We start from the raw sequence: 71,613 nt of genomic DNA, 5'->3' as shown, positions 1-71,613 counted from the left end.
TTGCACTTGGCAGCTGCTAGAGGCCTTAATCACAGTGCTTTAGAAATGCATGCATTGTCCGTGTGATTACGTTTCATTGAAAGTGTTTTCTCAGTTTAACGTTGCAATTAAGAAATAATCTCTTACAGTGTGGTTGGCTGGTGCACAGGGAGATGCAGCAAACCGGTGATCAGGGCTCCTGTTACACTGGAGATCATTAGGAGAATAACCGACACAACGACAAGCACGCTTTTGTTTCTGGAAACAAGCAATGAGGTTTTGTTTATGACCTGGGAAAAACTGGCAACCTTGACATGGGTAAATTTCATAAAACCTGTCATGAACATTTCAGATTTTACTCAGAAATTCTTAAAAAGGAATGAGAACTCATTGTTTGTTTAAAGAAAACAAAGCCTGTTTTTAGAACGATTGAGACATTTAATATTGCATTGATGCAATGTAAAAAATCTCATTCTTATTACTAATGCAAGCAAGGATGCATTCAATTGAACAAAGGTGACAGTGGTCAGATAATGTTACAAATGATTTCTAATTTAAATTTTACATTTCAAGAATACTTAAAAATTATTATGGTTTCCAAAAAATAAATTAATTAACTAATTAACAAAAGAAAAAAAAAAAATTAAGCACAACTGTTTTCAGCATTGATAATAATAAATATTTCTTATTCAGCATATTAAAATGATTCTGAAGGATCATGTGACATTGAAAATTAAGTTTTGCCATCACAGGAATAAATTAAATTTCAAATTGTTCTTCCAAATTGTAATAATTTTTCACAATATTCACTATTCTGTAAAAACAGGAGATTTTTTTTTTTACTAAATCTTAAAGACCCTAAACCTTTGAATGACAGTGTAATTTAAGGGAATAATTAATTAATAATAATTTGTAAAAACTTTTTCATTCTACTGTTCTACAGTTAATTTATGCTATTTATTATTACATTATTTTGTTACTTTATCATAGTATATTTACTGTGTTATAATCTACTGAGAATCACCATAAAAAAATTAAATAAAAAAATTAAATTAATTAGTGCATTAATATAATTTTAATCTTTTTTAATAATTTTAATAATTTTGGGGTTAAATGTGATTAGCACATATTTTTGTAAAATTCATCCACATCTAATATACAGTATGTATAAGGTGGTGTGGTTATGTTATTTTAATAAATTCTGTATTGATTATACAGTCAAAATAACTGAACTTACATTCTGTACAGGAATATTAGAAAAGGTGTTGTTGCATAGAACTGGAAGTCAATGGAGAGATACCACGTCCATGGTGCACACTTAAAAAAAATAAAAAAATAAAAACCTTTTCATTATAATAATGTCATGCACTTTTAAACGTGTGCTGTGAAACACAAACGAAATAAAGATTAATCAAAAGGTTAATCTAGACATACAATGTCTGTGATAGTGAAGAGGTTGTTGATGAGGAGTAGGTTGGACCACCAGTATTTCTTACAGCTGTAGATCTCATCCTCTGCTATGAACCAGAACACCCCTCTCTGAACGATGGAGAAGAGTCCAATGGTCAAGCACACGATGAAGAGGTGGAGAGGTTGAATCCTGGACACATGGCAAGAATTATTACAGGACATGAAAACTGTGGTGTAGAACTAACATGCGTCTTGACTGGAAGTTATAAAGATAAAACTAACCGCTTGAACCGCTTGAAGAGGAAATGAGCCACCAGACTGAAGCTAAGCGTGTTATCTGCCCTCTGGATGGAGCTCAGCATTGATTTGGCACTCAAAAGACCACTGACACAAGCAAACAAACAAGACACTGTCAATATGAAATAATCAATTCTTCTTACAAGTTGGAGATTATGCCATGACATATCCTGTTATAAACCACATTAACTACCAACAATGGAATCTTTATTTATTTATTTTTATGTAATATTTTTTTAATTTCCTCAAATTAAATCCATATTATTAATATATTTATTAGTGCTGTCAAATGATTAATCGCGATTAATCGCATCCACAATAAAACTTTTTGTTTACATAATATGTGTGTACTGTGTATATTTATTATGTACATATAAATACACACACATGCATGTATATATTTAAGAAAAATGTTACGTTTATATATTAAATATATCTATATATGATATAAATTTTATGAATATAAATATATACATGTAAACACAGGTTAATATTTTCAAAATACATGCCGTATGTGTGTGTATTTATATACACACAATAAATATCTACCCTAAGAATCTACCCAACTTTATAGAACTCGAGCATTTAAAGTGACAGACAACATATATAATAAACAGAGTGATATCTACCTTGGTGTGGACACTAATATAGTTACCATTATTTTTATCTTTATAGTTACCATTCTTGGTATGATCAGCCCTTAAGACTTATAATATTGTCTAATATGAGATGTGGTCTCAGATGCATCTTACCCCAGCAGCAGAAAAGAGTCAACTGCTAGATACACTGGCCCACTGAAGGCAAAGACATACAAAGGGTTCCTCTCAACCATTTCCTTCCACCTCTTATCATTATCTACACAAAAAAAAAAAAAAAAAAAAGGTGACAGTTCAAGACATGGACAAAATGTCTCAAAATTAAAGTAGTGCATATACACTGATACGCTCTCACCCAGGTTACTCCAGGCGCTGAGCTGCACGGTGTGGCCTGAGATGATCCAGAGTAAACTGAGGATACGGATGCCATTCAGAGAGGAATAACTGCTTCCAGAGCTCTCTGGGCCGCTTAACCCCTGACTGCTATTCTGTACTGAAAGCGCCTGAAGGCACGATAACACAGCTGAAAAAGAAAATACACAAGGAAGAGAGGAAGCAAAAAGAGGGTAATAATTTGAGAAAAGAGCATGGAGGAAAAAAGAATAAATTAAAATGGGTCAAATCAGTTACGTTTGCTATAAATAGCAAGATGAGTCACTGTGTGTGTCTTTGTGTGTGTACTTGCTCTTTGAGATGCTCTGCGGGTCATTTTCTGCATTTTGGTCCCTCGTCTGTGTGGTATCCGGGGCAGCATTGCTCTCTTTACTCTGATTGGCTGAGCCATTAGTCAAGAGAGTGCCGTATTGGTTGGTGTTTGAGGTTTGAGCGAAACCCAGCCCTGGCCTCACCTCTCTCATCCGCTTCCTTTTTATTACCGCCACACAGATGGAAGCTATGAGTGGAAGCGCCAGTAACGCACAACACACAAACCTGAGACACACAAAACACTAATTCAGCCATGGAATCTTCACATTATTATGATAACAAATGTGAAAGAAAGAAAAAAAACTCCTTATTTGCAAGCACCCAGAACACTCTAGCAACTGTATTTAAAGTCTCAGTACACCTTAGCAACACCCTGGAAACCACAAACACAACACTCTGCACTGTGGCATGTATAAGTGCCATAAGTAAAGTAAATTTACTTCTAAAATGAGCAGATTAGGAACAACAGTATCTGTTTAATTAAACACCCACTGTAGGCTTGAACCCACATGTTGTGTGTGTGTGTGTGTTACTCACAGGCAGACTATCGCAGACAGGTCTGCATGAGGGAAATCACTGAGGCATTGAGTCATGAATATGCCAAATGTGGAACCTGACATTAAGATTGAAGGCACAGGAGGAAGTAAAGAGATTTGTTTCTGATCAAATGCATCTGCAGACACAAACACAAATGAAGACAGGTGTGCATACTGTACATCCCACACAAATATTATAAAGAACCACTGTAGATTTATACTTTTTTCTTTTTAAAATAAACTATACAAGGTTCAATCGTTTCTCTAATGCAATGACAAATGCATTTTAAAATGCAAGTACAAGTGTTTAAATACTTGGGTCTTTGTGTGTTCAGATAAATGTTAAACACAATGATTTCACTGACCATAAACAACTAGCGTCTGGACTTCTGATTCTGTACAAGAGTCTGGAACGCAAACACCCACAAAATACTCCACACTGTCCTGCAAAGCAGAACAATATCACCAACAAAAATGCTTTCATTTCGATTCGAGACAGTATCTGGTTATTTAATCATAATAGATGCATTATTTGGAAATTATGGATTAACAACCACTGGCTTGAGAAAAAAATTATAAATAATAATAATAACAATTATAATTTGTTTTCAGGTTCTTAGAGGATTTAGGTGTATATATTGTGCGTTTTGTGTTTGTGTGAGTGTACCTGTTTGAGGAACACCTGGCAGTACTGTCCCCTGAACTCCGGGCCCTCCACAGACAGACACTCTCTCAGAGACCCAGGTCTGTTCACGTTCCCTCCTTCAACATCACTGCCAATCTTACCAAATGCATCATACACTACAACAACAAGTAGAGCAGGAGAGAAGAAATTAAATCACAATGAAAAACATCACAATATGCAGTTTGTAAATAATAAATGAATAAACAAAATAAAAAATAAAACACTGATAAAGAGATAATAATAATAATAATAATAATACAATAGTAGTACACATAATATTAAAAATAAATAAATAGCTCTAAGATATTTAAAATATAATAAAAAAAGGAAAATAAAATAAACTGATAAACAAAGAGAGAAAATATAAAAACAAAGAACATAATAATAAAGAGAAAAAAATGCTAATCAATAAATATACATCATATTAAAAATATATAGTAAAAAAAATGTTTTTTAGATTTTAAATGATGTGTCTAATACTATGGCCCGGTTTCACAGACAGGGTTTAGGTTAAGCCAGGATTTGGCCATAGTTAAATTAAGACATTTAAGTAGCTTTTCTAAATATGCCATGGATAAAACCATAACTAATGTGCATCTTGAGGAAAAAAAACAATGAATCTTACATATTTTAAGATTATTAAGTGCATGTTTCTTTCAGTTGAAATAGCCCAGACATGCATTTTAGTCTAGGACTAGGTTCAAGTCTTGTCTATGAAACCAGGTGTGTAACTCAATATTAAATAATACAAAAAATAAACTGATAAAAAGGGAGAAATATATAAAAATATATAAAACAAACATCATAATATAGATAAAGAAAAAAGATAAACAATAAATAATAAAACATACAAAATATTAAATTATATAAATAATTGTTTTTTAGATTTAAACTATGTGTCTAATATTATAACTCAATATTAAATAACAGAATAAAGGAAAATAAAATTTTATGAAATATATATAATGAAATAATAATATACACAATATTAAAAATAACTATGTTTCAATTATGTAAACAATGTTTCAAATATTGTTAAATAAAAATGACTTGACTTTGGCACAAAAATATTTTTACACCTCAATCCACAACTAGAAAACATGACCCCCATTCATGTACACGCATGGGTATGCTTTGGTAAAATCTGGCATTATTACTTACTCGAGACTGCATATTTGCTTGGAGTATCTTTCTGTAATTCCATAAGGAACGCTGTTGTGTCCTCCTTGCATTTTAGTGACACGTTCCAGGCACATACAGCGTGCCAAACCAACAGGTACATCAGAGTGACAGCACTCCATGTTAACCGTAGCATCTTGTAAAGTGTTTCATTTTGGGTGTCTCACTGGTTTAAATATTATGAGAGCAGGACACATGATGGGGGAAGAGTTGGACATGTGACCTGTCATGCTCTCCCACCATCCAAAATGACCGTGGAAATCAAAACGCCACGCTCGGATAACAGTCTGGTCATCACTCACTCGAACCTAACACAGTCAGCCTTTTACCTCAGGGAGGCCAATAAACCGCTCAACAATACTATATTTGTTTTGTGAATGTGGTCGTGATTAGGTCTCTGCTCTGAGCAGAATTATACAGTGTGTTATCAAGATATCAAAGTTTAAAAAACAAGACACTATCCGGATTAATTTTTAATGTCAACAACTGTCCATTTCAATAAAAACCATGATGATATTTCAATGAAACCTAAGTGAGAACTCCATTAAGTCTAAGAAAGAGAAATATTTGCCAGGATATTAGGCAAAAAATTCACATGTAGCACTTTTTACAAGGAAAGAGAGAGGAAATTCTATAAAATGCTAAAAGATATTATCTCTTACATCCACCACCATAAAAGCCTTGGATTTACAGTGATGAATTACAAATTTAAAGTCACTCTCAGCCTTGTCAACATGAACGCACCAATCACATCGCTGCATTTCACAGTGGTCCCTTATTCTGAGAATCTTGACTTTAAAATTCCCTTGTAACCATGGCGACCAAGACCAGTGGTTGAACGGAAATTGCTTTCAGGCTAATTAAAATGAGGCGAAGACAGAGCTGAAGCACACAAACTCCAGTTTAGACATGTTAGATATTTGTGTATGTATCATTTATTAATGATAATGTTTTTTGCACAAACATAGAACAAAGTCTACCGAACATCAGCAAGACATTCTATAAAACAGAACAACCACCGTGAATGGCTTCTCTCATGCACATACTGTATGCATCCTCAATAGTACTCATTTATCCAAAAAAAATTTAATAAATAAAAAGAACAAAAATACTGAATTTCCAGGACAAATGAAAATCCAGAACTAGTACTGAGCTCCTCATGAAGTGAAACACTTAAATCAATGGGTAAGAGAGGGAGAAAATGCAAACAAATTTTACAGCTCGTTTCACATTTTGACCAAAACATTCATTTATAGTGAAGGCAGCTCTTTTTTCCACTTTTCACACCTAGCATGTGAGTCAGTGGAACACCAATCTTGAGATTTTCCATAACATGCTGCTCTTAATAAACAAACTAAAAAAAAACATACGCATTGGGTTGATGACAAATCAGCGTTTGGCTTTCGAGCACCGGAGTCACTTGACCACACTTTAGTATACCAGCACTTATGAGTTACTGAGTTCAAAAACACGCAACTATGAGTGGAGCGTCCTGCTTTGGAGTTCATATGTGAGGAAGGAACTTTGGTTTTAAATAAAACAGGCTAAATTGACATATTTCATTTGTACTTTCACATACAGTATCTGCAGGGCAAAGTGGTTTTGGATTCAAATGACAAATGAAAGCTTCCCAAAGTACCTCAAAATTAAATGTGTATGAATCCGAAATGTGTTTCTTGATAACAGGCCAAGGTTGAAACACTGTAGTGTGGTAATAATCCAAAACACAAATGCAATCAAACAAACAAGTTATGATTGGAACAAGCTGCCTGAGAAGAAATGAAGTGAGGAGAATCGTCCGGCTGTGATGACACTTTAAGTTAAAAAGCACATATTGATTCAACACGACCTCTTGGCAGTGGCTGAGATATATAAAGACCTACTTTCAGGTCTTGTTCTTCCGTAGTGCTAAATCATAGTAGTTTTAAATGGACGACTAATTCACAAAACAGAAATGCACCATAAAAAGCTTTCAGGCTCAATTCAACAACCAAATCTTCAGTCAAACGCCATTTTCAGCTGCTTTAGGAGACGTTATTCTTGCTTGTGTTGTAGGTTGCGGACTGATTGTCCTTTTTGTGTGCAAAATGTCTCACTGAGAAGTGTAACGGTGACATTCTGTGCACTATTTTTTTTAGCAGCATTTCAGAAACTGGGACCGAAAGCATCCCAAGACTGAGACAGCCATTTGGACAGCATCTGCTCCCACGAGAAAACAACGAGAACTGTCTAAAATAGAAAATAAAAAGAATCTATAAAAAAAGGTCTATCCAACACGCATACAAACATCTATCATAAAGTATACAAAATGTGTTCTCATAGATAATTAAATACACATAAATCAGTTTTTAATATATTACACATCTTTAAACACACATTCTGTGTGTATAGATTTATAAATTTTGTATATATGTATATTTATATATATATATATGTATACGTATGCACAACTAATGAGCATACAAAGAGGACAGAGTGAAGGAATACGATGTCAAACGCTTCTTTACGTACAACATACAAATAAATAATTCCTTGCAAACCAACATCCATCCTCTAGGGGGCACTACCTTGCTCTTACTTCTCAGCTGCACTCAGCCGTTTGGACTTAATGAAGGCCATTCCGTGTGTCCGCATGTGTGTGTTTAAGGCTCCATCCGTTTCAAATGTTTTTGAACATACTTTACATTGAGTATCCGGGATACCGTCGTTGGCGTCTGGGTTGGGCATGTTTTCTTGTTGCTCGTTGTGCCGCCCGAGCCCTTGGGGCTCCTTCAGCTTGTGCACGATGAACAGGTGTCGGGCGAGGGAGTTGTGCGAAGTGTAGCACAGGCCACATTCACGGCACTGGTAGGACGAGACGTTGGTCTTGTGCTGGGGAATGTGCTCGTGGAAATGCACGATGTTTTCGGTGGTGAAGCTACACACTGCACATTTATGTGTCTTGAAGACGTTGATCTTTAGCTTCTTTAAAGGCTGTGAGGATGAGCTCTTGGACCGCTGAGTAGAAGTCACCTCTCCTCCGGCCTCCTCCACTTCCTCTTCCCTCTCAGCATCCTCATCTTCGGAGTGGAGCTTTCGTTTAGGACTGGGGACCTGAAGATAAAAAATTATTTATGCAATGCCAAAATGCTAAAAAAAAAAGGTGATAATAAATTTCATGTTATGGCAGATAACTGATAATGGCTGATATTATATAGCATTAAAATTTAATATAAAATAAATAGTATTTAATATATTGTATTATGTTAGACTTTTTTAAAAACTTTTTTTTTTCTATACATTGCAGATTACAATTACCATTGTTATAAAGTTATTGTTTTTGAATATATAGTTCAAATCAAAGTTTTCCTAAGACCAGAATGCGTTTTAGGTTTTAGGACAACTTTGATGAAAGGTTTTGATCAACTTCAAATGTTGATTAAAAAATACTGTATAATGTTACAAAATTTTTTAAATAAATGCTATTTATTTAACCATTTGTTTATCAAAGAATCCTAAAAAAAAATCTGCATATTAGAATGATTTCTGCAGGACAATGTGACATTGTAGTAACGATGCTGAAATTTTAGCTTTGACATCACAAATAAACTGAATTTTGAAATATATTAAATTAGAAAACAATTCTTTTAAATTATAATAATATTCCACAATATCAGTTTACTTTCTGTAATTTTTACCAAATAAATACAACCTTGGGGAGCATAAGATTTCAAAAACATTTTAAAAAATCTTACCAACTTCAAACTTTTGAATGGTTGTGTACTTCTGTCTAATTCCCTTGCAACAGTACCAGACAATACAGACCCAAACGTGCTAGTCCATCTGTTGGTTACCTGCTCTTGGTCTGGGGTGGCTTCTGCACTGCTGGAATCTGCCGGAAGCTTGGCTTCTGTGTCATTGATGCCATGTGTCATCTGAATGTGTTTCTCTAGCAGCAGTCTTTTGGTGAAAGTACGACTGGGTTCTGGGCAGTGACTGAGGAAAGCCAAGAGAAATCTGTTTGATACTCATAACTGTTTATGATTAGCTTTAGTGTAAAATTAAGTGTCTTAAAGGGTTCATGATCTGCCTTTTTTATTGTTTTGTACTGTTCTCGTTGGTCCCCTTACAATGTTATCAAGATTTTTACTACAAAAATATGATTTAGAAGCAATAGACTATTTTCTGTCCTGTTTTTAATGTTTGATTTCTGTGTAGACCTGTGTTGCCTCTCGTTATTAACACTACATGCGTGGAGGCAGTGTTAGCCACACTATTACATCATAAAGTGGCACATTCCACAACCAATCGATTTTAACATATATTCAACAATGCAAGACCCCTTTAACCAAAAAAAAAATTTAAAATAAAAAAAAAAAAAAAAATAAAACAAAAAAAAAAGACCTCTTATATGTCAAAAGAATTTAGATTTCACAGTTCATGGCCCCTTTAAGCTTGAAAATGCAGACTTTATGAACTTGGAATTGAATTCACAAGCACAGATGAAGCAAATGGAAATTTTGATGGGTCTAGAAACACATGATACTCACGGACATGAGTAGACTTTCCGTAGGCCCTTGTGTTTGATTCGGTTGTGTCTACATAAACTGTGAGAGGAACTGAAGGACTTGTCACACTGTCGACATGGATGCTTTTTCAGTTGCTGGTGTAGCAGAAAGAAAAGGATTCATTATAGTCATGCCCATCCATCTGCAATAATGTACATGAATTCAGTGTGGTTCATAATGTATCCTACAGCCCCGGGTCTCACTCATGAGACTCTAGAACCTATTAGAACTAGAACAGCTATGTGTTACCTTCCCATGCTCTCTTTTCATGTGAGAGATAAAGACTTCTCTCTGTGTAAACAAGCGGTCACATTCCCTGCAGGTCCAGCCAGGGCAGGAGATGGACAACGGGGCTTTTTTGGGAAGTTCTGTCCCATTGCTATTCTTTTTTGGTGGGGATGTTGGCTTCCTCTCTCCTTTCTCGAGGCTGCTGATAGAGACGCCCTCTTTGTTGTTGTTATTCGGGCTTATGGAATTAGTAGGTTTGGAGCTGAGAGGGAGATTGATGCCCAGGTTTGGAGGGCCCTCGATGGTCTTTAAGATGCCGTGCATGGATTGTAAGAAATAATAATTTAAACATGAATCAAATAGTAATTAATAACAAAAAATAACAAAAATAAATCAAATTGATTATTTGCAATTAATCGCATCCGGAATAAAAGTTTTTGTTTATATCATATAGATTTCTTAAATATATACATGTATGTAGGCCCTATGTGTATTCATTTATACAAATAAAAAATAAAATAAAAACACACACATGTATATTATGTAAACACAAACTTATATTAGGATGCGATTAATCACGATTAATCGATTTGACCGCCCTAATATTTATCATTTACTGTAAACAAACATTTTAATGTAAAATTAATTTAAACATAATTTAAATGACCTGTGATATGTGATGGCCAATGACAATTAATAACACTTTTCACTGATTTATTCCCTTACTTTAATATGATCCAACATGAGCTGTTTTTGGGCGTAGTGCATCGAACAGTCCGGACACTTGAAGACAGACACTTTCTGACTGGATATGTGCTGGTCAAAGTGCGTGTAGAGCAAGGTCTGCTGGGTAAAAACGGTGTCACACATGGAACACTTGTAGATCAGCCTGCAAAACAACACAAACCAGCGAAGAGAGTATTTTCTCTATTTTCTTGCTTGTGTAGGTGTTCATTCTTACTTCTCACTGCAAGGTTCAATAGCTCTGGCTGAACAAATCAACATTTTCTTTCTCCCTCTAGAGTAAATTTACTGTGCTGAAGGAATTATGATTGTTGACAGTGCCACTTGTCAGCTCATTTGTGTGTCAAACATCTGCATAAAACACTCGCATTGTCAATAAGCCAGCTGATCATATTTCCAACATGGTTACAGGTAACACAGGAAGTGCAAACAAACCATCTGGCCTTTTCATTAACAAGTGCTGATGAACATGACAGGCTTTCTGGGGGGTGGTCGGGTTCAAAGAGAGGACACAGTAATTAAAGCCACCGTGCATAATTTCTTTCTGCACCTGAAAAGGTCAGTGGCATGTGAGTTCTAAAGGAACAGATTTGACACACCTATTGAGTTTCCCTCCATTCTACTACTAAGAATTACTGCAAGCTTGTTTTGTCATTAAGATGGCAGTGTTTAGCACAAAGCATGCATTTGCACTGTAAGAAAATAACTGGATAGTGTTTTTATTTTAGTGAAAAAACAATCCACAAAGCATAAATGCCCATCAGTAACATCTGCAATAAACATTACACTGCTCTATGAAATACTTGATTCTAATTGGTCAATCACTGAAATCTGAGGTCAAATATTCTTGTATAATGACTGCTTTACTGCATAACTAACCATTTTTTCCAGAAAAACATAGCTGTGCGAGCTGCATGTCAGTCTTTCGTCTCACTTAATACAATTACTTCAACTCAAATCAATATTTTACGTCTATCGATTTACTCATTTGGTAAGTAATAAACAGAATATAGGATCTGATGACCCAGATGAGTTTATTTTGGTATAATGAATAGCTATTTATGCATTATCATTTACTTAACAATATGGTTTCTCAAAAAAAAATAAAAAATGTTTACATCATCAAGAACAACAGAAACTGGACATCACACAGACACCATTTTAATAATTCCATGAATTTATAAGAAAAGACTCACTTAGGCTCTCCAATTTTAACTCCGGGATGCTGGGTGTAGGCATGGGAATGTGTACCGGGGGCCGATTTAAAAGCCATGGGGCAGATTGGGCATTTGTAGAAGATTTCACAGTGGGATCCCTGAATGTGTGACTTGAGAGCAGCAACGTCAGTGAAGATGACACTACAGTGAACACAGCTAAAAGACGAAAAAAGAAAGTGTTACTCTTGAATATATCCTAACCCTCTTTTTTTTGTTTCCGTAATCGATGCCAGTCACCTTTAATGGGGCATTAATCAGGGGTGAATGGCAGAATAATAACAGTGAATAGCTCCATGATTGCAGTTTCGAAAGCATGACAAGCCCTCATTTCATGTTCCACTCAAAACCAATTAAACACTTAGGCACATTTTGTATTTCAATGCATGTTTTATGCATAAATAGAAGCTTTTATGTCAACTCAGAAATAAGAACAGGGACTGAGGTCAGTAGAGGTGGGTACACTCATCACAGAATGTTGTGATTCGATACTTTCACAATATTTAGTTCTTGTAAAAGAATACCTAATATATCTCACTTTATTTTTTATATCCACAATGCATGTCACATTTTTTCATTGAATTGTGATCTGTTATATTGTCGCATGATGCATTATTACACCCCTAGTGGTCAGTGTAGATAACTACACATTTTTGCTGATCTTTGGGTAAGGTTAAAATCCTCCAGTATTTAGCATAAATAAATAAATATTTAATTTACTTGCAAAAAAGACATTTCTTGAAAGCATGGAGCTTCTTTTTGGCCTTGACAGATATAGAGAGCAATGCAGTACTAACCGGTAGCCCACTCGGCGTGTGTAGTGCAGGCAATTCTTGGTCACATGAGACTGAAAATGGACAGACCGACAGATAGCTCCACATTCAGGGCAGATATATGGAGACTTGTGCTGATGGATCCGCTGATGGGAAGCAAAGCTACACTGGTTTGGCAGTAGCATTTGGCAAATGGTGCAGGTTTTCTGTTTCAGTTGAAGGAAAAGCAAAAGCAGATTGTTCAAAATAACTTTAATAAAACTTTTAAATATTTCTGTATATGAAAGAGGAAGCCAGTGTTGTACTTGAGACTGGGCTCTGATATGACCCTCTTCTGGTCTTGGTCTTTACTTGAACTCAACTTGCTCAAGTTTCGGCCTGGATTTGGTCTCAAATAAACTGGTCTCGACTACAACGCTGGAAAAAGCTGATGACCATTTTAACTTTTACATCACAATTAACCCATGCACCCACCTGTCCACTGGATTCGGGAGCCTGCTGGTAGTGCATTGCAAGAGATGACTCTTCCTGAAATGTCTCATTACATTCCAAACACTTTAGATTCGATCTGCAGACCTGGGGGGCATCCTTATCTAGAGGCATGGCAGCCACAACAGGAGCCGAAGAGGGTGCAGAGATAACTGTGTTTGGGTTTCCTTTCCCTGGACTCCCCACTACGGAGGATCCAATGTTAGCTGAAGAGGTGGGAGCGCTGGAGCTTACTGATGGCGCAAGGATTATCTGGTCAGCGGGAATTGGCTTTAAGATGAGATGAGAACACTGCATGACAACCCCTTTGTCTTTGTGGCCCCTAGCATGTGAAAGAAGGCTGCACTTGTTGTAGAAGACTAGGTTTTTGGCGCAGTGATTGCAAGTGACCTCAATGCGGACACTTCTACGGTCATAATGCTGAGTGAGGCTTTTTTCCAGGGCAAAGGAATCACCACATTCCAAGCATTTGTACCCACGGGATGGCAAAGATATACAGGCAGAAATTGGAGGGCTGAGATTGGGTACATAAACTGGCACAGGGTTAATGCTACTCAAAACTTTATTGAAGGCTTCTACCACTGAGCTCTGAGAGTTGGTTAGGACCTGGACCCGAGACACTTTCTTCTGTTGTTGTTGGGCCAACATAGCTTGCTTGATGGATTGTTGGGGCTTGGTCAGGACCTGGTGGAGCTCGGCCGCTGATGCATTCTGAGGCAAGAGATTTAAGTTGGTTAGATGGACAGTCTTTGGCACAAGTTTGGTATTTGTTAGGCTGGAAGCAGGCACCATGACAGTTTGTTGCTGAATGGCATTAGCAGCTTTAAGGATGGCACTGCTGGCACTCTGAACAGATGCCGCTGGTATGACAGTGGCCTTTACAGTCGTATTGTTGGCAAGTTTCAGGTTAATCACTTGGGAGCCTGCTGTCTTAACGGCTGAGACAGGTAAGAAGGCAGTGGCCACGGGCTTGATGGTCATTTGTTTAGTTACCTCAATGGCAGAGCCTCCAGAAGTTGCTACTACAGTGGTCGGCAAAGTTCTTGTGTGAGATGAGAAAACAGAAGGCGAGGCTGAAGAGGACAGCAAAGAAGAGACAACATTGGGTGATGAATCGATACCTTTCTTTAAGACTTCAGGATCAAAATCGGGCAGGACTCTGGTAACTGTCCTCTTGATCTGCCCTGAAGATGTCTTGATCGTTTTAATGCGGACTTTGGGAATGACTGGTATAGATCCTGCTGGAGATGTAGGAGATTCTTTGCTGCTGCTTTCACTGGTAACACTGCAAGGACTCTCAGGTTGTTTTGAGAGCACCTTCTTGCCCAGCTCCAGAGCTGACTCCTGCTCTGGTGATTTATCCGTAAACTTTGGAATCTCTTTAGCCTCTCTGGGTGAATCTCGAGGTGTGGCTAGGGATTCTGGAGACATTGCTTCTGTGCTAGCTTTCTTTGCACTAAGTGCTGCAATTGCAGCAATGCAAGATGAGAGCTTTGCAGATGATTTGGACTTGGCTTGGGAGAGGTTAGTAACATTCAACTCAACGACTGGTTCTCCAATCTCTTTTGCTTCTTGGCATCTTTCTTTGGAGTGTTCCTCAGTTTTTCTTGGTTTTTGAGATTCATGAAGGTTTGAGTGTCCCACTGTCCCATTTGCGCTACTATTCTCAATTTTCAAATGATTGTAATTGCCATTTTTTCTTGGCCTAGTTGGACCATCTGGTTTGGTGTGTTGAGAACGAGGCGCTTCCGTCTTTGCACTCAGACCGGTTAGAGGGTTTGGTCTGAACTGTAAATTACCTTGTTTGTCAGCAGGGTCATCTACTTCAATTTTGTCATCATCATCAAATTCTTCGGCACTAGAGATGGGACTGAACTGGTTAAATGTGGAGATATTTCCTGCCTTCCCATGGATTTCACCTTTTTGAAGCTTGTCATTTTCTTTGTTGTATCTGTTTTTGGGTGACACAGGCAAGAAACCATTGTGCAGGCCATTTCCGACAGTGGGATGAACATTCTTCTCTGAGATATGTTCAGTGGAATCAAAATTCCGGACATTCTTAACAATAACACTAACCCCAACATCTGGACCAGAGGAGACATGTGAGTCCTCTTCATGGTGGGTATTGTGTTTGAGTTGTCCCTCATGATCATCATGGCCGGACTCAATGGCAGCCTTGGGATCAACCATATCAGGAATGTCAAAGGCCGCAAGCAGATCATCAAAGTCTGGGGTTTTCATGTCGCCCATGGTCTTACGATAATGAGCTAAACACCTTTGAGAAACAAAGGAAAGACATTCCATTACAATTAAAGAAGGAAAAAAACTGCCTGATTAGACTGTAGTGAAAGGACAGTGGCAAGTAGTGCTTAAAGGCTATAAAAATGATTAGATTCAAGACAAGACAGATAATATGGACAATTGAAATTAACTACACAATATATATATGTGAAACTAGTGCTTAGTGTCTTTAAGGCATTACAACTTTTCAAAACCTATGCACCAAAATGCAGAAACTGCAACTTTTTTTTACTATCATCATTTTAAACAGGCAGCATTTTTAATGAAGGTGGCAGAAAACTTAAAATGCACCTAATATAATCTGAATACTCTTTTTTTCATCCTTACTGATCTCCAGCAAGCCTCTGTGCTTTTATCTTCTCATTAAACAAGATCATAATTCACTTTGCATAACATCCAAAAAATTTGAAATGTAGAAACCTCTTTATGTGAATGACTAATGTGTGCTATATTTAAACCTGCCTGTAGGTACCATAAAAATACCTCTCACTGGAGACACAAATTTAGTCAGTTAAATGCATGTGAATTGTTTGGACATGGCATACGGTAAACAATCTATCAGTAAATAAATCTGTATATAAAAGGCTCTGAAAATGGTAGGAATGGCCTGAATACAACATGTAGAACACAATCTAAACATTAAAAAGGAGAGAAACAGAAAACTATATCTTTGCAACCAAATATGATGTACAGCGCTATGGAAACCCCCCAAAGAAAGTCAAAATGCTGAATTGATTAATCTTGGGTACGTTTTGCCTTTTTTTGTTAATAATAAGTTAATAAATAAATACATTTTTATACTAAAAAAGTAACAAATAAAGGATTTAAATACAGGAAATGAATAAAGGATTAATATATATAAAAAAATAAAATAAACTGAATATATAAAATAAAAAAATTAACAATAAGACCACATTGTGTAAAAAATAATACATTTTGTCAAAAAATTATGATTTTCCCCCTGAATAATTTATTTTTGTATTTATTTTTTACAGATTTGGTCCTCAAACCTTTTTTACAAGTTAATCCTAAAATATTAATACTAACTAAAAACACAATCACATATGAACATATTTAAAGTGCTAAGAGAAAAAAAAAAAATCACAAAGAAAATAAAGCTGTGTTGTGCTAGTAAGGTTAGCCCCCCTCCCCACTCCTGCTACTGCTGCTTTTATTGAAATGGAAGGGAGCACTGCAGCCCTGCCTCCATTACAGCTAATAACATCTGCACGCACAGGGTGTGCAGGGCCAAGACGGCCTTCCCTGCACACAATGGAGCCAATGTGGTAAGGCATGTAAGCAGAGAAGGAGCAGCAAACAAAAGACAGAAAAAGAAAAGAGAAATAACATAGGGACAAGAGGATTTTAATGAAAGACATTAAGCTGTTGAAGCCAGTATGGGGCCAAAACACATTTACAGCCAAACAGCCTGATTTCAAAAGAGAGTGTCGCTCACAGGAAAACAACTGTGATTCTTGGGTTTCTATCCAAGGCCTTTAAAATCAGGCTGGTGTACGATGCAGTAGCCCAACTATCATAACAATACAAAATATCACACATAATAAAAGGGAACACACACATGCAAACATATAGAAGTGGAAACATGCAAATGAGCCGCTCCTCACCCTTGGTGTTCCGACAACTAGAGCAAACAATCTTGCTTTCCTTCCCTTCTTCCTTCCTTCCTTCCTTTCACCACCTACACAACAAAACACCACCACCACCACCACCCTCCTCCTCCTTTCTCCCTGACAGCAGAGGAAAAAAAATCCACTTTTTGCACTAGGCAGGGCCCTTCAAGAATTGATCCACCAGGAGGAAAGGCACACCAGAGACCATTTTGGATGGTGACCACCATGGATAACAGCACACAGTGACCCACAGTCACCATATCTGCTCAGATCTCATGGCTGACTCCCGACCCTGATGTGTATAACCATCTGGAAGTGCGCAAAGACTGTCTCTCTAACGTCTCTGTACTGAGCTGCATCACTCCTGAAGACCCCTTTGCCATTTTGGCTGCCATGAAGCAGTCGGCTATCTGCCTGTAGCACAGTGACTGTATTACTTCCGAGCCTCCTTGTCTGCCTTAAACCGGTTTCAGCCGGTTCCGGTCACCCTGTATAATGTGTGTGCTGCAGTGCAGCCACACTTGAGACAGAAGCTGGCCGTTTCTTCATCAAATCTTTGATATTTCTGCAAAATATATTGCTTTGAGTGCGTGTTAATATTATCGAAGAGGTTTGTGTTCAGAATGCATGTGCAGTTGATGTTGGCGAGCTGAATCAAACACTAGGCCTGAAAAACACAGACTGTGCAGGACGTTTATGAAAAATACATGCACACCAGAGGCTGGTTTATATGGATGGATGGATGAGAGAAGAAAAAATGAAAAACTAAAAAGCAGATGCACATTCCAGAGGAAAACCACAAGCATTGTGTAAACCAAAACCACAAGATGAACACCGTTTCCTGGCAGAAGAAAACAAGACACAGAGATAGTTAAGTAGAATTTAAACAGGCTCGGTACCTGACCTCTTTTTGATTGTGCCTCTCGGTTTTACCCCATTCTGCAGCACTGGACTGTTTCTACTTCCTTCTCTGCCTCCCCTCTCCCTCTCTCTCTCTCCCTCACTCTCACACTCTCCATGGTCCCTGTTCCTCTCTTCTAGCCAGTGTCCCTGCTTCCTCCTCTTGCCTTTCCCCCGAAAACCGGTAAGAATCACGGCTCTTTCTCAATTAAAATCAGATGCTCGTCCCCTAATCTTCCAGCCCTGGGCAACCGTCTTCGGTCTCTGCCAAACGAGAGAGAAAATGAAGGCCGTGACATGTAGAAAAACACACACGCAGAGACACACAAACAGGGAAAAAGCAGGCTCTCGCCCTACCCCGCTTCGCCTTGGCCCTACTACCGGTAATCTTCATGGAAAGGCTTATGCAACACGTCAGTCCAGCCAGGCCCTATTCTGTATGAGTGTGATTTTTTTCCCCTTCACTAGGAGCCTGCTGGTTCCCGTTCTATAGGTCACTCTCTCCTCTGCAGATGCACATGGCAGCGCAGGGAGGAAGGGGGCAGTGTTCCGACAAGCAGCCCTGGCCTTTTGTCTTTGCCTGTACTCGTCGGGGGGAGGGGGACGCGGGGATGAGACTCTGGCCCAAGACTGCAACCAGCTGCTGCAGCCAAAGAAGACAAACAGATTTGAGGAGAGAGAGTGAGGAACAGGCAGAAAGGAGAGGTGGAGAAAAAATGAAGGAGGGGTGTAAGGGGAGAAGGGGATCTTCTGGAATGACGTTTGCAGAGAGACTGCGAGCAGAAAGAACAAAGGCCCATGATGGCGTTGACTAGCTTGCAATCAAATCATGTATGTGTGTTGTTTTTTCATGCAGGTGCATAGAGAAACATTCAATCCAATAGGGCCAGGCATATTTGTGGCAGTTTTACGGTAAGAACCTTACAGAAGCTTTAGTGACATGATTTACAATGCAATGATGGTGTTGTTCTCTTAAATGATGGCATAATTTGCTATGCCGCGAATATAAAAATAAACACTAAATGTTCTTGTTTCTGGCATTTGGCCTTTGCTAAGCAAACAAACTACTCTGAGACACCCTAACAATGCAGAAAAATGCTAAAGTCAAGACCAATAAATGCTATTTCCAACACTAGCCAAACTAGTCTATGAACTTATTGTACTTTTCTAATCTGATGTGATATTGAATATTCAATGAGATTTTATCCACTGGGAACGGAGTGGAATGTGAAAAGCCAATGCGAATTTACAAAACAGTGCCTAAATAGTTGTTTGGCTGTTGGTTGGCATTATCCAATAGCGTCGCACGGTCTACGTGATGACATCAGCAGTGAAGTCATGTCACAGAATAAGCAAGTTAAAGCGTTTTAATTTTACAAAGCCATTTTTTTGTTCAATGTGGCCTACATTAGGCTTCTTTAGCCCTGGCCCCTGAATCATTTGCACTGAGCGGTTCACTTCTGATGACTTCTGCAATGAGAAGAACATGAATGCATGTATCTATTGCACAACAAACCAACAGCCTCAAAGTAAAGCGAACGAAATCCCCCATTCAAACCAGAAAACCATGACGACAGCAATGTTACAGCCAACAAATGCATGTATGCTGTCCACTACACCCCATTATCAGCAACCCTCCTGGCCTACCACAATGACAGCTATAGGAAGGACCCATTCAAAGAGCAAAGAACAGATGCTGACCTACCTGTGGGTTATTGTAAGAAAGGGCTGTGTCTCAGTTAAGAGCTTGCATGTGAGGGCTCTTCTTCTCAGCAGGGCAGCAAAGGCAAATATCAAAGGCAAGAAGGCCAGCCATGATTCTTGCTGCTGCACAACCAAATTCAGCTATGCACAGCACAACCTAGAATGACAGACATCATCAGTATGCATGAAAGAGGAACTCAGGAATACACTACAGTGCTGTCAAAAAGCATTGCAAAACGTTGTTCATGGGTGCAAGCAGCCCTCATGACAGCACAGTTCTAAAATGATCGAGAATGCATGGCTTTCCTCCCTGCCGAATACATACTGCTCAGTAAGACATGGAGAGACTGCTGCCCACCCCCTGAGATGTAAGCGCAGTCACATGACTACATGTGTCCTATTGATTCCTCATATCGTATCATAACACTGCCAGCTGCAACATTATTGCTACATTCGAGTTTCAGAACGTTCCATGACGCCACCACGGAGTCGCTCTTATTAACTGAATAATGAGGGTTTTTAAAATTGCTTTTCTTCCCATTTTGGAAATGTTCTTTCAAAGGTTGCCTATACATTTCTAAAAGGTTTCGGTATGAAACGAACATTTGCGTTAGATAATCAATATTTCCTACTTCGCTGCTTTAATACCGTGCGCTGAGATTTTTGTATGTGACCGTGACTGACAATGCCACAAACCCTTGCGATTATCACGACGGCACGATTCGTTTCTTTTGAACAGTTCATTTCCAAAAATGATTCAGTGAATCTTTTACATCATGATGACGCATATGCATCATGCTTCCGGTTTGGCATATTTGGCTCACTCTTATATTAAAACGATTTTTTATTTGCATAATAAAAAAGCAATTAAGACTGTCTCCATTTGTAAGTCCTTTAATATAGTTAAATAATGTTTAGTTCACCCCACTGGCTGTATGTGTATTTTGTATACATATTATGTGTGTGTGTGTGTGTTTTATGTTTTCATGTGTATTATTGTAGTCTTAACTGTACTTTGACTGTGTTTATTGAAGTTTAATAAAAATAAAATAAAATAATAATAAATATTTGACTCACTCTAAATAACGTGTGGTCACAAAATTATGTTTTTTATATGTGCCCTGCGGCATTTTGCCTCAGTCATAATTCAAAGTTTCAAAAAGACATTTAGAACCGAAATATTCACAGAAGGAAACACTTAAATTCTAAATACTCTTGGCAGAAAAAAGTTACTGCACATTTTAATAGAATGTTAAAGCCAACTCTGTTTTGTATGCGTGTATCAAGCTGTGATACAAGCAGTGATTTTTATTTTTAGCATTAAATAAATATAATTACACTATGACTGAGTAATACAACAATACATACAATTCCTTCCAAATAATCCGGATCACTGCGAATCGAAAGTTTTGTTCTCGGTTCTTTTGGACCACTGGTTCATGAACCATTAGTTTAGTCCGATCCGTGAACCGGTTCAACTGATTCATTGAAAAGATCCGACTTATAAGGATGATTCATTCACCGCACTTGTAAAAGAAAATCTTCGGTTGATATATGATTTGAGATTAAACATCATTGACCTCTTTCTCAAAACAAGTCCGTGCAATTAATTTACGTTCTTACGTATTAAAATAACGTTATTATTGCGAAATAATGGAATGTAATAATGGAACATAATTGGAAAGTTTGTGGATTGTTTTGAGCCACACTTACCCATGAATCACCGCGGTGATGCCTATTCGCTTCTTATAATCTTCAAGCTCGGAATTAATATTTAAACATGCTCATCTTAAATCAGATTTTTAGTATAATATTCAGCTGTTTACATGTTTCTTAACATCATGCGTTTACGTATAGCCTGCTTGGTGTGTGAGTGGCAGCCACCCACCCAGCTCAGCTCCTCATAGGACCTGATTCCCAGAAGTCTTTGCTGCACACATCAGCATTGTGCTAGTAGAGGGAGTCTATGGTAACCTAAACAATCTAAACACGTTATTAATATGTCTATAAATAATTGTGAATACTACGTTTTTGAACACAATCATGCAGAAACATTTTCAGGAAGAACAAAAAGTGGGAAAAATTATGAATATTAGGCTACATATGGGCCATTTTTAGTCAAAATATAACCTTAACAGACAACAGTAGTCAAAATCTTCGTCTATGTGTTTGACAGAATGAAGGGAAACTTGACCTGCATGTCTTTAAGGGTAGAGTTGTGTTGACATCTTTTCATTTCTGACCTTTTCATCTTTAATATGATCTGAAAAAAGTACTCAGTTTGCTTACTGGGCCTGAGGCACTACATTTTTTAAGTAATATCATAACTAATAACTGCAATTTTATTTGTCATTCTGAACAATTGCCATTCTCCAGCCTATACAGAATGCAGCAATTTATGCATTACTTTTTAACATGATGAAATCATTATAATTTATTCATAATATAAACTGTGACTGGGCTTTTATTCTTATATGTTAAAGTGACATATTTAAGTTTTTGTCCTTGTATTTTGTACATGTTCTCAGGTCAACTGATACCAGTGTTTGTGCAACATGGTAACCTTCAAATGAAACCAAATAGTTCCATCTAGTGGTGAAAGTCATGCTATGTTTATTTGCAGGAATTGCATTTTACTCTAGCTGCATGCGATTAAACACACTGCAGATCATTTTAGACAAATTATGACGCTTTGCTTTCTCATTTACTGGTCTTGCCAAAATCTCAGTTCATTAAAAAACAGCAAAACATTTTAAAGCAACATATAGGCTACTTTGCTTTGCAAGGCTTTCAAATAATTAACTCTACTCATTGTTATAAATTAATTTCTCTTTTGACGTTCACACTTAATTTAATTAAGAACTTAAGCCTTAATCGGTGATGGTGACGTAAACAGCAGCATGATAAATTCACCTCATCTGCCCTGCTTTGTGTTGCTTACAAAACCCACGGTGCCTTCAAGGTCTTGTCCTTTCAGCTTTGATACCTGGGTAACATTATCCTGAAATTTTATATCTTTAATCTGGATTATCCCAATAAGATATCTCATGTATAATGATTACAGAAATTCACACAAAACCTCACATATCGCTTCATCTGCATGTACGCATTGTTCACTTGTTGGTTTTTCCATCCAAGTAAAACCACAAGCATCAAAGCCCATCTGTTCTTTTCGATTTACAGAACAATACAAGCTTTTCAGAGGTTACCAGGGATATTGTTTTCCTCTGTTTACCATGTAATTAAAACTATTTAAATTTGATTGAGGCTTTTTTATTTTAATTTTTCATGGCATGCCATTTGTTTGTTTATAGGCTTTGCAGGAACTTCCATTCTGCCATTGTTTGCAGGGTGAGAGATGTGAAATGAAAAGCTGATATCAGTGATGAGTGCCAAGTAATTTCATCAGCTTTGCAAGATTGTCCTGATAAAAATAAAAATTTTCTCCCAGTTATACATCTTCAACCAGCACATTACATCGATAGACATTTTTTTAGGTATATGTTTCAAATTTGAACTTCACCCATGTACATTTATTAATATAATTGCATGTTGATCCAAATAATTGTTTTGCAGTCCTAAAAATCAACAATAAAAAAAATGAAAAAAAATAAATTATTATATATATATATATATATATATAATATATATATTATATATTATATACAGACCAAAAATTATATATATATATATATATATACAGTACAGACCAAAAGTTTGGAAACATTACCATTTTTAATGTTTTTGAAAGAAGTTTCTGCTGCTCATCAAGCCTGCGTTTATTTGATCAAAAATACAGAAAAAATGTAATATTGTGATATATTATTACAATTTAAAATAATGTTTTTAAATTTATTATACTTTAAACTATCATTTATTTCTGTTATGCAAAGCTGAATTTTTAGGGATCATTATCACATGGATCCTTTAGAAATCATTCTAATATGATGATTCATTATCAAAGTTGGAAACAGTTCTGCTGCTTAATATTTTTTCAGAACATGTGATACTTTTTTAGGATACTTTGATGAATAAAAAGTAAAAAAAAAAAAAAAAAAAAAAAAGAAGCTATGGTTTTTAAAATATAAATATTTTTGTAATAACAAGATATACACTACTGGTCAGTAATTTGGGGTCAGTCATTTTTTTTTCTTATTTTTTTTTAAATAAAATCAATACTTTTTATTCAGCAAGGATGTGTTTAAATTGATAAAAGGGATAGTAAAGAAAATATCTTATTAGAATATATATTATTAGAATTTTTTTTTTATTATTTTGAATAAATGCAGTTCTTTTTAACCTTTTATTCATCAAAATATAGTAGACAGCAGAACTGTTTCCAACACTCATAATAAATCAGAATATTAGAATGATTTGCTAAATGATCATGTGATAGACTGGATGTTACATGTGACACTGAAGGCTGGAGTAATGATGCTGAAAATTCAGCTTTGCAATCACAGGAATAAATATTATTTTTTTAAAGTATATTCAAATAGAAAAATATTTTTTTGTTTGTAATAATATTTCACAATATTACTGTTTTTTTCTGTATTTTTGATCAAATAAATGCAGGCTGAGGATGAGCAGAAGAAACTTCTTTCAAAAACATTAAAAATAGTAATGTTTCCAAACTTTTGGTGTACTGTATGTACTATATGTATATATATATCTATTATATATATATCTATATGTGTGTGTGTGTGTGTGTGTGTGTGTGTGTGTGTGTGTGTGTGTATGTTTTCAGAAATTCCATGTGCATGAAAAAAAAACTCAGAAAAAAACAAATAAAAATTAAAAATAAATTGATATTTCATCTTTTTTGTGTGGCACTAACTGTTTTTGCACTTATGTAGATTTGTTTAAATGCCTGTCTTTTGTATTATTTTGAATTGAATCAAAATACTTGTTTTGCAGTCCTAAAAAATAACAATAAAACAAATGTAATATGATAATATATATAATGAATATATCACGCTATGGTTTCACAGAAATTCTATGTTCATCAAATTAACAAATAAAATAAAAAAGAAGAAAATATTTCTGGACTACCAAACCTTGTAGAGTAACCTATAATGTCTTTGTATTATAATATAAATAGATTTGTAACTGGATATTTGTTGACATAAAAAGTGCAACTTAGATCACTGGCTTTAGGCCATCAGTCTCCATTACCAGAAACGTTATTATTCATTTCCCTGCTATAAAATAAAAAAATAAATAAAAATTGGCTTAACTGGTCTTTTGGCTGGTTTTGAAGGGGTTGGAGCAGTACTCGGGTCAGGAACCAGTTTAGTCTTAGACCTCTTTTTGTATTTTTATCCAAATTTTCCTAAAACATAAAGCAATTAGGACTCTATTGCACCAACCAACTGCACGAGAAAACAACAAGAAGCCAGTACACGCTATTTTTACCCCGTATCTAATGAAATACTGATGACATTTCACATTGAATCTGTCTTGGGAAACACAATAGCTCGTGGCTGAGATAATGACAGGTTCAACATGTCATTCTGTGTTTTATGTCAAGTAGCCTAACCTACCAAGATACTGACGCAGAACCCCTGGGAGGGGGCATTAAACTTTCAGTGTACCACCCCATACGAGTCATCCAGACATTGGCACGACAGTTTCTCTCTATAGCGCACGAAATTATCGCGTCATTTTCTTTCACTTTCTAAGTGGTCGTCGTCACGGAGTATATAAATGAAGTGATTATCCATATGCAGCATTACACGGGCCTCTACTAGCAATAAGTGCACGAGCAATTACAGGAGTACTGATCAAAGAAGCTGAAGGCACTCGACTCGAGTCTTACATGAGCGTTATGTGCCTCGTCTGGAGATACAGATTAGTCGCTTCCATCGTTCTGCTTGCAGTGCTCTGTGATGTTTATGCGTCAGACGCACAACCAATTGGAAAAGTTTATCCGCGCGGAAATCACTGGGCTGTTGGTGAGTGAAAATATTTTTTTTAATTTACCAGTTTAAATATTGTTGGTCACTTATAAATATAGACGTATATACTCATATTATTTTGGAGGAGAGTATAGCTACAAGTAGGCTATTTAAATTTATATTATTATTATTATTATTATTATTATTATTATTATTATTATTATTATTATTATTTTTAAGTGGTGCTTATTTTTTACATTCAAAAGTCTGCATACTCTTCATTTATTCTCTTCATTCATTTAAATTCATTTTTTTAAATAAACTGTATAAAAATGCTTAAAAGATAATGAAGGTTGACAATTTCATTTTAAGTTTTATATGTCAAACGTGCAACAACTGTTGACAAGTGAAATGTATCTTTCTACATAGGCTACTATTTAAATAATACGTAAGGCCAGGTAGCTACAGTACGACATAAACAGGTAGCAATGAAAATATAAAAAAATGAATAAAAATTAAATATCAAATTTAAATTGGTTTGTGCCTTTACCAAAATGCTGGTCTAAGAACCTGTAATGTATCATCTAGAACTTTCGACCTCCAGAGAAAAATGAGGATTTGTTGCTGAACCTAAGGAGCTGTGAACCATTAAATAAAATGTTTAATAGTAGTTATTCAACAAATGAAATCAAAAACACTAGCAGATAATAACCATTTAAATCACTTGACGAAATCCACCAGTGGTAGTTGATTGAGTAGGATACATTCATTAAGTATTTATCTCAAGTGATTGCAAAACTCTCAAGTGTCACTTATGCTTTGAGTCTGAAGAGGGAAAGTGGATCCATAGGGTCTAATGAGCAACTTAATTAGATGAAAATAGGTGACAAGCAACTGGCTTTTTGTGTGTTTGTGTGATGCAATTTGTAAATAAAGAGAAAATCAGGTCAATATGATACTTTTTTTGATTTTAGAGATTGAGTTCAGTGGAGCTAATGCTGTATTAAACAATTGCTCGTGAATAGAAGGAACTATGGATTATTTTGGCTCAAATTACATTTTGTTTGCAAATTTATACCAGACTGGATTCAGTATTTGTTTAAATGACTAATATATAGCCTTTTCTTGATTAGGTTGTACTATAACTTTGTTTGCAACCTGCACATGAAGTATAAGTTTTTTAAGTGTGGAGATGCTCCCTACCTATCGTATTTGTGTTAAATGCATTAATTTTACTTAATATCAGAGCAACAATCAGTCTATAATAATGACCTATATTTGTTTTAGGCCACTTAATGGGCAAGAAAAGCACAGATGAGCAGGTCAGACCTGAGGATCCAGAAGGCGGCGTTGAGACCTCTATGACGACTGGAGATCAGGATCAACAGCTGGAAAGATACAACAAACATCTGCTGCTGCCACTCCTGCATGTGCTCATGAGAGGACGGATGGCACCGGAGCTGAAGGGCACAGAGGAGATCGATGCTCAAAAACTGCTCCAGCACATGCTGGAAGAGAGACTTCAGAGAGAGGAAGGTCATGAGAGAGACAGACAAGTCAAATTGGTAAGAGAAATCCTTAACATGATCGTTATGTTAATGTAAAAATACATGCAAGATGCATTTAAAGTGCATATAGGTACTGCATATATTGGGTGCATATAGATACTGTTATAATGGTTTATTAATATTTTGAATGAGTTTTTATTTTTATATTTTCTGATTTAATTACATTAAAAGTTTTAGTCGTTTAGTGTATTTTGTCATTTTATATATATTTTTTAATGTCTATCTAGTTTTTTTTTTACGTCAGTTTTAGATTGTTTTAGTACATAAGTTTAAGTTTTTAACATTGATTTTCTTTAAATGAAAGCTTAAATTAATGAAAACTTTTCATGGTTTTAGTTTTAGTTGACCATTTTTACAAGCTAATGATGATATGCATGTTTTATTTAAGGTCAGTTTCCTTTGATTCTTATATAATAATATTTCTCATTGTTATATTTCATATACAGGCTGAGGACTTCTTGTTACGGGCTTTATTAATGCAGGATGACAATGAAAGCTGAGGACCAACTGGACAAAAGACTATGGTTTGAAGTTCACTTGACAACTGGCTTGATCGAATACAAACCTCTTTATTCAACAACATATAAATAAGCATGTTATATTTTTGTATACAAAGAAACACACATAAACTGAGTGTCATCATTCTGTATATTTTATGGTATTGATTTATAAAGGAATTCATTTTCTTGATAACTGACACCATAGTAACCATTGTATTCACAGTTTAATTGATTAATATTTAATAAACTTTAACTTGTTGGGCTATCTGCGGTTTATAAAAACAACAGTCTGCTCGCTTGCATATCATTTGAAATGTCTTGACTAGAAAAAAACTATTAAAGGAAAAGTTCACCCAAAAATGAACATCTGCAGAAAATTTACTCACTCTCGTGTCATGCAAGAAACAAGTTGGTTTCTTCATCAGAACAGTTTTGGAGATATTTAGCATTGCACCACTTGCTCACCAATGGATCCCCTGCAGTGAATGGGTGCCGTCAGAATGAGAGTCCAAACAGCTGATAAAAACATCACAATAATCCAATAAGTAATAAGTAAACAATAAGTAACCAATATGTTTTGTGAAGCGAAAAGCTGTGTGTTTATAAGAAACAGATTTTCATTTTTGGGTGAACTATTCATTTAACATTAACATGAATTCCTAACAGTCCACACATTACACCTAAACAGAGAATGTGCTGAGCTGAATGCATTAGTACATGTAGTTTGAGAGTTAAAAGGCCCTGTCTCATTCTGAAAGCAATTTGTTATGGGCTATGATCGATCTCTTGAGGTGGCTGGCCATAACCTGCTTATTAGTCAAGCAGTCACTTAACAACGGCAGGCAGGTGACAGGGAAACTCTTCAGCGGACACTAATGATTGTCTGAATAGCTAAATCACAACCTCTGCATTGTCTGTGACAACTGGCAGGAAATTGTTGATGGTCTAATTGTCTCGCCGCTCTCAGCTGTCTGTGCACAATAATGGCTCCAATTATACACACTGATGTTTCTAACAATGAAAGATGTCAGCTGAAGCCACTTTCATTTGTTTAAGCTCATCTACTGTAGTTCCTATCTTATGTTTGCTTTCCTCTTTGGTCACAGATGAATAACCATTAATAGAAATGTGACCCCCTTCAGTCTCAATCTGATTGCATCACTGATAAGGTTGCTGCACAAATGGCTAACATCAGATTTGTTGATAGTCATGTGTTCATGAAGATGTGAGCTGATGGGTTTGGTACAGGTCTGCAGGTCCCAACTGCTAATGCAAACAACTGTATGAAAGAATTTGTGAAATTTAGGTAATCTGATGATATTTAATCTCCTGAGGGATTTTAAAACAAATCTGTTTAATTTTGATGGTTTACATGTCTTACTTTACATTGTGTGTATAAAAATAGGCTAATTATCTTTATAAAGGTATATCAAAAGTGTTTATAATATCAGTCTTATTTATTTATTTATACAAAGTATAAATGAAAAAGTAAAAGTGTACACAAAGACATAGCCTATGTTTAGCTTGGCTTTGGACATTTTTGAAATTCCTTATTTTTAATAACACCAGATTTAGTTTAGTTTAGTGATGGTGAGAACATATTTCTGTACAGAAACACCCACAGAAACCTAAAAATCCACCACAAAATTACAATTACAATTTTATAAACTGCAAAAACACTTGGTCCGTTGTTACCGGAGAAAAATATTCCAAACGCAACCACTAGATGGCGGCATAATCACGGAGAAGCGCCACACTGGAGAACCGGATTATCCTGGCAAGTGGACAGTAATAAAAATAAATAAAAACAACTCTAACTCTCTCTCTCTCTCTCTCTCTAATACTGAAGGTATTAATTACAAATTGAATTTACAACAAAACATTTGCTTTGATTGATATCTTAAAAATACAATGGAAGTTCATAGCCTACTGAAATAAATAGAAATAGAATATAATATATATATATATATATATATATATATATATATATATATATATATATATTATATATATATATATATATATATATATATATATATATATATATTTAAATATTATAAATTATGGCAAAGATGTAAAAAACAAATGGTGGAATTTAAGAATATGTATGATTTAGTTTAAGAACTTTACCTTACAAACATACTATTTTGTAAATCTGCATTAAGAACTATTGGAGACAGGATGCATTTGACATTTTTCTAAACTTGTTTTTATTATAAAATACAAAATTCATCTGTACAATGTGAAAGCATAGAGCAAAATGTCATGGAAAGTGACCATCTGCATCATACAATAGTACTTAAAGAATGAAACCCTTTTGCTAACACTGAAGGCTCGAAGAGGATTTTAAATGGGACAAATGAGATTCAAATGAAATTAAATGCATGCATTTATAATGCAAATTTTTATTTATCTCTTTGAATGCTTTAAATGCTTTTTTTTCTGTAAAAAAAAAAAAGGTTGAATTAGGTCTGGTTGCATATTTGATGAAGCTTTATTAAATGTACTCATGAAAAAAAAAATGAACCAAAAAAGATGAAATGTAAAAAGTAATGTACAGTGAATTTATTTTACAAAGCTTGTCATCCATAATGAACAACTGTGGGAGTTTTCTGAACCACAGAAACAGATGTGAAAACCACTTCTCTTCACACAGAATCTGATTTAGAAAGTTAAAGGAGAAGCAAACAAGTCTCTGAGTATCTCAGTCCAGCATCCTCCTCAGTCTACCACGTCTTCCCTATAGACTGGATGTGTTCTTTCGCTTTCATTCTTAGCGAGGCAATACTTGTGTTTCGTGGGTCTGCTTCTTCTAGTGTAAATTTATCCATAAAGCCTGAGCACTGATACGCTGGTGGAGGGGGGCACACTGCTCCTATATGGGGCAGAGAGTGGCTGAGCGTGGATGAGGTGAGGAACTGTGGAGGGGTGTAACTGGCTGGTACTCCCTGCTGAGGGGTGATGAAGCTGGGCAGGGACTGCAGGGGAGAGCTGGAGGAGGTGATGGGTCCTGTAAGCCAGGGCTCTAATGGCAGAGACAGCGGTCCCGATCTGGGGATGGACAGCATGGAGGACTCCTGCAGCTTGATGGAGCTCACCTCCAGCTTCTCCTGACGTCGCCACTTAGCACGGCGGTTTTGGAACCAAACCTGAAATTTGACATAGGAAGAATTTAGTTTAGAATGCAGAAGTAACATGTTTAAAAGTCCAACTGTGAGGGAAGATATAGAAATGTGCAGATTTAATGTTCATAATTAGCCAAAACCTTCCAAATCTCAAAAACCTTTCAAAAATAAACTTGCAAAAAAAAAAAAAAAAAAAAAAAATTCAAATGTTCATAATTTGCAAAAACCTTTCAAATACATTGGTGAAAAAGTATGTAGATGTAAGTTCATAATTAAATGGTGTTATATAATTTATATATTACAATATTATAAATTAATAATTCACAAAACCTTTCAAGTATACTTGAAAAAAATTTCAAATGTTCATAGTTCGCAAAAACCCTTCAAATAAACTTGCAAAAAAGTCTATATATGTTGATATATGTTTGATTAAATTGTATTATATTTATGTTTTTTTTTTTTTTTTTTTTTTTTTACATATTATATGTAATGTTATATTACAATATTCTAAATTATTTTTTTTACCAGTTATTTATGTCCAAAATCTTAATTTGCTACATAAGGTTCAGATATTTGAAAACAAATATATATTAGCCACATTTTATTATCTGTCACTAAAATTACTTTAAAATATTTTAAATCAGAATATTATATCCCAATAAAATCCAGAAGAATGAAGAGGCTAAATTTTCTTTGACACTACACAAGAAAAGTAGTCTGATGTGAAATCTCTTACCATCAATATGTGTCAAGTTTTACTTTTAATGAACGCAATACAAAATTTATTTTTTAAAATTCACTTTAAATATTTCTAAAGTTTTTAATTGTATTATCTCTTAAACAATTACATTTTCAAGAAATAAATGCCCTGGTTGCTTCAATTCATATTGCATTTTGTTGTAGTCTATACTATTTTATTATTATTTATAAAACGAAAACATGATTTCTTGTCTTGATTTTGTGCTAGAAATATTTTTTATTAACTTTGCAAACAGAAGGGATCTATGGGGAAAGGTTCCGAACAGTGATCTATTAAATAAAGTAGCGTGTGTCATTCTTATTGTCAAATACACGGATCGTGTAAGACCATCATGTGTGTGGTGTATCCTGTGCTCACCTGCACGCGAACCTCCGGCAGGTTGACCTTGAGCGCGAGCTCCTCTCTGCTGTACACGTCAGGATAATGCGACTTGTCAAACGCTCTCTCGAGCTCGTGCAGCTGGAAGGTGGTGAACGTGGTCCGGTTCCGCCGGTGCTTTTTCTTCGGATTTTCATCATCCGACAATTTACCACCATCCACATCCGGCAGATCCGGACTGACCATGACAGCGGATCTACAGACACCTGTAGAAAAATAATGTCATATTTAAATTTAAATTCACGTAGACCTATTATATATATATATATATATATATATATATATATATAGAAAATATATATATATATATACACTCTATAAAATGCTGGGTTGTTTCATTTGGGTCAATATGGACTAACCCAACCATATGGGTTAAATTTTTACATTCTATTTTTAACCCAAAAGTTGGGTTAGTCCAAATTTGACCCAAAGTTGGGTTGAAATAACCCAGCATTTTTTAGAGTGTATATATTAACATCACACGAAAACACTAAAAAGTCATTAAACTGTTATTTATATAGACTAACAGCATCGTATATTTTGACGTCGTCATATTTGATATTTTAATATTTCAAATAAAATAGAAATGTAAAACTTTTTGTTTCTTTTCCCTTCCTTACTTTTTTCAAAAACTTTTTAAACTTCCTTTTTTTCGTTTTCAATTTAAATAAAAAACGTAAAACTTTTTCAAAAAACTTTTCAGATTTCATGCAGACTTATGTGGGCTATTGTAATGTATTTATTCATGACTTAAATAAAATACTATTTCGTATAAAGTGCTGCGAGAACGTCCAGTTTTTAAACCCAGAAAAACGTCACTTTGCGAAGCTGTTAACTCACCATCAAAGTTTTTGGAGTTAATGGAATCCTTTTTGGGGGAAGACAAACGCTCGGTGTCTTTCACCGGCTTCCCGGATCCATAAGAAAACGCCGGGTGGAAGATATTCTCTCCTTTAAATCCCAAAATGGATTCAATGCTGTGGATCCTCGTTTGGGATCCAGGACTGCGAACCAAGCGCGCGGATGGGGAGAGACGCTCGTCCATGTCTTGGGACTGAGATCCAACAAGCCTCATCGAACGTTCAGTTCCAGAAGGAAAAAAGAAAAAGAAAAAACGAAAGCTCTAAGGATTTCCCGTTTTCCTATGCAATACACTCTCTTTTCAATAGTCCAGGCTGTTCCAGCAGAAGCAGCTTTCTCCAGCAGTGGTCCTGCAAACACTGAGGATGCAGTGGCCCCCAGGGGCCTTATATGGACACCCCTCGACCAGGACTCTATTGTGTGAGTGACATCCCCTTCGATACGTCAAGAAACGTCAGATTGGCCGGAGTGAGGGATGTAGTATTGTCCCCGAGCATTTAACTCCTCCCAGAGATCCTTGTTGGCATAATGGAAGCTTTATAAACCGCCTTACATAAATCTTAAATCATCTTTTCCCACTCCAGATGTCTTGATCATGATGGCCTGTAGAAATAATAGGAACTGGGGCTGAGATTACATGTTTGGGGCCGAAACAGATCAAGATCCCATACGCGCAAATGCCATTAAAAATTGTAGTTTATAAAATTGTTCTGTGGTAACACTCGCGCCGAAATAGTTATTTGTAGCCTATTCTACACTATTTTCAGAAAAATCAATGAAAAATAAAATAAAATAAAAATACAACAAATGACACTGTTTGAAGGAAATTCCATGTTAAAGGGAGATTACGGTCATATCACTCCCTTAGAGGTGACAGCAAACTGAATGTCTCTGTTTGGAAATAAGAAGGATTTACACAATAAATAAATAAAACACAAAATAAATAAATATATATAAATAAAAATAAATAAACTAAAAGAGCAAAAAAATAAAATAAATTAATGGCATTTATGGCTATGTGAGTGTTGCCGACACATTATCCACATGTTGTTTAATTTAATTGACTACAGATACAAAAAGTTTAAAATGAAATAGTAGGACTAATCTTTATACTTTAAATTATTTTACACAGTTTAGGTTGTAGATTTTGATACTAATTCGTTGCAACTAAATATGGAAATATTGCATGAGAGTTTGAAAAATAAAAATAAATTAATTAATTAACATTGAGTTACAGACCTTTAAGCAAAATTAATACTCCGCGATTTACAAGGGTTAGGCTACCATTGTAATTAAATATTTTAATTTAAATGATAGTTTTCTAGGCAAGGCTATACAAATAAATATTAAAATATAAAATAAAGTAAAAGCAAAGTTTAGTTTATAAATAATTTATATGAGAAAAATACATGTTATTTAGCCTAATCTGTTAATGAAATGAAATCAGTTAAACGTGCGCTATAACGAACGGAATAATCTACTTAGATAAACTGGTAAATTTCATAGGTAGAATGAAATGATCATAAGTTTTGGTGGTCAAACATTTCAGCAGCCTAACTAACTAATTACAACTCTAAAACGATAAAAACACCACCAAGGACTACTTTAGGCCTACACTTCGAGCGTGGAGTGCTTTCGGTCATTAGGGGATTTTGTTACATGAACAAAACGAGATCTCAAGCAGCAAGCGCGTGACCCCTGAGAGCTAGCCTACAATTGAGGTGCAGTTAATTGGAAGAATTTGCAAACTTCCTCAATATTGAATGGATACGTGTAATTAGCTCCGAACAAAGATTGACAGCAGTCTGATAATCCGCAGGACACACGCTGGTTTGAGGGGATTACACACTTTCCTCCCTCTATCCAAAACAGCACAAATCCTTTCAACTGCTTGGCTTTTCCCTAATTACAACAGATAATGTTGGTATTTCCAGATTTATTCAAAGATACACACACACACACACACACACACACACACACACACAGGCCTACTCGAAAAACAAAAACATACCGCAAAATACAAGAATATTTGAATGTGTTGATTAACGCCTTAAAATTACTATTTGACTTTTTTATGAATTCATTCAGTGATTACATTAATACATTATTGTACTTTTTTATAGTTTTTTAAATCACCTTTTTAGTTTTTTTTTTTTTTACTGCATTGGCATGACAATTATTTTTTTTTAAATACAATTGAAATTAAACAAACAAATAAAAATTAAGTAATAGGAGGTCACATAATGTGAAGACAAGACTGCAAGGTTATGTCTAGTGAAAGCATTTAACTTGTCTCAGACCTGATGATCCTATTAGCAGGTAATCTTTAAAAGTCTAAAGCCTTTCTTTTTCAATAAACATGAACTTAGATTAATTTAATATTTTTCTCCTGTCTAGTCATGTGGTAACATCTTTTCATCTGAGTAGCTAAATAAAATGTTTTTCAGACCCTTTTTACCGGATTTAGTTGTTTTCTTGTAAATATACAGCTACATGGTATAAAATATTGACACAATAAGTTGTTATGGCCACGAAAATCTCACAGACATGTACTTATTTTGATCACAAATGCATTTATTCATGTGTTTAATCTGTTTACAATCCGATGCCTATTTACTTCACATAAAAACTTAATACATATGACTAAAGAATCCTAATGAGTATGACAATATCATATGTGTCAATGCTAGACGGTCAAAAAAAGAGACAGAGAAAAACAAAAAGAACAAGAAATAACAGCATAACATTTGTCTCATACCTTGTGCAAAAAAGCAGGAGGGGGATTTAAACGTAGCTTCTCCACCTCAGGTTCAAGTTAGATGTTTGTTAGATATATTTACATGTAAAATTTCAACAACAACAACAACAACAACAAAAAAAAGAAAAAAAAAAAAAGAAAAAGAAAAAAAAGGAAAATGAGGGAATAGACTACAACATCATTTGGGAGCCAAGCAAGAGAAGCTGAAAGGCTGATCTAGAGCCAGAATCTTGCAGCTTTTGGGAACCTAGAACTTGAGTGACTTCTTCTGACATGCTTTCATATGAAATTTCATTTGAAGACATGTCAAAAAAAGTTTTTCAAAACTGTATTTCAAAAACCCAACCTGTTTGTAGAAATGTGTGAATTTGCTAAACCGCTACATGATAGAACACTTCTCCTCTGCTTTGGACTTCATCTCTGTCAGTGTAGCACTGGCTTTCTCTTTTATCTGATCCATGTCCATGTTCTGTAAGTTCTGCATCTGCCCCAGGATGGAGTCCTTCTCCTCCTCCTCCGTGGCATCCTCATCCACCATCTTCAGCAGCTCCTCGGGAACGTCCACGTCATCTCCTGCTATCTGGATCATGTTCTCGTCCTGCTCACTCTGAGGGGTTAATACACACCCTGTTATTTTCAAAGTTCCACTATCGTTCATAAATGCTAAAAACAATGTGGATCATTGATGCATTTAGTTACTTCCGACTAGCCATACACTGCCTCAGCCAATGGATTTGGGCTGTTATACACAAATTTAAATATCCAACATTTTAGACTCTACTTTTGCATTATTGCATTAAGGATTTAAGAGAGAGAATAAAGCTGTACAAAGGCGAACAGATGTTGAGGAAAGCCAATATGGTTGGAGGCTTGCACAGACCTCAGTTCACTCTCTTGATCTGGTTAGTTTATTTATCAGAATTGCCAAGAACTCAAAGCCAAAAAAAGCATCTGTATGGGAGAAACTGCATTTGTGTGTATGTGTGTGTGTGGGAGCCACATGCAAATTTGGAATGCTAGAGACTAGTGCTTTCAAACAATTAAACATGATTAATCGCATACAAAATAAAAGTTTTTGTTTGCATAATGTATTTGTGTCTTCTGTGTATATTGATTATGTGTACTGTATATAAATGCACACACATACAGTATATATTTAACAAATATTCACATGTATTTACATGTCTATATTCGCATTCATATAATTTATATTATAAATAAATATATTTAATATATAAACAGCATTTTTTTCTGAAATATATACATGCATGTGTGTGTACATAATAAATATACACAGTACACATACATATATTATGTAAATAAAAACTTATTTCGGATGTGAATAATCACGATTAATCATTTGACAGCATTAGTTTCAATATTTTAATTCAATTATTTTAATATTAGGATGATTTCTGAAGGATCATGTGACACTGAAGACTGGAATAATAGTTTCATCGGCTTAAATTAAAATAGAAAATAGGCATTTTAAATTGTGAAATATTGTAAAATATTATTACAAGTTTTTATTATTACAGTTTTTGGTTGCTATTTGTATTTTTGATAAATATGCAGGCTTTGTGAGCATAGGAGACATATTTAATAAACATAATAATATTTAATAAAAATATTTAAAAATAAAAATATTTAATAAAAATATTTAAAAATGATAACCTTAATCCTGATGAAAAAAAAGTTAATGCCAATTGCCAACTGAAGAACATTTCCTTATTAAAATAGATTATTTTTGGATTTGAGAAGTGGCAAAATGGCTCTTACTTTAGGAAGTCTGTATTTTTCTCGTAGACAAACCCTCAGAGTCGCCCTTTCTGCTTTCTTGTGCAAGAAGTCTGCATCTCTTTCCATTCTGTGGATTAGAAATATTTTGACAACACGTTATCACCTGCTAAGACAAATACGGCATATTAATCTATCTTTTTTTTTTTTTTAAATTCTATGTGATACAAATCTGTGATTTTCATGTAAAAAAAACAACATACCACCGTACACATATTTAATTCAGTGGAAAACATGCATTGCACAACAGTTTGTTTTAAAATCCATGCGTGACAAAACACTGTAGCAGCAAAATAAAATAACCTCCGGGGTTTAGCACTACAGCTTAATTCCAGATAAAGAGCTTCAGGATGCTTACAGCATTGTTCAGGCAGTGCTATGGCTATACTTGAAGCAAAGCTCTTATAGCTAGTTTACCAGCAACAACTAAATAATAAAATCCTGTGGATGTTTGATCTGAAGCAACACAAAGATCTTCAGATGTTTAGATGTAATCTCACAGCAGACATGTATGTTTACTGTAAGAATCATCTGTTTCTAGCCTAGGCATATTTCTACTTAAGTGAGCCTGCTGATGCGAGTTGTTATCTCATCTCTTTTGAACATGAATAATATCAAATCTTGGGATTAACATGCTTCAGATGCTTTTTTCTGTACAATTACTGGTAGGAAAATCTCTTTTCAAAAGCTATATGTGTTTCTTATTCAAAATGTACTTTAGTTTGCATATACTTTTTAGGATGCAAAAGATTTTAATTCAGAACACTGAATTATAAACACTGAATTTCAGAAAATCACCAAGATTTTTTTAGATAGCTCAATTAAATCAGACCACTATTGTTACACTGCACAAGTCATAATTTATTAATTAATCATAAATAAATATCAGATAAGTCTTTTTGACAATAGATAAAATGGCTGCAAACTGTGGCCTGGAAATAAATTTAATATTTTATATATGCAGAGGTTTTACATTCTCCAGTACTTTCATTATTCACTCTCTACCATGATTGCTTCTAAAAATAGCATTATCCAGATCAACAAGGCCAGGATAACCTGCGCTAAGCTCTGCTCTTAGGACCGATTAGCAGCTAGCACCTGACGCTTACTTTCTGATGCCAACATGGAGTCTTTTCATCTTTAATCACTGACATTATCATCTTTTTTTTTTACACCCAAGATAGTTAAGGTGCAGGTGTTTGCATGAATACATCATCATAGAGATAAATACATACAACTTAATATGCATGACAACATATGCAAGATTCTTCATTTACTTTGTCAAGGTCATTAAATGCTAAGTATGTACTGTAAGCACAAATAGGGCCTGAGGGGTCCAAACTTTACTTACTTCTCCTCCACTAGCTGTTTCTGGTACTCCTCATATTCTTCTCTAGTCATACCGGCGGCCGCTGCAGGGTCCTTGGGGGTTTCTGCCTCAGCCTTTTCCTCTCCTCCTCCAAATCCCATTCCCTTCAGTGGATTCCCCACCATACTTTTGATTAGAAATGCCATTTCTCCACCCCCCGATGGAGTCTCAAGGTTGACGTCAAGTTGCGATTTCCTGAAATCTTTAGGTGAAAGTCCACAGAAGTCCCTCAGATGGTTTGCTGGTGGTCTAATTGGAGCTAGGCTAACCGACCTGCCTGTCTGTTATCAAGGACACACCGTTGACTAGTAATGGCGGCCAGAAAAAAAAAAAAAACAACACGTTTATGCTGCAGCCATAATCTGGATTAAGATGTGGCCATCTACACTGAGAGGCAGATGGCTGTGGCTTTCTCTTTTCCACACAATAAAAGTGAAAGAACTCAATGCATTTATCGATCAAAAGCTCTAACTAGAGGAAAAACATTAGGAGAAAACTTGAAAACTATGAAATCTGTGTTTTGCAGATTAGGGCAGTCTCCATTGTTGACGTCATGTTCGTTACATCCACCCACTGACTGCTAATCACATTACTTAATGAGGGACTGACCAATGCATCGCAACCAACCGGTTACCGATTTTTCATTTAAACCCCTTGTGAGCCCAGCAAAGATAAACCTGTTTATGTGTCCTACAGATGAAGAACAGGAACTATGAATTGATACACTGTATTAACCTGCAAACAAGAGATGCTTCTGCAGTTCTTCAAATCTTGTCTGCTGAGAAAACTGTAGAAAAATAGATAGTGGTTACCAAACATGAAATACAATACTGACTTGTATACCGCTGATATCTGGTGGTTTAAAACCGTTAGATGGTCTCCCAATGGGACCAAACTGCTGGTCTAGATGTTCTCCCAGCCTTCCAGGCTGACTAGCTAACAACTTTTAACATCTTGAACTTGACCAGCCTGTTAGCCAGCTAAAATCAGCAAACCACTTTAGACTGTTTTTAAGATGTGAGAACTTTTGCACTGTTTATGCAAGGAATAACTCAGTTCAGTTGACAATTAGCATAGCATGTAGCATAACATTTGCACATGGAGCAGCATAAACTGAAAGTAATTACTGCAAGGTCTACAGAAAAGTTTTCCATTTATACCCCTTGTGACCTCAGTAAAAGCACAGCTACAGGATTATAAAACAACAGGTTTTGAAGATGATGATCAGGAGCTATGATTTAATACATCATATTTATTTGCAAACATCCAGGATGTTCAGGAGTTTTCAGGAGTTGTGCACTGAGGAGGTTCAAAAGAGACAGATAATGGTTATTAAACGATGTAAAATATTGCCTGAGAAAACAACCCTCTTGAACAAACTCACAATCCCTTGAGAAAATTAACCATGGGTTTACTTTAGTAAGTGTAGTAACCATGTTTTTTGGCGTATTGCCATTTGTATAACCACAGTTTTACTACAAATACCATGGTAAAACTATGGTAAGTGTAGCAAATCCATGCTTAATTTGTGGTTACCATGGTTTAACTATAGTAACCATAGTTTTTTGGTTTTATTTGTAGTGGAACCATGGTTAATTTTCATAAGCGATGAATTGCTGGTCTTAACTGGTTTAAAACAGATGGTCTTCTGAACTGAACAAACTCTCAGCACATGACCAGTTAAGGTCCATCTTAAACCAGCAGACATGCTTCAAAACATACCTAACCAGCATATGCTGTTTTTTTTTCAATAGGTAAGTGTATGGTTTAAACAAGGAAGCTCAGCTATCAGCTTATTAATTTGCCATTTAGCATATTAGCATGTAGCATAACATACGCATGAGCAGCAAAAAACAAAAACAAAAAAACAAACAAACAACAACAAAAAAAAACATCTTTGATCTTTTGAATTCCCATAATCCTTGTAGGTTAAATGAACTTAACGTAGGCTAATTACAGAAAGGTCTTGTTTTATTTTATTGGTCATAGTTGTAAAAACTCTTGTAAAAACTCAACAATTACTGAAAAGTGTTGTTTTATTTTATTACTATTATTATTAAATTTTTTTTGAGGCGATTATCTCCCTTTTGTTCTATGGTAAAATCAGCTTAAAAAAATCTAAGGTGGTGTACATACAAACTTGTGTTCTTACGAACTCCCATGACCTTTGTAAAAACTCAACGCAAATACAGAAATGTCACAGATTTGTTTTATTATTCACGGTTCACAAGTCAATTAAAGTTGCGATTATCATTTGTGAGGTGATTATTGCCCTTTACAGCTCTGACACCGATTGTCTAATTGTAAAAATACCCTAAACCAGCTGAAGGTGGTGTACTTACAAACAAGTGCTCCTATGAACTCCCATGACCCTTGTTTAAAAAAAAAAAAAAAAAAGCAATGTAATTACCAAAAGGTATTCACAGTTGACAAGTACCTCAGGTCAATACTGTAGTTTGACTATTGTCCAACAAAACAACTCTGGTTTTGTGAGCTGATTATCTCCTATTAAAGCTCTGACACTGTCAAAACTGAAGCTGACAATGTCGGTCCAAGGTGAAGACACTTACAGCAATAACGACATCATTATGTCCCCAAAGTCCCACAACTGTTCAATAATGGGTCTATTGGAAACATAAATATGCTGAAAACTATTATTCTTGATGGGAAGGTCATTTTAAGAGTGAATTGTTGTGGACAAAGTTCTTAAAATTTTAATTTACCTCATGTGACAATATGGTTGCCTTGAAAGGGTACGACTACTAAAGTGTCCTTAAGTAACTAGGTAATTAAAATGTAGAGGAGGCCATTTGAAATGGTTCACAACTGCATCTCCTGTTAGGGCCAGTGAGCCCATGCTGGACTGATCACACAGCATGATGGGATGGAGTGACAGATGTGCTAAATGTACACGACATGCCACTGTGTAATCCCCTGAAAAGACAGAGGAGGGGGTGGGAGAGAGAGCGAGAGTACGCAATCAAGCCACAGCAGAGATTGAGAGTGAAGAGAGACAGAGGGAGGGAACGGCTGATGGATTATCAGTGCTAAGAATCATCAACATGTCCCAGCGCAATACTCTAATGTCACAAATCGATGCTAGTAATGAGGACACCGACGGCCTGTAGCATCCAAACAACCACTCAGATCATAACTTTGGGAACTTTGTGTATAGTTAATTATTGTATTACATTTTAAAACCAAGGTAAACTATAAAAGATGTTAACAAGGATTTGAGAATTAGTTATGGTGGCACTATAAACACTACATTTGCTTTATTAAATATGTAGCAATCGGTATAATACCACTGATTGCCTGCAGGCTGGTCCAGATAAATAGAATAGAATAGCCATATTTCCCTTAACAAAATATTTATCCCATCAAAACAAACTACAAATAGCTATGTTTAACTCTTCCCATAACAAAAAACCTATCCCAACATAAATTGACCACCCTGTATTTTTCAAAACATATGTATTGCAATTATTTCTGTTCTTTTGCTACAGAGAACCACTGATACATAAAATAAAATAGTATAAAAAGCTAAATTTCTATAATTTCTCATAAAACATTTCTTATCATAAACTGATCATTCTGTATTTAAAAAAAATTCTGTACTGCAGTCACTACTGTTCTTTCATTACAAAGAACTAGTGAAAAATAAAATAAAACAAGATAATAAGATAGCTATATCTCTAACATTTCCCATAAGAAAGCATTTATCCTATCATAAACTGATCAATCTGTATTTTTCAAAACATTTTTGATCTTTCTCTATAGACCGAAATCGTTAAAACCAACATGCAATCAGTTGTTTGTGATGAATAAAGGTGGAGAAAGTGTGTTAAAGCCCTCTGTCTCTGATCTAATCCCTAACAATGGCCCGGGTCATAGAAGCTTCCATAGAGCAGCGCTATGGCTCACGGCTGGGGTTCTTACATAATCCCCGCATGAGGCTGCCCTTGTCAGACAGAGTTACATCTGCATCCAGGAGCTCAAAGCCTCCAGTCGCACTTCTGCTACTCATTTACACACTCTGAGCTTCCAATTATATTACAATATACTCTAGCAACAGGCAGAAATGACCTATGATATATACAGGCAGAAATGACCTGGTTATTCCAGACATCTTCCATTATGGATAATGGAGACTACATGCTTCTGTGAACCTTCAATGCAGCAGAATTTTTTCTAAACTCTTCCACAGATGTGTGACTTGATGCCATCCTGTCTCTGAGCTCTATAGGCGGTTCTTTTGACCTCAGGGCTTGGTTTTTGCTCTAATATGCATTTTGATCTTTTAGACCATTTATTAAGTCATGTGCACCTTTCCAAATCATTCAATTGAATTTGCCACAGGTTAGTGGAATCATTTAAGTTTTTTTATCTTTAATAAATTTGCAAAGATGTTAAAAATCTGTTATTTGCTTTGTCATTATGGTGTATGGAGTGTATATTGATGTAGAGAGAAAAAGTAATTTAAAGCAGTTTAACATAAGGCTGCAACAAAATGAGAAAAATAATAAAGGGTTTTGAATACTTTCGCAAGGCACTATATGAATGTATGCATATGCATATATATATATATATATGCATATATATATATATATATGCATATAAAAATATATATATATATATATGCATATATATGCATATATATATATATATATATATATATATAAATATATGAATGCATGCATGCATGTATATGTATACATACTTTATATAAATTCACACACTTTTTTTTTTAAAATAAAAACAAGACATAAAAAGTCTTTGATTTGTGTTTTATGTAAATTGTTTGAGAAGAAAAACATTTTTTTTTTTTTTAAAGATTCAAAATAAGCATCCACAACTTTAGGTTCTTGCTTTCACCAATACAATAAAGCTTTAACACTTTTGGAGAAAAAAATCTGCCTTATTGTAAAGTTATTACCAAAGGGAATGCGTTAAAACACTTGATCCTGTTGCAATTACTTTTTTTTTTTTTTTACCACAGTTCAGAACATTCCTGGTACAGTGATTGAGTTTATGAAATGATTCCTGAACCAGTATTGAACAGTGAATATAACGTCAGACCTCTTAAGAATATATTACATCATATTCAGGAATCTTCCATTGCAAATGTCACACACACTTGGAAAAGAGCGGTCATTCATTCCTGTACAACTCTGATCAAATTAAAAATCAAGAATAATAATAAAAAAAAAATCTCAAACAAAATACTTCAGTTTTCAAGCATAATAATTTACAGTTTGCAGAAAACAGAAAACAAACAAACTGGAAATTAACAAAAATGGGCAATTTACATGTGCTATGTTTACCAAGAGCTACGAATCATCAAAAAAACTTCTTAGCTGCTGCTTCCTGCTGACTCCTGGATGTAGGAAAAAGAAAAAGAAAAGAAAAATAAGTAAATCATGACTCTAGATTTTGTCTATGTAAAAATAAACCTTTTACAATCGTTAAATAACAGTCCTAATATTTGTTTCATTCTATGCAAACAAAATGTCCACCTTGAGTGATTTCCATCTTGCTTTTTCATTATATGAATTAAAGAGAGCTTTTAATTTAAAGACACTGGGAGAGATTTCAGTACCAAAACGTCTGAGGAAACCTTTGTAGGAAGCCAACAGCTGAAGCTTAATGAAGCACCCAATCAGAAAGGAAATCAGAAATTCTCTTACCATTTACATACCTCTTAAAGAGCTTTGCATGAACACTGCAACATAAAAATTCACTCACTTGTACATAATGTAGCCAAAGAAGAGGAGGGATTGAACGACGATGAAGATCACAAAGTGTGTGGTAGAGAGGCAGGCGGTTAAAGGAGGAAGTTCAGGACATTTCACTTTCTCTGCAGGATTCTAAGGATCATGACCAACAAGAAGGGGGGTTATTGGCAATTTTCTTTGGACACATACGATTTAAAACAAGGCAGAAACCACATGGAGAAGTGAAGGGGTGATTGGTAAATGACTAGAGAATCTATAAATGTAATGTAATGTAATGTATAATATGCATTAAGTAATGCGATATAATATAAATTATATTATTAGTGTTCTTAAATACTAAATTAAAACAACTTGTTACAATATACTGTATATATCAGTGTTGTTTTAGTATAATAAATGTATATTATATATATATATATATATATATATATATATATATATATATATATATATATATATATATTATATATATAAAAAATAACTATAAAATAACATTTTAAAAAATATAAAAAAAAAAACTTACAGCATAAGTATCAGTGTTATTTTACTATCATTTACATACTATTATAATTTTAATTGTTATTTCAAATTTGTACTATTTTTATATTTGTTTTTAAAAAATTTGCTGTAATTTTTTGGAATTTTCATTATTTTTTTAATAGGTCTATCTCTATCATTGTGTTTTTTTATTTCAGTTTTAGTTTTGGGTATTTTAGTATATCAAGTTGAAATAAAATGAGAAAGGTTGGCTTAGAAACAGCTGAAATAAAACAAGTATAATTTATGTTTTATGTTTATTTCAAATAACCAAAGTTTTAGTTTATTATAATAAACTATAAATTTGTTCATGTTATCAAAAACAAAATGGTTTGACTATTTAATTATGACATTATGGTTATTTGCCAGCTAAGCCTCATATATGCTGTGCTATAGGACATAATGTCTATATCACATGTCTTACCACATTTTTCTGAATTATGTGTTCGATGCTCCTCTTGACGACATGCAAATGCTCCTTGATGTCATTGAAATGCTGGACTGTCTCATATGATCCTAGTCCGCCTGCGTTGCCCTGCTGCTGACCCATTGCCAGCTGCTTAAGTGAGCCTGACAATGAGTCCCTACAAACCACAACACAACATTAGTGCAATGCTTCAATTGCCATTTTAAAAACTTCAAGAATATTCATAATTCAGATGGCACCTAAAATACTATTAATTATTCAAGAAGAAAAGTTAACATTTTCAAAGACTTTGCATGCCAGATGGTCCAGATGCAGCTTGTTTCCTGCCTGTCTACATACAAGGGAACAGTATGTCATACAAGAGGATCTTATCAAACAATCAATTCCTCTGAGACTGAGTGTCACAAGACTTAATCTATGTTTTAAATGCATAAAACCGCATTAAGCTTAGAATATCTGATCTGATTCCTAAGACAAAGCTCATGTTTTTTTTGGATTTCATTACAATAATTCTCTATTGTAGACATGAGCATGCAAAAAGATGATTTACATTTCCTATCCTCACTCAAAGTATTAAAAAATTGCAACATGTCATGCACCAGTCCTTGCAACTGATAGATTTATTAGGCTTTCATTAGATAGATTTATTTAAACAATTATACATATCGATATATAATTGTCTCCAAAAACACGAACAACATTCTGACATTTCAATACATTTCAATGGATAATTCAACTTTCTGAGTGATCGTGTAGAGAAATGGATACGAAAAAAAAGAGAGAGAAAAAAAATCCAAGACTGGAAATACAATTTTAAAATTGCCAGCTATTTTTACAAGTTTTACATGACCTTGACACTAATATACACCGACAAAATGGTTATAAAATAACCTTTAAAATAAAAAATAAAATGCAATCTAACAACGCAACATTGAAAACATGCTAGAAAATCTCCTATGTCTAAATGAGCCACAAAACCTAACAAATCAAACAACATGTTCACTTACCGTTAGCTCTGACCGTTATAAACGTTTTGAGCCTCTCTCTCACCTCTAGTGGTATCTTGATAGAACTGCATGCAAATGCTAGTGTCCCTGATTACACTGGCAAATGACTGCTGCGCCCAAGGTCTTCAGCCAAGAAAATCTTAATCTTAATATTACAGTGAATTGTCCCAATCTAATCTTTTAAGCCTCCACTCACCCAAAAAAAAATATAACATACACCCCAACATAAAAAAAAAAATTAAAATACAACTCAACCAAAAAAGAAATCAAAACTAAACTAACCAAAAAACATAAACACTTTCCCAAACCAAAACATATTTCCGATGATTAAGAAATACCCATTCAGGCCATGCCACAGCTTTCCTCAGGGGGACACTTTCATTTGGCTATAAGCAGTACGCTTAAAATGCTCATTAAAGATGGAATATTATTATTCTACAAATATTACATGAATATATAAAATGGTGATACATTTATAACTGTTGTGAGTATAAACAAACAATCAAGAAAATACTCCAATACCTTTTTTAAATGTACTTATTTTATAATACACGTATTAATAATACACTTTAGTTTAAAATGTATTGCCAGAACTGTCTTTTAATATATTGGATTTTTTTTTTTTTTTAATTTATGATCAGAATATTAAAAAAAAGAGCACCGCACAGTTTAACCTTTTAATCAGGAACACATCTTCAAATTTAAGATAATTTCTCTGCTTTACTTGCATTTTTGACTGATCACGTATTATCCTGTCCCTGAACCCCATTTCTTTGGATATCGTCTTCAAAATTCTAAGATGATTATTAGGATAAAAAAATATGAGGGGACGGTGAAAATGAAAACGTTTGGTAAGTCCTAAGTACAGTCTCCTTGGGGAATTACAAAGACAAGAAAGCAATCAGAAGCAGACCGTGTATTCGCTGGTGTATGATGGATATATTTAAAGATGCGCATATAATCCATCAAACAGAGGCCCATAAGGAGCCTAAACGAAATCAAATTTGTTTCTTATGGGAGAAAAAAAAAAAATTAGACACAAATCTCCCTTGAGGCAAAAAGTGAACATTTAGTAACCCTCCCAGTAATCTTTATCCACTTCAAATGACCTATATGTCAGAAGAAGGCGCTTTTTCCCCATCAGATAAGTCATTTTATAGGGCTAAGATGAGTAAAATGAAATTATAATAAAAAAAAGAAAAGGTCAAGATCTTAATATGTGCATAATCTATAAGATGAATTCGATCAACTGAGCATTTGTTTGTTGTGGACCAAATGCTGTTTAAATATGCGGCAACAGGATTAGCCTAAATGAACAATCGACACAGATTACTGATCTTTTCGATGTCCTTCTGACAATAGGATGACAATGTGGCCTCAATTTTGCCATTTTGATGAAGACTGCTGTATTATGTTTTGCTAATAGTAATATTAGAGGTAACGATATTTGCATAGTCTCTAAATAGTGAAACTTTTATGGGTAAAAAAAAGATTCGTTCAAACACCACCTTGTTAACATGGACAAAATGGTGTAAAAGATTCAAGATAGATAATATAAAGATAAGAATAAAGCTTTTTATATTGTGGTAAACTTCAGTTTTAATAAAATATAGGATGTACAGTAATTAGGTTATTAAAAGATTCAAACAATGCACTTCTGCAACCAAACTCTTAAACTCTTTATCTAAATGCGTCCGCTACAAACAAATCGCTTGCTTAAATCCTTAACAACAAAACTATCGCTAAGTGTTGTTCTAAAAATCGGTTTAACAATCATTATAGTTTGGATACATCCGAGTTAAAGAGTTGTAAAAACAGTCTTTTGTGGGCTAATCCTCTACTTGTGCGGTTAAAAGAGTTTTAAATGCTGTATTTTGGTGTCTAATCCCAAAGCCTCATTGTTTGATTTTGTCTTTGTGTTTTAATCCTTGTTCGTCAACACCTCGCTTCAAAAACACCTGGAGCAAAACAAACAACTGTCCGCTAACAAAACAAAAAATCAATGCTGACATTACAGAGGTCAAAACAGAATAACAAACAACTGTATTTAATCTGGATTAAACAATGAACATCTTTAGATCTTTATGTAGAGACACAACAAACAGGAAGTTTACAGACAAAACCTAATCTGTTGCGTTGTTCAGTCTTTTGCAAAGGCATGTAATGCGTTAAGGCCTGCAAGTAGTTGTTTCACTGAGACACTTCATTGGCTAGGAATTTTCTGAAGTATACCATATGAGTTTTTTATTAGTTAGTTTTAGTTTTGATTTAAATAAATTTGTTTAGGCTTAGCAATTAGAAAACATGCTATTTATAATAAATGCCACTATAACATGTTTGTTTTATGCTTATATTTTTCTATTTCTATTCCTTTCTAAATACTGTTAAATGTAAAGGATTTATTGTGGAGTGAAGGTAAATAAAATATGTTTATAATGTATTTACTGATGCAACTTGTGTGCTTTTCTTCTTTCAACAATGCAAGTTTGACCAGGTGTGACTTAAAATCAGGCATGACTTATATTTCGGAAAATATGGCAATATTTCAGTTATTTTGGACAGGAGAACAATATTTTTCTTGTGAACTTACCTTACTTCGTTAAGGTTCCTCAAAACCTCCTGTTGTGTATTAATGATGGTCTCCATTTCATGAGTGGGAGCCTAAATAAAGCATGCAAACTATTAGTTAGGCTCAAGGACAGTTTAGATCATAAATTAGATTCACTTCTAAGTATTTAAAGCAATCATAATTTTGGTGCGTTATAAACTGATAAAGTAACATGTTTTACAAGATGTCAGACTAGATCTAAATATATATTATGAAGGATTTAGATTGGATCTGAGATAACAAATCTGGTCAACATTATTTTTATTTTTTTGCCACATTTCAATTGCATTTGTCACATCCTACCTGTCCTGACTGTGCTTGTGACGAGCGTTTGGAGATCTCCTCTGTGATGACTGACACATAACGGCGCTGTTCATCCAGAATCATGGCCAGCTGCCTGTTCAGTTGCTTGATTTCCAGGTGGATTCGATTCTGTCCCTCAAACACCTGACGGATTTCCCGGTCGTTAAACATTTCAAAAACTTCCACAACAGAAACAATAAAAACACTTAACACAACAAATACTACAAATCATTTTTAAACCAATTTAAAACTCAATAAAATCAAATTAATTATAGTGGAAACAGAATCTGTTGTAAAATAAAATAAAATAAAATAAATAAATGCATAAATATAAATTAATAAAACACGTATATAATGTATTAGAAATAAATAACATTTATTAGACTGTATTAGACAAAATGTGGCTCGTAAGATCAGAACAGGGTTTATAAAAAGTGTATTGGAAAAGTGTGTTTTATAGATAAAATATTATCATTCTAGATTTCTGTGTTTTTATGTCAGCTTCTCTTAATGTTTCCAGGACATTTCTTTTGACTATGAACATCATGAAAACCTAAAGCTGAATGTGCATCTGAGGTCAAAACTTCAGACAGAATGAGAGCAACTCACTGGGCTGCCCCTGAACATCAGGGTGCTCTTTCTGAAACTCCTCTTTTCTTTTGTCCAGCTCTTGTTGGAAATTCTCAAATTCCTCCTGGTACTTGTCCTTCTCCTCTTTGGGAATCTCTTTTTCTGGGGGAGGCTTCATAAAAAAAGACACAAAACACACATTCAAACCCACTCACTCACATAGACACACTTATGCATACTCCAATTATAATGAACAAGAGGAATGGAGTAAGAGGTGGACACTTATGAAATAAGTATGGCCAATTCTTTTTAATACTTAAATGTGTGTACGCGACTGTGTGGGGAGGAAAATGCGTACCAGATTCTGCCCTGGCTCTGCAAGTCTGAACACCAAAAATGACAGAACGTCATGGTCATCTGTTGAAAACAAAAAAATTGTTTAGCCATATTTTTAAAGCTGCGGTGTGCAATTTCAGTACCACCAGGAACACCAAACATGTTTTAAAGTTTAAAATGGCTTCTTTTAGCTATGAATGCAATAAACTATTCATTAGATGACTTTTAATGGCTTAAAGGGACAGTTCATCTAAAAATGAAAATCTGTCATCATTTACTCATCCTGAAGTTGTTCCAAACCCGTATGAGTTTCTTTCTTCTGTTGAGCACAGAAGAGGATATTTTGAAGAATGGTTACCAAACAGTTGACGGAAGCCATTGTTTTCCAAAGTACGGAAGAAAAAATACTATGGAAGTCAATGGCTACCAGCAACTGTTTGGTTACCAACATTCTTCAGAATATCTTCTTTGGTGTTCTCGAGGCTGCGTAAATGATGACTTTCAGTTTTGGTTGAAATATGTCTTTAATGGTTGAAAGCAAACTATTTTCTTGTTAGTTGATCTAGCTGAAGGATAACAAAGAAAACACTGGACAAGAAAATTTTGTTATGTTTATCCCATACCTGCAAGTCCTCCAGTGGCTGCAGAGATGCCAAAATATCCAGTATCAGGGATGATCATGTTTTCAACTCGGGTGCAGAACTCATAATCATCTCTATCAGGAGTGAAGCCGTTATTAATGAAAACCTGAAACCATTGAGAATATTAAGATGTTACTATAGCTTGGAAATGTCAGATTTGACCCAGTTTTGATAAAATTGACCCAAATTACATGAACATGCAAAAAAACAAAAAAACAAAAACAAAAAAAAAAAACCAGTTGTACAAAAATCTAGTAAATGATCAGGGTCAAAAGGTCAAATAATAGTTGGTTCTTTAGAATTAATCTAACTTTGACCTACCGATAAAGATTTTCGGTAGTAGGTGATTTTGGCACGTACAGGGTAAGGTTTGTTTCTGAAGTCTCTAAGGCATGTACCTAGAGACTGGGTTGTGCCATCACTGGAGAAAAAAAAATGGTTTATTAAATACATGCATATATAAACACAAAGACAACAACAACAAAACGTTTCCTTTTCATGTCAATATGAAAAAAGCTAAATTAGTTTCTATTTAAATTTCCGTAATGTCATGAATCAATAAAAACATATCAAGAATATGAAGGCCTATGGTTATGTTTGCGCAGTCTAGCACATATGCTGCTGACAGCTCTCCCCCGCTGGCTCACAGATCTAATTTAATGCTTTCACTGTTACTGCACTCAGATTAAGACAGACAGAGGATTAGACTCTCTCTCTCATAAATAATCATATCTCCTAATCTCCTTTCAGTTGTAAAAATGAGAGCACTGATGTCAGCAAGGAGGATATGTTTACTTACTTTTGATGGTCATAAAAAAGTTTTCCATTGTTACCCACCACCAGGACAGCAGGATTGTTTTTCTATAATAGCAAGGTCACAGAAAAGAGACATAATCCTTATTTAGTACAGAGGAGATAAATCTACTGAGGTGCATTGTTGTTTGTTCCTGAGGGAAATGCAAAACAAATAATCATAATCCTTTGATAAATATATATTTAGCTCTACCTTAAGATGTTTTGACAAAAAAATGCACATCGTTCAAAAACAAACATTATTAGGGCATTTTACAGACACAAACAAGTGTTCTTTTTTTAATTATCTAATAATTACAATAAATTCTAGGGCTGAAAAATTATTGAAAACAATAAGGCTGATTAATCAAATTTTTATCAAAGACAGATGAGTAAAAACATTTAATATAAAATGACTTTAAAAGTCAATATATTGTTTGTTTTCTTTTTTAAATATTATCTTTACTCAGCAAGAATGCAACAAGCATTTCTAACCTAAAAGCAACAACAATTCAGAGTAACATTTGATACAGCTGTAATTGTAAAATAATTTATAATTATATTTTTTTATACATTTAAATTATAAAATTAAATAAACAAATCTGCAATAAAATTATATTTAATTAAATGCAATTTTTAAAACTATACTTGCAATCACCTTTCCATCATTATCAAAAGAGTCAAAGAATATTCCCACGCCGTTCCACTGATCAGCGGCCCCGTACACAGGACCCTCCAGACCTTGACCGGCCGTGAACCATATGGCCTACAGAACACAGAAACACACACACACACATCAGGCTCTCTTCAGTGAGCATGGGTAATTTGGTAAGTGGTGCTTGAGATCAGTGTGGTCTGCTCCACTGGACTGTGGGACAATTCAAAGAAAGCACATGTTACTTGTACAACACTACATTTTAATTGCTCATTCTACACCGCAAATGCCGAACAACGTGAAATTATCAAGGCTGACCTGTGGATGCTTTTCCTGATAAAACGGGTTTATTCTGTACAAAAAGAAGTGCACGTGATAAGATGAAATATCTAAACCTAATGACTTCTAACAATTAAACAACATCATATTTTGTGCAAGTTAAGTGGTACAGCGCCCAGGAATGCAGCCACACAAAAGGAGCTCATGATGAATCATAGTGAGCCTGATATGTAAACCTACAATTTTATGACAACTATATGTTCATATTTTATAAAAAAAAAAAAAAAAAAAAAAAGAAGAAGAAAAAAGTGGCTTGTTTGCCCATGCAAACCTGCCACCACAATGCTAGGGGGTGTAGGGATGTGAATTTTCACGTTGCGATAATTGCTAATGTTTTTATCATGGTATTGAAACTTAGGGCGAGTTTTACTAACAGTTTGCACTAGCGCAAACCATCTTTTGGTGTTAAAATCATACTGTCAGGTTTTACTAAAGACGCTCGGTAATGAATTAGAGCTGAAAAGGTGTGGACATAGTTATTTTTGTGCTTGAACTTATTGAATATGCATTTGTAGGAGTTTCCCTGTCAGACGAAAAATTTATGGGAGGAGGGTATTCAAATGAATAACGCAACGCGTTTTACTAACGTTTGCGCTCGTCAAATTACTGGCATCTGCACCATTATTTAATGCCCAAAAATAGCATGTCTGAAACTATTTTGCACTTGACAGCTGCAATTATAGTTGCTAGGAGGAGGCACCACAAAGAACAGAGAGCGCGTGGTAGAAGCATAGACTGTTTAAAAACATGGACGTAGTGTCCGTGACGTCACCCGTAGTTTTCTGAAGATTGTTTTTTGAAGCTCAAAGTGGGCGGAGCGGGCTGTTGCCATCTTGGCAGTGCGTCACCGCTCATCACTCCCAGATCATCGAAAATGGGCAAAAAAGCGGGAGTGGGTTGCTGAAGCCAAGCCCACCTAGCTTGATGGCAGTGTCAGAAGCGGCAAACCACCCGTTTTTTTAAATTACGTTTTTTTAAATTAAGTTTTTAAATTAAATTAAGAATTTTTAGGCTTAATTTAATTTAAACGGATAAGTTATAAAAAATTCACCCCCTCACAGTTGTCATGAAGGGCAAAATTAGCTATATAGACCAAAATCATTTTTTTGTACCAGGCTGTAAACATGTTTTTTTTTCTGATGTAAAGTTGGGGATTTTAACATGGAGAGTCTATGGGACTGACTCCCTTTTGGAGCCAGCCTCTAGCGGCCAGTCAGTGAATTGCAGTTTTAGTCACTTGTTGGCTTGATGAAAGAGAGCAGGAGGTTGCCACTTGGGTAGAAGGCAGAGGATTTTTCCACACGTATTAATTTATTTTGAATGCCAGAAGAACATATTATTCGAATATATCATTTGCCAAGACATGTTATTTTAAATTTGCTTCTGGAAATAAAAGACGACTTGGAACCCTCAACTAGGAGTCATGCAATACCAGGTCTATCAAAGCTTCTAGCAAACATTCATTTTTTTGTCTTCCGGTTATTTTCAACTTACTGTGGCTTCTTTATTTCTTCTTTTTTTTATTTGCGACTACGCTAATTTGCGCTGCACTTGGTATATTGCGCTGGTCGATATGTAAATGAGATGTTGTGTTTGTTTTAGTAAACCACCCGCAGAAATGTCCCCTCCCATCGGCGCTGTTTTGGAATTGCGCTCTCGCATTAATTTGCCCTGTTTAATAAATCTTGCCCTTAGCTACAATTTTTTTTTTTTTTTTTTCATAATACAGTATAACAGGTTTAACAACTTTTTTGTTTTAACAAAAATAACTGAACATTGAAATACAATAAATCAATACACAAAAAATTAAAACAGATTAAAGTGCAAAAGAATTATGGAGACCAATAGATAACACTTTACAATAAGATCTCGTTAGTTAACCTAATTAACAATGAACGATAGTAATATTTGCCACAGAAGAAGTTATTCTTTGTTAAAAAATTCAATGTTAGTACATGTTAGCTCGGGTTCATTAAATAACAGTTGCAACTTTTAATTTTAACAACAATGTTGAAATTAATTTAGATTAATTTGTAGTTTATGTTAATGAATTTACAAATGTTAACTAATGGAGCCTTAATGTAAAGTGTGCCTGAACACAGCATACAGCGTTGATGTGCAGTTTAACCAGTTGATGGGAAAATAATTCTTAAATTGCATTAGAAAAATCTGAATAATTTATAATAAATAATTATTCAAGGTATTTTGAAGTGCCCATGATAACGAAAGTTATTATTGTGAATGTGATATATCGCATTACCTAACACCAGCACATGTCTACTAGGGTGTTCTGGTTGGTTGCCCAGGCAAGACTATGCAGGTGTTCTGAATGTCTGTTCTATCCACCATCAAGCCTCTATGATTTTTTGATCTCTACATGAAACTTCACAGGAAGTAGACACACTGCTTCAATGTTTCGTAGTTTCTGTTTGACATATGTGTCCTTCACACATCAGATAAAGTTTTGAACTTTTGTCATGTATAAGTTTTAAACCTCATGTTTATTAGCAAAATGCAGGGATTCAAAAAATCCGGAAAAAAAGTATGGTTTCCGCAAAAATCATAAGCAGCACAACTGTTTTTAACATTGATAATAAGAAGTGTTTCTTGAGCAGTAATTCAGCATATTAGATGATTTCTGAAGGCTCATGTGACACTGAAGAGTGGAGAAATGATGCTGAAAATACAGCTTTGATCGCAGAAATAAATTAGATTTTAAATTACCTTAAAATAGAAAACAGTTATTTTAAGTTACAATAATATTTTTCAAAAACGTACAGTTTACCGTACAGTTTTCTTTAAATAAATGCAGCCTTGGTGAGTATTACTATGGAAGCTTGTTTCTGCCAAGGCATAAAAAATATATATAAAAAAGGTAACTGGGATATTTTTCTGACTCATAATTCTGACTTTCATCTCATGATTCTCGCAAATGTGAGTTAATATGTCACAATCTGGACTTTACTTCTAAGAACTGTGAGAAAAAAAGTTCAAAAAATTAAAAAACAAACAAAAGAAATAAGCCTCCATACATAAAAGAAATGTAGAAATTAGGCTGGAATAAATGAATAATTTGCCGTTCTTCTTTTTATGTATGTCTCTTACAAACGAAAGTGTACATAGAAAGCATTTTCAGTGGCACTACTTGTAGGAGTATGCACACTGGGGAAACCAGGGTTAAACATGACCCTCCACTGTCATAAAGATAACAATTTGTGTCTGTCTGTGCTTCAATTAGAATAATAAAATATAATTAGAAAAAATGTAGAAATTAGGCTGGAATAAATGAATAATTTGCCGTTCTTTTATATAATTATATAATTAGAATAATAAAATATAATTAGAAAAATATTAATAATTATTTCCCTTTTCTTACCAATCCATCTGCTCCCATTCGTCCTCGTCCAGACACACGAAAAGCCACTTCAGCTTCCCAGTGTTCAAAACTTACGGGGCTTTTTGTCCATACCGAACCCTTCTGGCTCCGCAGAGAAGGGGTGATTCTGATCTGATCCGAACTAGGAATGGCATCTGGAGAAAAGGTGGAAATGGGAAAATGCATGAATAAAAACTTATTTCCTAATAATATTAAGAATATTCTGATCATTGAGCAACCTGATTTGATGTAAACAAGTTTTCCAATTTATCTTTATTTTTTTATATTATAAGGCTGTTTCTCAAAACCAGGAAGATCCGAGGTAAGAAAGCTGGTTTCTGAGCATTTGTCAGTTACCAACCCCATCAGTATATCTCACATTAGAGAATATAGAAAGTATTCATGCTTCATAATTTCATTATTAAACACCCATGTGTAATATCTGGCACAATACCAGGTTTATGAGTAAAGACTTCCCTGACAGTATACATCTCTGTTGAGATAAATCCATTTAAACAGAACAATATGACAGAAACCACAACATTAAATCTGAGCACTAAGTAAACAGCATTTATTGCTCCTGCCGGCTAAGAGATTTAGAAGTGTTGCAAAACAGAATTTTGCTCTTCACACATGCAGAGACATGTTTAACCTGTTAGGAAAACTAGAGCCATGTCAGCCGTGAAACTGCATGCATATATTTATTAATCACAGTTCACAAAAATTTTACAAAAAAAATGAAAAAAAAAATATCATGACAAACCAAATACAAATCAAATTTACACATTATTATAAATAATTAAAAAGTAGCTGTTGATTTATCAAAAACAGCTTGCAGTGGACCAAACATATCAGATCAAAATGTAAAATTTGCATTATTACAAGTAACCCCACATGCAAAAGCAATGCAATCTATCATCATTCATTCAATTATGACTGCACCACTGGTTCAGTTTATTTTAATGCAACTTCACATACATTTAAAAGGGGATTTAAACTACACTACATGGACTACACATACTGACAAATGACAGACAGAGATACAGATGGATGAGAGAGGACAGACAGACACCCATCTATAAACTTACTCCCAGTGTGAATCCAGAAAGGGATTCTTCCATCACTCTGTGTCAGATGTGGCCCTTTGAAACTGTATTTATACTCAAAGCGCCGGTGCGGCGAGTCCCCGACAGCATTGTCAGCGAAAACGTGCGGAAATATTAAAGATATTAGTAATATATAGACATAAGATGCCAGGCACTTAGCTATGGACACCGCCATGTTTGAGTCTGAGTGCTGACGTAGCGCAGAGAGGGGCGGGATGACTGGAAACGCTGAAGGGCCAACAGGGCGCTCTCTCATTGGCCGAAGCGCTTGATTGACACAAGAGGAATTAATAGCGAACCGCTTTGAGCCTCGTTTTCAGATACTGACGACTTGGTACTAGACGTGTCATAGATAGCATACGAGTAAATTACTAGAGTTTGATGTGCTTTTATATAAAGATAATGACCATTTGAATTGTAAAGAACAACATATTGTTTAAACATTTGTTTATTTTATTAGAAAACACCATATCCATTAGAAGAAGTGGACTCAATGTAAACCAAATTTTATAAATGCTTTTAAATTATATGTAAATCTCTTGGAACAAACCAAAAACAAAAAAATTGCTGAAAACATGTAATGCTCTGAAAGCATTAACTTATTAACTTCTCTTCTCTTCTCTTCTCTTCTCTTCTCTTCTCTTCTCTTCTCTTCTATTCACTCCACTTATCATCCCTTCTCTTCAACATACCAAACACAGCAAATGCCTCTTCTCTTCTCTTCTCTTCTCTTCTCTTCTCTCAGTTAATGTTAATATGATAGTGTGTGGATATGTAATAAGCTGCCTCTTGTTCTTGTGGCATTGTACATACACACACACAAAAAAAAAAAAAAAACATATATATATATATATACATACACACACACACACACACACACACACACACACACACATATACATATATATATATATATATAATATATATATATACACATACATACACACACACATATAGATACATATATACACATATTATATAGTATATATAATATATATATAACTATATATATTAATATATATATATATATATATATATATATATATATATATATATATATATATATATATACACACACACACACAAGTGCTCACATTCTTTGGTTTTCCAGCATCTTTTGCATATTTTAACCCTTTCCAACATTGACTATGATTTTGAAATCCATCTTTTAACACTGAGGACAACTAAGGGACTCATACGCAACTATTACAAAAGGTGAAAACATGCACTGATGCTCAAGAAGGCCACACAATGCATTAAGAGCCAGGGGGTGTAAACTTTTTTAATTTGATGATCAGGGTAAATTGTACTTATTTTGTCTTCTAGGTAACATAAGTAATTATGTAGCTTCTGAAATCCAGTACTAAATAATAAAAGACGAAAAAATATGACCGTTAAACAAAATGAGAAGAATTTACACATCATTATCCTGTTTAAAAGTTTACATCCCCCAGCTCTTAATACATTGTGTGGCCTTCTTGAGCATCAGCAAATGTTTTCACCTTTTGTAATAGTTGTGTATGAGTTCCTCAGTTGTCCTCAGTGTGAAAATATGGATCTCAAAATCATACAGTCAATGTTGGAAAGGGTTCAAATATGCAGAAGATGCTGGAAAACCAAAGAATGTGCAGGAGCTGGAGGATTTTTCTGAAGAACAGCAGGCAGCTGAAGTGCTCAGGACCAACGAGGGACTCATGAACAATTATCACAAAATATAAAAACAGTCGTGGATCATCCAGGAAATGACACATTAAGATTCAAGGGTATGTAAACTATTGAATGGGGTCATTTTTATAAATTCAGTTATTAAAACATCTTTTATATTAAATAAACAATGCAATATTCGAAATAACTTATGCAATTTTCATGATCCCTCACATTTTGTTTCAATTATTAACATTTTGTACATTCTCCAATATATGTAAACACATGAGCACAACTGTATATAGATAGATAGATAGATTTATAGCACTAAATACTCATTTACATATTTATATATTTACAAATTTTTGTGTGTGTGTAAATATGCAAATGTACATTTAGTGCTATGTAAATAATTTTTTTATAGTCAAAGGTTTTTTTAATGTTTTTTATAGAAATAATTAGGTACAGCTGTCACGCACAATTTACACACATATTAGCAGTCCTAAATATCAAAGCATTTAACAGAATCAGGAAGTTATGTTAAGATTATGATAAGAAGACTCTATTTCCTTCTCAGCACACACACCTTGATTGACAGAACAAAAGACTCTTAGCACATCCTCTTATCCTGCTAGTGAACCTGTAATTAAGGTCTTAATGAGTGCTATCTTTATGAGATTGCATGGTTAGCGTGACCTCTCACTGTGGGCTGCATCAGGTAGCACCCTGTCATTCTGACCAATGCTCGCAGGTCAGTGCTAATGCAGCACTAGCACCGTGTGGAAGCGATCAGAGCCCAATGAAGAGCAGGGGCTCCTGAGGTGTCTTTTTCATAGGGGCATCCCAAACCCTCAGCAGGACATGAGGGGGGTCTGTCATAATCCCCTGCCATTCACTTTTTATGCTAATAGCTGAGGGCTAATGAGCGGGTGACATCAGCTGACCCTGACACGGCTAAAGGAGAGTGGCCTGCAATGGATTACATGCAGTATCATTTGTGTTTTGTTGCATATAAAATCAGAAAAAGTATTTTTTATATTGATCAAGAGTAGATAATTTACACTGACATGCACACAGATGACATGATGACACAGCAAAGCAGAGCGACATGCTAAACTCCATCTAAAACTATTTTAAACTGCATGTTTCTCATGCTTTTGTTCAATATTTTGCGTACATATAAATATTTTATATTTGAAGTGTTAAACATACATGTGTAACTTGTCCTGCACCATTTGTACTACAAACATCAATGATTAAACTTCCTCAATCACATGACTTGTTGAAAAGAGAAGTGCTATTTATTTGACAAGATATCTGATGTAAACTTTTAACTGGCGAATGGGGAAAAAGTCCAATAAACTTGCACTGATAGAGAGAGTCACCATTGATAGGAAATAAAGAGTATTGGACAAATAAGAACCATTGGAAATATCTAAGTTGCAAAATCAAATGTCTTAAGAATATATATATATAATCCTGTGTATATAAACACTAATAAGAACCATCTACCATACACACAGATCCGCCCATCATCTTGCTAGTACTGGGTTGGACCCCCTTTTGGCTTCAGGAATCTGAGGTGTGCATAGACTCATAAATCCTCAGGCGAATATTTGCATGAAATCACCATGTTGACTGCAGATGTCGGCTACACAAGAATAGGGTATTTTCGCAGTGCAGTAACCTTATCAAGTACCTGTGTAAATACAAATGCGTTTGAAAACTCCGGAGAAAGGACGAGGGCTAACAAAGACATTCTCACCGGCCATGATTTAAAATGACGTGTAACATACTGTAAACATTGTGTCAACTAATATGACGTATGATGAACAGCGATAAATATATGGACGATACAAAGACATTGCTGTCGACTGGCTTACGTCACTTCCTAGGACACACTCTTGGTGCGAATGCAACCTTTTAAATGGTTCTGGGAAATAGTTTGCGCAAAATTGTCCCAGTACTTTAGTACTGTACATTTAGTTCTGGAACTAAAGTGGTGTGAAAGGCCCTATTGATGCGAATCTCCCGTTCCACCATATCCCAAAACTGCTCTATTGGACTGAGACCTGGTGACTGTGGAGGCCATTTGATTAAAGTGAACTCATTGTCCTGTTCAAGAAACCAGTCTGAGATGATTTGAGCTTTGTGACATGGTGCATTATCCTACTGGAAGTAGCCATCAGTGGATGGGTACACTGTAGTTATAAAGGGATGGATATGGTCAGCAACAATACTCAGGTAGGGTGTGGTGTTAAAACGATGCTCAGTTGGTACTAAGGGGCCCAAAGTGTGCCAAGAAAATATCCCTCACGCCATTACGCCACCACCAGCCTGAACCGTTGAGACAAGGCAGGATGGATCAATGCTTTCATGTTCTTTATGCCAAATTCTGACCTTACCATCTGAATGTCGCAGCAGAAATCGAGACTCATCAGACCAGGCAACGTTTTTCCAATCTTCTATTATCCAATTTTGGTGAGCCTGTGTGAATTGTAGCCTTCATTTCCTGCTCTTAGCTGACAGGAGTGGCACCCAGTGTGGTCTTCTGCTGCTGTAGCCCATCTGCTTCAGGGTTCGATGTGTTGTGCATTTAGAGATGATATTCTGTATACCTTGGTTGTAACGAGTGGTTATTTGAGTTGGTGAGCGTGATTTCACCAAGTACAACATGTTCCTGGATCAACATTCCAATCAACCAATCAGAATTGAGATATAACTTTTCAGGAAATATCTGTTTTAGGCTTACAATCAGGGATAAGTGCTTCTACACCCTTTTTAATCAGCTATCATTTCCCACTGATTTTAGGAATAAATTACGGGTAGGGTTAGGTTTAGGGGTAGGGATTGGGTTAATTCTATATTTTTACACAAAAATTATGATCCAGTATAAACAAAATGGCAAGTCAGAGTTGACAGATTCTTTTGTAAAAATCACACAGAACATTCGAGTTACTGTTTCCTTTCTATCATCTCTAACCAGTCTGCCCAGTCTCCTCTGACCTCTGACATCATCAAGGCATTTTCATCCACACAACTGCCGCTAAATGGATATTTTCTCTTTTTTGGACCATTCTCTGTAAACCCTAGAGATGGTTGTGTGTGAAAATCCCAGTAGATCAGCAGTTTTTGAAATACTCAGACCAGCCCGTCTGGCACCAACAACCATTCCACGTTCAAAGCCACTTAAATCCCCTTTCTTCCCCATTCTGATGCTCGGTTTGAACTTCAGCAAGTCGTCTTCACCACATCTAGATGCCTAAATGGATTGAGTTGCTGCCATGTGATTGGCTGATTAGCAATTTGTGTTACCAAACTAATTGAACAGGTGTACTTAATAAGTGGCCAGTGAGCGTATATATATATATATATATATATATATATATATATATATATATATATATATATATATATATATATATATATATATATATATACATATAAATAAATAACTTTAAAGGCAATATGAAGGACTTTTAAATTAACTTAAAAAACAACAACTAATAGGTGATTAAAAATTGTCCAAATATTTTATAATAATAAGGGAAAACAGCATTTATTGATACATGTTTCCATTATATATTCAAATAATTATACTCTTCATTGTAAAAAATTATGATTCTATGCCCACATGTAAACATTTTGTTTTTGATGTCAAAATCAAGTTTTTTTTGACTAATCTCTTGTCTGAAAATCCACTCAACCTTATACATACCTAAAACTCTCTCCACACCCTTAGACAGACTCAAATGTCACACCTTGTTATGCAAAGGCTGCTGGAATCCCTGCTTGTGAGTAACACATCAGCATCAGTCCGGATGATCTCTTCCTGTGGCCTATTCTCCAGCTCACGATACTGCCCTAATCATGACAAGTGTCTCTCTTGTTCGCATCATTAGTTTAGCCTGAGGAGAGAGTTTGTAATTGAGGTCCCTTCTCTTTTGTGTGAAGTTCATTAGGAAGTTAATTCTCACAGTGTGGAGGAAATGCACAATTTAAATAACAAAGGAAATGCAAATGGCTCATTTGGATTGGAGACAAAGGCACCTGATGGGAGCTAATGGATTACGCATCAGGAGAATACCTTGACAAATTAGTCAGCACAAATATTTGGCCAGCTAATTATGCAGCCAAAGAAATGTTGTTTTTGGAAAGCAGATGCAAACAGGCTACAGGTTTTGTGTGTAAAATAAAGCGACATGGCAAGAAGAGTCATATAAACTCCTGATACAGAAGAAAAACTGAATTACGGCAGTAATGTGTGTGCAGGGCTCATTGTGTGCACTCTTTGTGCATTATAAAAAGGTCTTTTCGGGTCATAAGGGACACAGAGCAGCTGAGCACGGCTTCTCCCCTCTCAGCTGGGTTCCCTTTTCTGTATTCAGTGTGTCTTTCGCATTGAATTCACAAACTAATGCAAACAGACAAAAAACAACAAGTATTTCCACAACAAAACCTAAGTAAATAACAGCGGCGTGGAAGAAAAGCAGCATGTAGCATTTTATTATCCTTCACCTGCAGGGAGTTGACTTGAGCACTTCAGACCTAGATGGTCTATTCATTATGGTATAGAACCGACATTAAGATTTGACCCCTATTTGGACCTAGCTTATGGTGTTAATCAAGTAATGAATAGGTGGATAATCAGGGATGTGTTTGTTATTGACTTTTTTGAGTGTTAACCTATTGAATGACCATAAAATAAAACATGTTGTATGAGTCTGTGAAATCTCTGTAGATAATTATTATATGTCATATATGCACTATGTTTATTATTATTAACACTACTGGTCAAACTTTTGGATTTTTTTTTTGAAGGTTATGCTCAGCAAGACTGCATTTAAAACACACTAATAACAGACATATTGTGAAATATTATTACAACCTAAAATAAATATATTTTTTATTTGAATATATTTTAAAATATAATTTATTTCTGTGTCATTCCTCTAGTCTTCAGTGTCACATGATCCTTCAGAAATATATATAATATATATATATTTTTTTGTGGTGTCAAACTATTAATCATGATAAACAACATCCAAAATCAAATAATATGTTCACATAATATGTGCGTTTACTATGTATATATACAAACAAAAACACACACACACACACACAAAAAAAAAAAAATTAAGTAAACCAACTTTTTTTTTATGCGATTAAGCGCGATTCATCGTTTGACACCACTAATATATATATATATATACACACACACACACACACACACACACACACACACATACAAAAAAATTATCAATAATAAATCTTAATATTATTACAAAATAATTTTACTAAATAATATTACAAAATTTCTATTTCAACAGCGAATAATTATTGCACGTATTTATAAAAAAAAAGTTTTTTTTTTTTTTTTTTTTTATAAATATGTGCCAATTAAATGGAGTGTTAATACATACTTATTTTTTTTAAATACGTGCCAATTAAATGAAGTGTTAGTACATACTTCTTCAACATCTTGTGGCACCTATTTTATATGTGAGATGTGTATTGGAGAGTATGTGTCTACATAAAGAAATAGTGCCCTTTGTGTGTGCATGTGTGTGGTGTTTTGAGCACTCAAACATTTCCCTAAAGTGGTTCAACACAGTTCTGTGTGTGTGTGTGTGTGTGTGTGTGTGTATGTAGAGTGCGCTCTCATTATCTGTCCGAACTAAAGAGCATTCACTGGAGAGGCCGTGCCCTGCTCTTATTTACCGACACACGAAAACCAAAGGTTCCAAACAATATCGAATGGATTCCTTTATCCTCACAAGTGCTCGCCATCTCCTCCACCTTTGAATGTCCCCTCTTTTCAGATACCTGCATGGAAGAAAAAAAGAAGAAGAAGAAGAAGAAGAAGAAGAAGAAGAGGAGAAATTTACGACAAAAGGATATCCTCAACTTTCCTCTGTGGCCCCCCTCGCGAAGATAGAGGGCCTAGTTTAAGACCTTTATTTGTGTAAAACCTCTCATTAACTCCGCTCATGCTGTCTCCCTCGGCCTGCCGTGGCTTAAGTAGTGCACTTTGTAAAAAAGCTACCAATTAGTCACCCATCAGCTCCAATTAGAAGAGACAAAACCTGTATAAAGATAACTGGACGAGAGCGGGAGGGAGGCTGCGGCCCACTCGCTGCACCGGGGCCCTTTCAGCGCCGAAAGTCCCCTCCTCACCTTGTTTCTCCTTCTCTACCTCTCTAAGAGCCCAGTGTTGTGGAGATGGGAAGCCAGGCCTCCCAGGAGTCTCAGAAGGAGGGCTATTCAGCCCCTGTACCTGTTTACGGCTTCTAAAGCGTTGGGCTTGCACACAATCGGCCTTTGTCCTCTCGGTGCTTCCTTTAACTTAGGCCTCAACAAGAGCAAGCTTTCACTAGCGCTCTCTTTCTTTCGGCGGATTGAAGAGGGGGAAAAAATGAGCTGAAAGAGTGGCTTTCGCCTCATTAAAATCGAATTTGCACTGTCCTGTAATTACATGGGAGGGCAACAATGTATTTCTTCCCCTCAATGAAGGTTTTTGGGGCAGTTAATTTGGCGCTTGCATTTAATCTCTTAAAGGCATTAATTAGCGCGGAGTGAAACCCTAATTTCCTCCGTCGACGCTGGAAGTTTTCCCCTCCCGTTCTTCCATGGCGAGCGAGAGCCGTTAATAAAATTACCTCATTAATGACTTTTATTCCAGCACAGTGACTCATTCAGGATCTGCCATTAAGCATTAGCTTGATGCTGTTTGAACGGGGCCTGGGCAGGGGGCCCCGGGGTGGGGCCGCATTCACTTTCACTTGTGGTTTTTCCTTCATTGTGGGCAGTTCTAAATAATGAGGGAGGCAACCAGTGAGATATAATTAGGAACAAGGGGGCACTTCAGCAAATATTTGAAATCTTTTAAGGCTGGCTCTTGTACACTGTCCATTAATTACTTCCAGATGGGATTTCGGGGAATATTTTGGGCTGAATAATGTCCTGTTTACCTCCCCCCACCAAGCTACTCTTCTTCTAATCTTAAGAGCTTCTTGTTTGTTTCATGCCGCTTTCTTTCCTTTTCAGGTAAATAATGTTAGTGCATTAAATGTCACTGGCCCAGAATTAACTTGATGACATCATTTATTGGGTAAGAGAATAACTTACATTAATAGTTTTATTAGCACAGCATTTGTGTCTCTTAAGGGGACAGTTCACCCAAAAGTGAAAATTCTGTAATCCTTTTCTCACCCTCATGTATGGAAGCCCATTTCTACCATGAAATAAAAAAAAATTAATGCATTAAAAAGTTGAAATTATGACTTTAAAAGTAATAATTATGAGATAAAAATCAAAATTGTGACATTAAAAGTCAAAATTATGAGATAAATACTTGAAATTATGGCTTTGAAAGTTAAAATTATGACTTATGTGATAAATATGAGATAAAAAGACAAAATTATGACATACTTAAGTCATAATTACTTATGACTTAAAGAAACATATTATGCCCCTTTATATAAGTCTCTGGTGTCCCCAGAATGTGTCTGTGAAGTTTAGCTCAAAATACTCCACAGATCATTTATTATATAATTTTGAAAATGCCTGTTTTAAGTGGAAGCAGAAACATTTTTTTTTTTGTGCCTGTCTCTTTAAATGCAAATAATCTGCTGCTCCCCACCCCCTTTTCCAGAATAGAGCTATGCCATTACAGCTCTAGTTTCAGCCTCAGACGTCACGCCCACTACGGAGCCCCGCACATGACATGCAAGAAAAAATTAATAAATTGTGTGCACGATTTACTAATTCGTTCCCTCAATGTACTAAAACGTGCAGATGATTACTATTGTGTTCCCTCGATTTACTATTGTGTTCCCTCGATTTGCTAAATCGTGTGCACGATTTAGCAAATCTAGGGAACAATTTAGTACAGTAAATCGTGCACACAATTTATAAATCGAGTGAACGAAATAGTAAATCAAGGGAACGCAATAGTAATCATGTGCAAGTTTTAGTACATTGAGGGTACGAATAAGTAAATTGTGCGCACGATTTAGCCTTCTATTTTTTCCTGCATGCCATGTGCGGGGCTCCGTACGCCCATGGACCGTTGGCTAAACATCTGATGCATATGGGACACAAAAGCAGAAACACTTCAGGAGTGTCGAAGTCGTCATCGGATTGGTTGAATTCTAAGTAGTGCTGTCAAATGATTAACCACGTTCTTAAACGTTCCGCTTGGAAACAAAGATGCCATGGCGCCCAAACCCCCTCACTAAAGAAGAAAGCCATAGTGTTTACAACGTGAGACGAGCGCTTATCAGTATCAACTAAACACAAAAGTATGTGAAATATTTAAAAGTTCGTGGCATAGAATCTTTCAAATACATCCGAGAGTTTTACACACACCTGTCTGTTATTGTGGGTGACATTTCCACGCCCTGAAATGTGATGCTAAGCAAAACGAACTGTGATTGGTGTGTTTGACATGTCATTCAAAGAGTCATGGGATTGACCATGAAAGCTGCCATGAATTCCAACCAGGTCTGGCTACGCGCAACTATTACAGCTGGTGCTAAAAACATCTGTTTGCTATTTATCAACACTGTTCTATGAGTTTAAACTTCTGGTTCGGTTTTCTGAAGCATACATCAAGCACATGGACAGGACTGTCACCTGTGAGAGTAAACTAAGCCTACACAGAAGTTTAGGTTAAAAACCACTTTACACAAAACAGTCGGTTATGCTGTGACTCAACTGCCTGGAAGTAAAATTGCATGTTTCATGTGTGGCAGCAGCATTATACACTGAATAAATCAATAAATCCCACTTCTCGTTGTCTTTCTGAGCTGGAAACTCTAAATAGTGTTCTGTAGCGCATTAACATAGTTGTTTTGCTCAAACTTTCACCATGGCATCACAAATGCAGGGCTTGCGAAATCAAAATGACGGTGCCGTGGCTGTAATAAATTTAATCAGTAATTATAATGAGATCCCTTTGCCACTGGATCTGACGTGCTCTTTGCAGGAAAAGGCTCGTTTTTCACACTACTTGGTGTGGTAATGCACTGGGGACCTGATTTAGTTAAAACCTGGGTCATTTTCTGATATGTCACCTTTGTCGAAATTATGCTTTAAAAGTAGGGACACGGCGATTAATCGCATACAAAATAAATGTATTGTTTGCATAAGGTTTTCTGCATATATTTATTATGTTTCAATGTATTATGTATATATGTATAACTTCAGTGAGGTATTCACAACAACTGTTCACAACACAACTATTCAGATGTGTGCTGGCCAGATCAGGACTGTTTCCTGTGAGAGTAGCCTACAATGCTTTTCAGACAAATAATGCTGACTCATAGCCTGTAAGTACATTTTCATATGTAAAAATTTGTCACTGATGATTCAAAAAAAAAAGTGCTTGTTTTTTGTCATTTCTCTGATCAAAAATGCAGACATGTTTTTATGTTTACGCAGAACGGTAAAAAGAAAGTATAAGGCAGTATTATAAAAATAGAGAGGAGCAACAATGTATGTGGAAACTATGTTTTTTTTTGTTTTTGTTTTTACCTTAAACTGCATAAACACATATCATTATACACAAAATAGCAACGTCATATGACCCCTTTTAATGTTTATGGCTATCTATCTATCTTTTTTTTTTTTTAAATATAAATTACCCCATCAAGCTGGACATATAGATGGGGTTAAAGGTTCAATAAATTCTTTAATAAATTACCCCATCAAGCTGGACATATAGATGGGGTTAAAGGTTCAATAAATTCTTTATTTTCCCCTGAGAAATAATGGTGGAAATATTTTAAAGTTTTTTTTTCTTGTTAATAAATATACATATTCACTTTCAAAAAAGTGAGAAATACTCACTGGAGTAAAAACATGACAACTAGCCACAGTCTCCCTGATATATCATGCTACTGAAAAATTACCATAGTACACAATCAGACACATGTATACATATAAACATATAAATGTTCATACAATGTGATCAAACACATGCATGTTAGTACAGTTCAGCTAAGCCAACTAAACACCAGCTTGTTCAAGCTGGAAGACCAGCTAGACCAGCTTAAACCAGCCAAGACCGGCAAGGCGGTAGTTCGGTTCAGGTTTTTCAGCATGTTGAACCAGATCAAGTCATTATCCCAGCAGCACTGGTGGATAATTACTTCAGTGAAAACAGATCTAAACAGGGATGGACTTTAATTACAGCCTGGGGAACTAGGGCGCAAAACTTCTCAAAAGAGAGACATGGAAAGGGTGTCAGGCTTTTGAGAGGAGATAATTGGGACCAGATCTGAACATGGATTGATTTTTGGGGATTGTGCCACTCGGAAAGCAAGCCAAGACAGTCCTGAATGAGCTTCACTGTGCCCAATAACGTTTGTGAATGGGTTGAGATGGAAAGGAGGAGTTGCTCATGTCAGTTACATCTCCATCTAAAATAACCACAGGCCCTGAAATGTCAAAATAAGAGCCCCTTTTAATAGTTATTAAGCAATTGCTCCATGTTTATCTTATTTTTTATTTTTTTTAGAAATAGGCCTAAAACAAATCATGGAAAGTAAATTGTTCAACCAGACTAAATGTTTGGAAAGGTGGCATGAGCAGTTATAAACACTAATTCAAGCTGTCTCTATTGTCTATTTTACATTTATTAGAATTAACTGAGTGAGTGAAGTGCTTACAAAAGGCATTTTGTGTTTACTTCACGCTCCACCTGATTATTTATCTCATTAGGAGGGAGGAAATGAAGACACAAAGAACAATGGTACTCAGTGACCTGTGCAGTATTAGCATGAAGTGATAAATTTACTCAGTGTCACAACACATTAGTATGATCACTTTTCACCAGTTTTCATTTATAGGTTTGTCATTATCATCCGTTCTACCACAGGAGGGGACAAAGTCTGGAGCTTGTGTGTTGTTGCTGCCATCTTGTGGGCAACACTCACCTCACAGCTTTATATGCAATATTGTACAGCATTATAATACACCACTGATACCATCTAGCGTTTAAATAGCCACACAACAAAGAGTGTGCAATAAAAAGAAATGAAGTAAAGTAAAGTAAAGTAAAGTAAAGTAAAGTAAAGTAAAACCTTGGCTGTATTTCAAATTAATGTGCATAATAATAATAATAATAAAAAAATCAAGGTCCTCATGTGAAAGTGAAAAAGTGAAAGTGACATGACATACAGCGAAGTATGGTGACCCATACTCGGAATTTGTGCTCTGCTTTTAACCCATCCAAAGTGCACACACACCGCAGTGAACACACACATACCGTGAACACACACCCGGAGCAGTGGTCCTCATGTTACAGCTACATATACATCATGAATTATAAAATTATAAATATACTGGGATATAAAATGGCATGGGAAACACTGACTGTAATAGTTTTTTTTTTGCAATTAAACTATGTAATGTGGATCTATTTTTCATTCACAATTTGCAAAGGAGACCAAGTACCACAAAAATAGCCTTCTACTTCTCATGCGTCATTCTTTAATAACAAGTAATGTAAACTTACTGGCCATTTCCAAACTTTCATATAAATCGTTTCACTTTGTCAAATCAAAATATTGTCTTTGCGTTCACACAGTACTCACAGCTCAAGTTGTTCTTGTCTCATTGAAAAAACGATGTTTTGATGAAGTCTATAAAACTGGCCTACAGGGTGAACTGGCCGCAGTTGTTGGCTGGTTACTTCAGACAGCTTCTCTTCATGGGCCATTACTGAGCGGCTCTCACAGGGATCAGTACAATTTAACCATGAAATGTGGAGGGGAAAACAGTGTCAGAATCAGACGGGTGCCCGATGGTGGGAATATGGTTAAGAGGTCAGTCAAGCATGTTTGGATCTGATTTACAAGTTTCAATTGGAAGAATCAACAAGTTTAGTACTGTAACCTCAAATATGATAAATGCTCATAGAACAGATTTTATATTATATTCAGGTTATGTTTGAAATACTATCCAACAATGCAATGTACTTCACCTGACCTTGTATTGATTATAATAAGAAATGTTTAATGAGAAGCAAATCAGCATATTACAATGATTTCTGAAGGATCACGTGCCACTAGAAACTGAAGTAATGTTGTCATCACAGGACTAAATGACATTTTAAAATACACTGAAATATTATTTATTTTCAATTTAAATAATATTTCACAATATTACTGTATTTTTGGTTAAATGAATGCAAATATGATGAGACTACTTTTTAAAAACATTAAAACGTTTTACTGACCCAAACTGGATGGTAGTGTATATTATTCAAATATAATTTTATTTTGTATAAAAATGTCTCTTAACTAGTTAAATTATAAATGAACAAAGATATAATAGCAGATATTACCTGTGATTAATTTGTCACACTAGAAATGGAAGGTCAAAGTGAAAGCACCAAGTACTCAGGGGTATCCCGCAGGGATCGGTATTCGGCCCACTTTTATTTTACCTCGTGTTCCAGTTTTACAAGGCTCTCAGAGTGTTAACAGACAGTCTGTCCTTGAGTTCTTTAGTCATGTCAACACCTATGGAAAACAGAAACTACAGAAGATGTAGATGCAGCTATCCATGATCTTGTTTTCCTCAGAGATAAATGAGAGT

The 71,613-nt window shown here is 35.2% G+C and overlaps 6 protein-coding genes across 10 annotated transcripts in view; 1 reads left to right on the top strand and 5 right to left on the bottom strand.

The window, feature by feature from the left end:
* oacyl (O-acyltransferase like) overlaps positions 1–5,544 on the bottom strand; it is a 6,769-nt gene extending 1,225 nt beyond the window's left edge. Inside the window, exons 1-11 of the mRNA XM_019062979.2 lie at positions 5,370–5,544; positions 4,191–4,324; positions 3,889–3,967; positions 3,525–3,660; positions 2,968–3,212; positions 2,638–2,805; positions 2,439–2,541; positions 1,672–1,773; positions 1,414–1,579; positions 1,217–1,296; positions 127–237 (exon numbers count right to left, since the gene is read on the bottom strand). Of these exons, the coding sequence (XP_018918524.2) occupies positions 127–237; positions 1,217–1,296; positions 1,414–1,579; positions 1,672–1,773; positions 2,439–2,541; positions 2,638–2,805; positions 2,968–3,212; positions 3,525–3,660; positions 3,889–3,967; positions 4,191–4,324; positions 5,370–5,523 (1,478 nt within the window). The 5' untranslated portion in view covers positions 5,524–5,544. The remainder of the gene's footprint in view (positions 1–126; positions 238–1,216; positions 1,297–1,413; positions 1,580–1,671; positions 1,774–2,438; positions 2,542–2,637; positions 2,806–2,967; positions 3,213–3,524; positions 3,661–3,888; positions 3,968–4,190; positions 4,325–5,369) is intronic.
* A 758-nt stretch (positions 5,545–6,302) lies between these two features.
* On the bottom strand, positions 6,303–21,829 carry LOC109045125 (zinc finger protein 532-like). Of its 5 annotated transcripts, none has more exons than XM_042747656.1 (10): positions 21,632–21,829; positions 19,920–20,075; positions 13,368–15,657; positions 12,918–13,099; positions 12,103–12,279; positions 10,889–11,051; positions 10,184–10,489; positions 9,917–10,029; positions 9,221–9,362; positions 6,303–8,480 (listed from the first exon to the last, which is right to left on the bottom strand). In XM_042747656.1, the coding sequence occupies exons 3-10, from the start codon at positions 15,630–15,632 to the stop codon at positions 7,962–7,964; spliced, it is 3,867 nt and encodes a 1,288-aa protein (XP_042603590.1). In that variant the 5' UTR covers positions 15,633–15,657; positions 19,920–20,075; positions 21,632–21,829; the 3' UTR covers positions 6,303–7,961. The 5 variants fall into 5 exon arrangements, with proteins under 5 accessions (XP_042603590.1, XP_042603592.1, XP_042603593.1 ...); XM_042747658.1 differs by lacking the exons at positions 19,920–20,075; positions 21,632–21,829 and adding exons at positions 18,219–18,478; positions 18,572–19,329; XM_042747659.1 differs by lacking the exons at positions 19,920–20,075; positions 21,632–21,829 and adding an exon at positions 18,572–19,329.
* Positions 21,830–25,202: 3,373 nt separating this feature from the next.
* On the top strand, positions 25,203–29,377 carry LOC109045693 (gastrin-releasing peptide). The gene is made up of 3 exons (XM_019063526.2): positions 25,203–25,872; positions 27,103–27,380; positions 27,830–29,377. Exons 1-3 carry the CDS (start codon positions 25,737–25,739, stop codon positions 27,881–27,883), a joined length of 468 nt encoding a protein of 155 aa, XP_018919071.1. The 5' UTR covers positions 25,203–25,736; the 3' UTR covers positions 27,884–29,377.
* Positions 29,378–30,166: 789 nt separating this feature from the next.
* Positions 30,167–33,435, bottom strand: LOC109045692 (retinal homeobox protein Rx3). The gene is made up of 3 exons (XM_042748391.1): positions 32,987–33,435; positions 32,126–32,352; positions 30,167–31,032 (listed from the first exon to the last, which is right to left on the bottom strand). Exons 1-3 carry the CDS (start codon positions 33,219–33,221, stop codon positions 30,610–30,612), a joined length of 885 nt encoding a protein of 294 aa, XP_042604325.1. The 5' UTR covers positions 33,222–33,435; the 3' UTR covers positions 30,167–30,609.
* Positions 33,436–35,387: 1,952 nt separating this feature from the next.
* On the bottom strand, positions 35,388–39,724 carry LOC109045137 (complexin-4-like). The gene is made up of 3 exons (XM_042748397.1): positions 38,914–39,724; positions 37,545–37,632; positions 35,388–36,372 (listed from the first exon to the last, which is right to left on the bottom strand). Exons 1-3 carry the CDS (start codon positions 39,075–39,077, stop codon positions 36,145–36,147), a joined length of 480 nt encoding a protein of 159 aa, XP_042604331.1. The 5' UTR covers positions 39,078–39,724; the 3' UTR covers positions 35,388–36,144.
* A 4,145-nt stretch (positions 39,725–43,869) lies between these two features.
* Positions 43,870–57,610, bottom strand: LOC109087115 (protein ERGIC-53-like). Its single transcript, XM_042747958.1, has 13 exons — positions 57,346–57,610; positions 56,258–56,412; positions 52,546–52,653; positions 51,895–51,956; positions 51,417–51,516; positions 51,078–51,201; positions 50,477–50,535; positions 50,158–50,290; positions 49,549–49,727; positions 49,228–49,298; positions 45,628–45,787; positions 44,677–44,798; positions 43,870–44,308 (listed from the first exon to the last, which is right to left on the bottom strand). The coding sequence occupies exons 1-13, from the start codon at positions 57,536–57,538 to the stop codon at positions 44,272–44,274; spliced, it is 1,503 nt and encodes a 500-aa protein (XP_042603892.1). The 5' UTR covers positions 57,539–57,610; the 3' UTR covers positions 43,870–44,271.
* Between the last annotated feature and the right edge of the window lie 14,003 nt (positions 57,611–71,613).

Source organism: Cyprinus carpio, chromosome B21, assembly GCF_018340385.1.
Source record: "Cyprinus carpio isolate SPL01 chromosome B21, ASM1834038v1, whole genome shotgun sequence".
NCBI lineage: Eukaryota > Metazoa > Chordata > Actinopteri > Cypriniformes > Cyprinidae > Cyprinus > Cyprinus carpio.
Note: the sequence above shows the minus strand (reverse complement) of the source record. Positions and strands in the feature narration are given on the sequence as shown.

What these genes read in the sequence shown, in the direction of transcription:
- LOC109045137 (XM_042748397.1), bottom strand. Translation starts at nt 39,077, where the DNA reads ATGGCATTTCTAATCAAAAGTATGGTGGGGAATCCACTGAAGGGAATG. An exon ending in AAACAGCTAGTGGAGGAGAA is followed by an intron (nt 37,633 to 38,913) that starts GTAAGTAAAGTT and finishes TCTAATCCACAG; the next exon opens with AATGGAAAGAGATGCAGACT. An exon ending in AAAAATACAGACTTCCTAAA is followed by an intron (nt 36,373 to 37,544) that starts GTAAGAGCCATT and finishes TTAACCCCTCAG; the next exon opens with AGTGAGCAGGACGAGAACAT.
- LOC109045693 (XM_019063526.2), top strand. Translation starts at nt 25,737, where the DNA reads ATGAGCGTTATGTGCCTCGTCTGGAGATACAGATTAGTCGCTTCCATC. An exon ending in CGGAAATCACTGGGCTGTTG is followed by an intron (nt 25,873 to 27,102) that starts GTGAGTGAAAAT and finishes TATTTGTTTTAG; the next exon opens with GCCACTTAATGGGCAAGAAA. An exon ending in GAGACAGACAAGTCAAATTG is followed by an intron (nt 27,381 to 27,829) that starts GTAAGAGAAATC and finishes TTTCATATACAG; the next exon opens with GCTGAGGACTTCTTGTTACG.
- LOC109045125 (XM_042747656.1), bottom strand. Translation starts at nt 15,632, where the DNA reads ATGGGCGACATGAAAACCCCAGACTTTGATGATCTGCTTGCGGCCTTT. An exon ending in TGAAAAGAGAGCATGGGAAG is followed by an intron (nt 10,030 to 10,183) that starts GTAACACATAGC and finishes CTGCTACACCAG; the next exon opens with CAACTGAAAAAGCATCCATG. An exon ending in CCACCCCAGACCAAGAGCAG is followed by an intron (nt 8,481 to 9,220) that starts GTAACCAACAGA and finishes TTTTATCTTCAG; the next exon opens with GTCCCCAGTCCTAAACGAAA.
- LOC109045692 (XM_042748391.1), bottom strand. Translation starts at nt 33,221, where the DNA reads ATGAGGCTTGTTGGATCTCAGTCCCAAGACATGGACGAGCGTCTCTCC. An exon ending in TAACTCCAAAAACTTTGATG is followed by an intron (nt 32,353 to 32,986) that starts GTGAGTTAACAG and finishes ATTTTTCTACAG; the next exon opens with GTGTCTGTAGATCCGCTGTC. An exon ending in TGCCGGAGGTTCGCGTGCAG is followed by an intron (nt 31,033 to 32,125) that starts GTGAGCACAGGA and finishes GTCAAATTTCAG; the next exon opens with GTTTGGTTCCAAAACCGCCG.
- LOC109087115 (XM_042747958.1), bottom strand. Translation starts at nt 57,538, where the DNA reads ATGGCGGTGTCCATAGCTAAGTGCCTGGCATCTTATGTCTATATATTA. An exon ending in TGATGTTCAGGGGCAGCCCA is followed by an intron (nt 49,728 to 50,157) that starts GTGAGTTGCTCT and finishes CTGTTGTGGAAG; the next exon opens with TTTTTGAAATGTTTAACGAC. An exon ending in ACATAATTCAGAAAAATGTG is followed by an intron (nt 44,799 to 45,627) that starts GTAAGACATGTG and finishes CATGATCCTTAG; the next exon opens with AATCCTGCAGAGAAAGTGAA.